The sequence below is a fragment of the Mixophyes fleayi genome, chromosome 1 (genome assembly GCF_038048845.1).
Source record: "Mixophyes fleayi isolate aMixFle1 chromosome 1, aMixFle1.hap1, whole genome shotgun sequence".
NCBI classification, from domain to species: domain Eukaryota; kingdom Metazoa; phylum Chordata; class Amphibia; order Anura; family Limnodynastidae; genus Mixophyes; species Mixophyes fleayi.
Window position 1 is genome coordinate 184,273,264 of NC_134402.1, and position 60,948 is coordinate 184,334,211.

Genomic DNA, 60,948 nt, shown 5'->3' on the forward strand with positions numbered 1-60,948 from the left:
TTGCCTCCTGCAGTTCCTGAGAAAAGAAAGTCATACCGCACCAAGTGGATTCAAAGACTCCCAGAGAGATAATAGCACATATATAGAAAGGAATATTATAACTACCAATATTCGCAATCTGACTGGGAGTGGTACACCCACACATTCAGATTCATACAGATACAAAGAAGGAGGAAAAGGAAGAATGCATCAGTGGGGCACTCTGAACCCCGTGTTAATAAAACTTATATTGAATTTTATTGGTATACATTAAAATAACATAAAGTAATGTATAATAAAAAATAGCAAAATACTAAAACTGTAATTGAAAAATGATAACCTATAATGTAAACTGTTAAAACTAGCAGATAGTATTGCTAGAGCGCGCTGTTCCGTGTATATACGGGTATATTTATTAGTCTTTGTCTATGTCATGGAGATTGTATCTTCCTCAGTGACATGGGCAATATAACATTATCACTGATAGAGAAAATACTGCTCCCAAAAATCAAATACGATACATTATATAGGGAGTGCAGGCAAGGATAACTGTATTTAACCAAATTAAGTATTTGGGATATAAAACAGTAGCGTTATCTCTTAAATCAGATTTCTTCTTAATTTACTGATAAATGTAGGCTCCAGTAGATGCATTACCCTCAGTATAGATGGGGCAATCTAATATAAACATCATTGTCTGTGAGGATAATTCACAATTAGCTAGGTAACCCCTGTGGTGTTAATATGATAGGTTAGCTTTCATATGTTAATCCTACTTTCCCTCTATAATACGAGTATTAACCACAGAGATCTTTCTTTAAATAGGAATCCAGGGATAACGCTACTGTTTTATATCCCAAATATTATATTTGGTTAATTGCACGGCATTACACTATTTATACTTTATTCTTTCATGTCTGCATGTTGGGAGTATTGGAGTAAATGGAGGCTGAGATATCCAAGGACGTCATCCTATCCTATAATCTGATGTGCTACATATTCGCAATGTCTCTGTAAGCAAATTTCCTATGGGAATTTCTATGGGTTCACTTGAGAGGAGGGCCTTCACGACTGCATGCACTTGGAAGAAGGGTCCATTCTGTGTTGAAATTCACATTTGTTTTGTGTTGGGTTTATATATCCATATAATATTACCCTATGTTGATATTTGTTTTGGAGTTCATTTATAGTGCCATATTAGGTTGACGTTTTCCTGCGTTCTATCCTTGATTGATCTCCTGGTCTTGACCTCTGCTTGTCCCTCCATTTTGGCACGGCTTCCTGTGACTCCTGACTTGGCATTGTTTGATTTTGCACCTGCTTCTCCCTGGTATCGTGGTGGACCACCTGGCTTTGATCCCTTGCTTGTTTAACTCTTCTGTGTCATTGGTGTCTGCAGTGCATTGCTCCCCAAGCAATCCAGTATCTACAGTCAGTAGCAGCTATCCAGCCATCTGGTTCCTGTGTCTGCAGCTGTTACACCTCATGTCTGATCCAGTCTCCTGGCTGTCTGCCCACCTGGACTCCCGAGTACTCCGCCCTGCAGACCACTACACTTTCCCTGACACCCGTGACTTCTCCAGTGCCTCGTGTCTCCTGAGTCCTGACATCCGTGACTCATCCAGTGAATTGGTGTCTGTTTATTATTTGGCTCATAAGTTAAATACTGGCTGTAATTTCATGTAGCACACAAATATTTGATAGCTTTATTTTTACAATGAAATTTAAAGTTAATCTAGGACATGTCCTATCTCAACTATAAATCTACTCCTTTTTATGCTTTGCTCTCCTTAATGACTCAGGCCCATAGTTGGGCCAAGCCAATTAGCAATTATATGGTAATGTTCCTTGTTTATTAATATCCTGTTGCACACTTGACTGATGACTGTCACAATTTGACTAAGAACCTATTTAGCTATTGTTTTGTCAGGGATCTGCATGCAGGACCGCCATCAGGGGGTATGGCCCATACAGCTGTAAGGGGTCTGGACAGAATAGGGGCCTAGGCAGACCTCTACGTCTGCCCAGGGTACTGGACTGACTAGGACCCTTAGTCTGACCGACTGTCCCCCTTTGCCTCCGGTGGCTCCCAGGCACTGAAAGGCTGGGAGCGCACGGCATAGTGACGTCATCACTGTGCCCCACAATCCCAGTCTATCGGTGACCGGGAGCCACCGCATCGCTTAAAGAAGCCAGGTAAGGCATTTATTATACTAGGAGGGGGGGGGGGGGTATTTACTGTGATAGGGGGGATGGAAAGTGAAAGGGGAACAATGCCAAATTTCTATTCTTTATTCATAGCTAGATTTTATGCAGAATTATTCAACTACATATTTTTTTGCCAGTTTTTTTTTTTCACAAGACTTGTAAATGTGTAAATCGACGGCTGTTTCATAGTGTGAAAAATATGCCCCAAAGTTCTGATGCTGGGAGAACAGTTTAATTCATGCAAAACACTTTCTAGACTTAAACAATAAACAATGTTAATGTAAGTGGTATTAATACTTTGGCAGTGTGCATTAAAGTAGCAAATTGTGCTTGGTGACAGGGATTTTTAGATATGCAAACATGTTAAGATAGGAGTGAGGGGGAACTTTAAAACGTTGTTTTCTTTGCCGTCCCAAATTAGAAGCACAACATCTATATAGTGTTTCCAGCAGACCAAATGCTTATCGCATGTATGGATTGGCGGACCAAATAGAGTCTTCCTTACACTTTGCCATGAAGAGGTTTGCATAACTGGTTACAAAATATGTACCCATAGTGGTCCCATTCATTTAATAATAAAAACTCCATCAAGTCAGAAGCAGTGGTGTTGGAGAATAAACTTGATGCCGTTCATTATGAGATTGATCTGTTCGTTTTGTAAAGTAGCGTTATTGCATAAAAAATAGTGTGTGCACAAACGTCAGCGTGTTTGACACAGCTGTATAATGACTTGACGTTGCACGTACATAGAATAAAATTGTCTTGACAAGTAATATTTTCTAGAATTTATAGAACTGCTGTTGTGTCTTTTAGATAGCTTCTTTGTTTGGTAACCAATTCCTGAAGAAATGAGTCGATATAGCCAGAAAGATTTGATGTGATGGAATTAATTACCAAAATAATTGGGCAGCCTGGAGGGTTATTCACGTCTTTATGTAATTTTGGGAGGTGGTAGAAAATAGGAATTCTAGAGTTTTGCATGCATAAATAGTCAAACTCTTTTTGTATTTAAAATTCCAGTGCTGAGTCCTTCTTCCAGTAGATTGTATAGTTCCTTTTGATACCTCTCAGTGGAATTATTCTTATACGTTGAAGTGTCAGTTATATATTTGAATTTATCCATTATCACAATCCCCCCACCTTTGTCAGCGGATTTGATGATGATGTCTTTATTGTGTTTTAATAGTGCTCGGCGTTCATTTGTAATACTTACCCGCTCCCGATTATGTTATCCCCAGTGGGGAAATTTAACTCCTCCTCCACCCGTATAAAGGTTGCGCTCTGACACAAGTCCTGTGTCAGAGCAACAGGTTACAACACCTGACTCCTGGCTCTCCGTGTCAGCTCCTTGGACCTCCTGTGGCCTAACTCTGCTATTGTGTACCAGACCCGGCTTGAATCTCACTATACTATTGGATCTCCCTTTTTCACGGCTGTCATCTGTTACTGTGTACCAGACCCGTCTTGAACCTCACTATTCTATTGGATCTTCCTTTGGCACTGCTGTCATTTGCCATTGTGTACCAAACCCAGCTCCTTCCTGACGTCTCGGCAACACCTCCTGCAGTTACCAATTCTATATTATCTTGCCGCTTGTATATCTGTCTCCCACGTTAGTAGGCTTAACCAGGGGCAGCGACCTGCAGTTTCTCAGCAGCTAAGCCCATCCTACCTTGCAGAAGATCTTGGTGAAGACCTGAGAGGCTGTTAGACTCCGCTCCTTGCTAAGCTGGTGCAAATACTGACTGAGGGACTCCCCTGAGCATAACGGGCCTGATTCATTAAGGAACTTAGGCAAGAAATTTCTTACTTAAGTCTCCTGGACAAAATCATGTTAAAATGCAAGGGGTGAAAATTAGTTTTCTATTTTGCACACAAGTTAAATACTGTCTGTTTTTGTCATGTAGCACACAAATATCAACTTTAATTAACTTTTAATTAATTTATAATATAATATAATATAATAAATATAATTAACTTTAATCAGTGTACAAATAAACTACAAGTATTTGTGTGCTACATGATAAAACAGCCTGTATTTAACTTATGTGCAAAGTAGAAAACTAGTTTTCACCCCTTGCATTTTAACTTGCATTTTGTCCAGGAGACTTAAGTAAGAAATCTCTTGCATATGTTCCTTAATGAATCAGGTCCAACATCATTATCAGAGATATTTCTCTGTATCTTAAGTTTCTGTGGAATTTTTCTAGGTCTTGTTCAACCAACATTTGGAATCTCTCTATTTGAGGACCTTTAACAAAACTTTGATAGGAATTACTCTGTGGGTGTAGTTTAGTGTGGATAAAATCATTCAAGTTATTTTATTTGGTTGTGCTCATTGGTTGCTTAAGTTATCAAGTATTTGTGTGCTACCTGAAAAAGCAGCCAGCAATTTCCTTATGTGCGAAATAATAAACTAATTTGCGCCCCTTGCATTGTAACATGGTTTGACCAGGAGCATACTTACTTCTTTTTGTTTGCTTTGCTCTCCTTAATGACTCAGGTAAAGGTCTACTGCACTGACTTGTAATCACAGTTCTGACAAGACCATGCAATTCCAGGGATGGGTGTGAGGCTGCACCAATCAATGGCTTCTAAACTATGACTTCCATATTTAAGTTCTTAAACTAAGCTTTAGATCAGGTCATTACATGGGACCCTTTGTGTGAACCTGGCATATGTAGACAGTGTGGAATCTTTGGCTGAAATTAATGAAATTGCCTTGATAATTTCATCAACGGTGATTTTACTCTTCTTGAGAGACTTACTGTGTGAAACAGATATCCTCAGATAGTGTGAAGCCCCTGCTTGAGGGATGGAGACTGGATTGTGGTGTATATAAAGAGCCTATGCTGCTGACTGGTGCGAGACTCCCACAGCTCCTCCACAAACAACAAGAGAGGAAGGCTCATAGTGTTGCGAGCGGCTTCTACAATGAAGGAACCGCTTGTGAGGGAACAATTAATTCAGAACTGCTTAGAGGAGAGGAAGATACTCAGAGGTAGGACAGTGCTTCTTTACAACAGAGCAGGTACTCGCCAATCTCAGTAGGACTGGGACCCACTCCAATCACTATGGTAGTTAAAACACACGTCACTTGCTCTGCTTCCTAGGCTGTAGGCCCCTGGGCAAATATTGTGGAAGGCTTCTGACCAACTTTTGATCCTGAGTCACCACTTAATTGCTCTTACCCCAATGCAACATGGTTTTGCTAAGGTGAAAATGTATTACTTTTTTATGCTTTGCTCTCCTTAATCACTCAGGCCCAGAGTGTGTACTGTACTAACATAGGGTCATGGCACCTATCCTTTACTCAAGAGTGTCAACAACAGTCCGCCTAAACACACCATGACACATCATTGTCAGCATGCCTGCAATTCACTGATTTACTGATATAAATCCAACTCATACATGGAAAGCAAAACATGTTTGCATAATCATACTGTAATACGTTTGGTGACATTATGATTTTATTATTTTTAATTTGCTTGTCTGTTTGGCTTCATTTTGTGTTAAGAACTTAAATATGGCAGTCATAGTTTAGAAGCCATCGAGTGGTGCAGCTTCACATCCACCCCTAGAATTGCATGGTCTTGTCAGAACTGGAGTCACCATTCATTGCAAGTCAGTGCATCAGACCTCTACCTCCTACAAGTTGAGGTCCCAGATAATCATGAGTGCTGGCATATTGCTGAAAGGAACAAATAATTGGGATCCCATAGACGGGGTTTAAAAAAATGTAATAAAGGTGAAAAACTTTTTAAAACATTGAGAATAAGAAAATAACATGATTTTCAAAACAAGGAACTGATGATTGCATGGGTAAAATGATAATCACCATGTACCAGATGCACAAAATTGAAAACATGCTTCTTAATTATTAATGAGAATATCCTTCTAATGCAGGATGCTTATTAAAAATGCATATGGCATTATTCTACATTCACTGCAGAGTGATCTTTTATCCTCTTATAATTTTGCATATTCATAATGATGTGTGCTCTTTATTGTTAACATCAGCATGATCACCATGAATCAACATTTTATATCCAGTACATTAAAAAGTAGTTGCAGAGAGGAGGGGTTGAGAGAGGGTTTCTTGAAAATAGGTGAAAAAATAGCATGTTTGAAGGTGAAGGAGCATACATTGATTGACAGGGAAAGGTTAGAGAGGTGAGCAAGGTGCAGGTAAGCAATGGGAAGAGTGGAAGAGCTTGGAAAGAACAGGGTTGAGAGGGCAGGAAGAGGAAGAGAGATATGAGGATCTTGATCATTATATATGTTTCTTCCATTTTTGAGCAACCCATAGTCATTTTTAACAAACTGCCAGATAAGAAACAATAATAATTGGAACTAAGTTTGAACAAGACTAGAATGACAAATGAGAGACATGCTGGCCACACACAAGCTGGTCCTGCCACTCAAGATCAGGGCAATAGGACCAGTGTCCAATTTGGCCACACGCTTCTGACATGAGAGGGTCTTGATAGTGCACCGCTAGTCCGAAGATGACTGCACAAACAGGCCTCTAATGAAGATCACTGATCATCTTTTGACTGCAGTTACTAACATGCTGATAGATGTTCAATCGATTAAGATCAGATTATTATTGTACATTAATTTTTGCCTACACATGATGCAATATCAGGCCAATTGCCTGATATTAGCTGTAACATTGTCAGGATTCACTAGGATGAGTGGGATCCTTCTGGTCTCAGCTGAGATTGGCGGTACTCCACCCAGAGGCACAGAATCTAACAAAGCGTAAGGTTTTCACCAGGGATTCCCGCAAGGGAATTTGGGCTTCTCAGCTTCCACCTTGCAGGTCGCGACCCTCTAGGGGAGTTCCTAGTGAGCAGTGATAGAGAACCGAGTACAGGGAAGAAGATAGGCACTAGGTAGCCACTGCTGAGTGGCAGCACCAGGTGATGCTCTGCGATAGTTCATGGAGAGATAGATGAGATGGTCTGCAGCAGTTGCCACTAAGGAGTGGTGCAGGTAATAGGTGATTTGCAGCAGCACACTTGGAGAGATGAGAGCGATGATCTACAGTAATTACCACTAACAAGTGGCGCAGGTAATAGCTGATAGCAGCAGCACACTTGAAGAGATGAGAGCGATGATCTGCAGTAGTTACCAATAAGGAGTGGCGCAGGTAATAGGTGATCCGCGACAGCACGCCTGAAGAGAAGAGAACAGTGATCTGCAGGATTTACCATGGATAAGTGGAGCAGGTAAGCGATGGTGTGCGGCAGCAGGATAGGAGAGCTAAGATCCAAGCAGGGGTGGATGAGCTGCTTCCAGGTCAGGAGTCTGCCGAGAAGAACCAGCACTAAGAGGCGCTGGGAGGGACCTTATAAATGAGAGACAACCAATGGGTGAGCGGGGCAGGTGAGAACAGATGAGACAATCACTTGCGCATGCGCAGAGCCGCTGCTGACCTGACAGCTAGGGGAGAAAGATGCTCAGGTTACCGGGTTGCAGCTGCCGGAGACTGGCGTGTGACAAATATTACATTGTGTGTGACCAGCATAGAGGTTTACAATTTAAGCATCAGTGGGACAGGACTAAGTTGCTTTCTCACAAGCAGTGGGTAGCATGCGGTGTGACTTAACGATCTGTTCCGTCGCTGATCTCATCGATAAAGAAAGTAGTACTACCGCTATTTAATAATACTCACCTGCTTGACAACAAAGTTTTGTTGTTTTTTCCTCTTCCACTGGCAGTGAAAGGCACAGGCTACATACACTTGACAAAGTTGACTCTTCTGCACATGGTAGGGAAATGTTGCTGTATGCGCATAGGGATGTGACTGGACTAAGAAGTGGAGAAGTATGCAGCCTGCAAATAGATGCCTCACTGGTGGGACCGGACTCTATTCAAAAAGGTAAGTAATGCTATCCTGAGATGTCATTAGGTCTGAAAGGGCAAGCAGTGAAAAGCTAAGCTAAGCATTTCACCACTTGATCAATTGAAAGCCTTCGCTGTCCCCATATCAGTCCACCTGGATGGCGCTTACCAGCACAAGATAGGTTAAGGCCAGAGAAATTTCCAATTGTTTCCAAAGTGGTTGAGCAGTGGGGGCCTTACGCTGGTAATGGAATTGGACGGAGTGCTACGATGGCTCGTTGCTGTTTAAGTTGAAGAGCTCAATTCTGCACCCCAGTAAAGAAAAAAATAACTATGAACTAGTAGTGGGCTAGAGAGTTAGGGCAAGCAACAACAAAAGCCTAACAAGGAAATATCTGAATCATTAAGGCACATAAATAGCAATTTTGTGCGGATAATCAGCACAATTACTCTGCACATGCCAAGAACCAGACAATACGCCACAGAACGCAGCCATTTGCCATTCATAGTTGAGTGCAAAGGACACTGAATACAGCCTACAATTTCATGAAGGGAACAGGGTGAGGAAGGGGCGTTCGCCTGTATTCAATGTACAGTAAGGGCATGCCAATCATGATCTCTCAGGTACCTGTTTTCCAGCCTCATCTCTTGCACCAGCTATATGTCTAGTCTAAGTGCCGATTACTAGTGATGACAGCTGTTTATGCAGCTATTACATGTGTTTGCAATCAGGAGCAGCTGTAAAAAATTATTTTATTTACAGTAGACATTCATAACATACCAATAAATATATATTATTATTATTATTATTATTATTATTATTTACAGGTGACATTAATTGAATAGTTTTTTTTATTTTTTCTGTTCACTGCCTGCAGTGTCCTGTCTAGTAGAGCAGAGCAGACCTACACCCGTATTCATCACCAAACGTATCTTCAGACCCGCTCCTTGTTGAATTCGGGTGTATGATATACATGATTTTAAAACAAACGCACATTGCGTATGCAGTATGCATGCCAGGATGACACTCAAAAGCAATTAATTAGATAATTATGTGCCCTGTGCCTTCTTCTTGCCATATAGTCATTTACAATATTATCCTTCTGCCCTGCTGCTCCGTCTGCAGGTACCTTACACACCTTACCAGTGCGGCCCTCTCCTACTACTCACACTACCACCATTATAAGCTGTACCCCAAATGTGAGCCTTTAGATAAATCTTTCTTCCTTACGGTCATGAGATACATCACTCTCCCAATGGCATGTAACACTTCAAAAAAACATTTTTGTTTCCCACAAGTGTACACACGTACAAGTTTGACATTTGGGTACACAAGTACAAATTGTTTTATTTAGATATTCTCCTTCCTTCCTCTGCAGGAACTGTTATTGGCTTTGAATGCTATAAATTAACCATAACAATATTCTAGTAGCTAATGCTTGTGTGTAGACTTTCTATTGGAACTGATACAATAAAGGGTGGAACTAAGCACATTCCAAGGCTGCTATCTGTAGTTTTATGTTCAGTGCATACAGAATGGTATTTCTTAATAAATAATTTTTTTATTATAATTTGTTATTCAAATTCATTGTTGCAGCAAAAAGAGGAGAGCCTGTGGTGAAATATATTATGCCGGCAGTATAATGGCCCCTAACCTTCACACTGCAATAAGCAATGTATACATTTAAACTTTCTCAGGATGCCACGTCCTGGAAAAGAACCCATTACCAGCACAAGGCCCCCATTGTTTGGCCACTTAGGAGGCAATACTTAAAAAATTAGCTTGAAATCTTCATTAACCATACCGGAAATGATCACCACAAACAAGATGGTGTAGCACAGAAACATAGCACCAGAAATGCAGCAAGTGATAAGCATGGCACTAACAGTGCACCAGGGAGTGAAAAGCAAGGACAGGAACAGGAGAGTGACCAGCAGGCAATCATGCCAGCAACAGTCATTGAACAATATTATGTAACAACCAACACACTGTTATGTAACAACCATGTGCAGATTGAATCCAAAGCAAGCCCCACTATGTGCACTAATGTTGATCTATAAAAAGAATGAATTGTATCAAATATAAACATTATCATTTGATGGATATATGGCACATTTGCATGTGGACATGTTTTGCTTATTCATGGGCAACACAGTGGCACAATGACCATGGAATCTCCCAGGAGTTTGTATGGCTTCCATGTTTCCCAGGACTTACTGCAGGAATTTTATATTCTTTCAAGGTAGAAAGACATGCTGGTAAGTTAAAGAACCTATCATCTTCATGACACAGGTTTTTCTTACAAAAAAACCTGTGTCATGACACAGTGAACCACCCCCTCCTTCTGCAAACTCTTCTCTCTCTCTGCCTCTCTGGTTCCGTACATGCCTGGTTCTGCACCTACCTTGCTAACCGCACCTTCTCTATCTCCACGTCTGGCTCTTCCTCCACCCCCTCCCCTCTCCCGGTTGGAGTCCCCCAGGGCTCTTACCTCGGCCCCCTACTCTTTTCGCTCTACATTTCCTCCCTCGGTGCGCTTATCTCCTCCTTTGGTCTTCAGTATCACCTTTATGCTGACGACATTCAACTCTCCATTTCTTCTTCTGATCTCTCTTCCTCCCTCCTCTCTAGTGTATCTGACTGCCTCTCTGCCATCTCCTTCTGGATGTCCTCCCGCTTTCTCAAAATTAACTTCTCTAAAACTGAATTCATTGTCTTTCCTACCCCCAGACTCCCCTCCCACCACAACCTCTCTATCGTTGTTAATAACACCACCATCTCCTCTGTCACCCAATTCCGCTGCCTGGGTGTCACCCTCGACTCCTCTCTCTCTTTTGCCCCCCATGTTCAATCCCTTGCCCAAGCCTGTCGCTTCCAACTGCGCACCATCACCCGCATCCGACCCTTCCTCTCACAAGACGCCACCAAAATCATCATCCACGCACTCATCATCTCCCGCCTCGACTACTGCAACCTTCTCCTCACTGGCCTCCCCCTCTCTCATCTCGCCCCCCTCCGCTCTGTACTCAATGCGGCTGCTAGACTCATCTTTCTCTCACGCGGCTCCTCCTCTGCCTCCCCTCTCTGCCATGCCTTACACTGGCTCCCCATCCCCTACAAAATCCTCTTCAAACTCCTTACCACCACTTACAAAGCTCTCTCCCAGTCTACTGCTCCCTATATCTCTAACCTCCTCACCATTTACACTCCTGCCCGATCCCTGCGCTCTGCTAATGACCGTCGCCTCTTCTCCACTCTTATTACCACTTCCCACCCCAGAATCCAAGACTTCTCCCGAGCTGCCCCCCTGCACTGGAATAACCTCCCTCGCTCCATCCGTCTCGCTCCCAATCTGTGCTCCTTCAAACGAGCACTTAAAACTCACCTGTTCCTCAAAGCCTATCAACCAAACACTTAACCCCTCATCTACTCTGCTCGCTATTCCCTCTCTCCCCTGGCCCCTTTTTCTCTCCCCTGGCATCACCAGCTCCCTCTCGTGCCTGATTTGTCCACCCTCCCTTAGGATGTAAGCTCGTATGAGCAGGGCCCCCCTTCCCTCGTGTCTCCATACCTGTTCTTCTGCTCTGTCCTTACTCCATATGTCTGTCCCGGAGTTACTGAAGCATTGGTACTTTGTGTTTATCGTTCTGTACTGTTTAACCCTGTATGGTCTACTGTTTGTACTTTGTACGGCGCTGCGGAAACCTTGTGGCGCCCAACAAATAAATAATAATAATAATAATAGTTTACAACAAAGTGTTTTATTTGATGACTTTAAAAAAATATGTATTTTGCAAACTACCCAATCACTCGCCAGAGGATTGTTGAAGTCGAATAATTGGATGAAGTCGTTCTAAATTAATAAATATTGCTTGTAATAGTTTTCTGTGCAATTGCGATTAGTATGCCAAGTCATACCAGGGTAAATACATAATTGTACAGGTAAATAGAGCAAATACACTTACATTCACACCTATACTTGTAAGTAGTTCACTTTTAATAAAGTTCCAACTCAAGTAATTTTATTAGTATGACTTAAAGGTTATTTATACAAAGATCAATTTGCATTAAAGGTATTTATGGATCAGGTCCTAAGAAATGTATGGTGTTTGGTCTCATATTAATCCACAGTTTAACAGCAGGAATCCGGTATCATCAGCTAATGAATCACTAGTTATAATTAGTCTAAGATTTATAATAACAAATACTTTATTAAAGGGTTAGTTCAAACCAGAATTTCGACGGTTCGGAGGCAAGACACGCAGCTGTTGGACTGAGTACCCCCCACCTTTGGAAGAGCTTCGTTTGAACCAATTTATGACCTGCATTGTATTGGACTATCTTGATCCCTGGACCAATGAAGAAAGAACTTAGTGTTATCATTGTATACACTGTAAAATCATTACTGTTTTTTTCCAACCTAGGCTGTATGAAACAAGGCCACCGAGACAGCAACACCCTCTTCCTGAAATCTGTGTTGGCGAAGAGGGTGTTGCTGTCTCAGTGGCCTTGTTTTAAATCTCTTGTGCGTTGGAACCACATTAATCGCATCTGACAAACTTTATTGGTGACGATCGGAAATAACAATATGGTCTGCCCGAAGCTAGCATGCCTAACATTTAAATAGGTGAACTGTTCTCTCCCTCACCAGTGCCCCCTCCATACCTATCAGTCTCTCAGCCAGGGGCTGGCTGGTAGACTTTAGCCCGGGGGACAAGAACACAGCACTAACCCATAAGCGCAGCCCATCCTTAAAGGGTGGTTTTTGGTACAATATATATTTATAAATATAAAAAGAGGCTATTTTAGTGTTGCTTAACCCAGTATTACTTTATTATAAATGATAAATCTTAAATAATGAAAACAAATAATGCAACAAAATACAAAGCTCACTTTATATTAGATTTTATTTTATATGTTCCTTCTTCCTACGACACTTTATTTATTTATATTTTTACACATACCTGGCTGATTATAATGGGTATAAATCATATACCATTCGATTATATAATAATGTTCTATTACAGTACTGAACATAGGGGCTGATTTATCAAAATGCAAAAAGCTCTTTTGCTTTAATAACCTGGGGGGAATATTTACTAAACTGCAGGTTTGAAAAAGTGGAGATGTTGCCTTTAGCAACCAATCAGATTCTAGCTGTCATTTGGTAGAATGTACTAAATAAAATGATAACTAGTATCTGATTGGTTGTTATAGGCGACATCTCCACTTTTTCAAACCCGTAGTTTAGTAAATATACCCACTGATGTTTTTGTCAGCAAAAGGGCTTGCTTTTTGCTTAGCACTATATACTAATAGGGTTATTATTTGTTTAAGGGTTAACCTAAAACAAATAATATGAGGGGGGTGCTACTGGGAGGAGGAGCAGAGCACTAGGTGTCAATCTGACACCCTGGCCCAGAGTTGGATTCAGGCTCTGGGGGAGTCTAGAGTACTTTAGCCAGGGCCTTATGATGTAACATGGTTATCATTTTAGACAAATACACAGGCAATACTGTGCGCACCCTCTGTTAGGTGCACGCAGCTCTGCCTTCATGGGTAGTACAGTGTGAATCAAGACATACCTCCCAACTGTCCTTCCAGTCAGATCAAATCCTGACTAATTGAGAGAGTCACCCAAATTCGGGATTGCCCCACCAGAATTAGGACAGTTGGCAGACTGTCTTGCTCTCTCCTACCTGTTCTTGTCACTTTCACCACCTGTGGCTTGTCACAAAATCTGGTGAGTATTTAGCGAGTCCCATGTAATTGCCAACAATTGATGCTCGTTCAGGGGCGTGGAGTCGAACGGTAGGTGATATTCAGAGCCGTAACTAGGGTGGTGCGGGCGGTGCAAGCAGCCGCCCACTTCCTTCCCCTCTGTGGCACATAGTAAAAAAAAATATATATAAAAAAATTAAAAAAACTCGTGGCATGCCCCGCAACCCCCCCCCCACCCCACGACTCGTGAGAAGGGAGAGGGGTTAGCGCTTGAGCGGGGGGTAGGTGGTGATCAAAGGATCACATTCTATTGCTGACTGGGAGAGAGCTAAACGTCCATCTGTGATGACATCACTGCAGTTGCAGATCCAATGTGACAGCGCAGGGGGGTGGGATGAATGGAGGACGGCTCCTCTGACTTCCTGACTGACTCATATGAAGAAGATGTGCAGTACATAGCAGGTATTTTAACACTCAGAATCACATATTCACTAGCACCATATGTACAGAATAAATGCAGATTATATACAAACCTCTAGTTCCTCTCTGAATATCCAGTGTCAGCCTAAGTAATCACTTGATAAGTGAAGAAAAAAAAAACCCAATATTGTCACTACACAAACTGTTGCAGATACAGACTTTTATGCTCTCTCTACCTGAATAAAATAATTGTTAGTCCTGTACTTCAACATATAGTTGGTGAGTAAACACATTGGGCGCACTCATAAAGGGACAGACACACAGGGGGCACTCATATAGGGGAAGACACAAAGGGCCGCACTCATATAGGGGCAGACACACAGGGCCGCACTCGTACAGGGCAGACACACAGGGCCGCACTCATACAGGGGCAGACACACAGGGCTGCACTCATACAGGGGCAGACACACAGGGCTGCACTCATACAGGGGCAGACACACAGGGCTGCACTCATACAGGGGCAGACACACAGGGCTGCACTCATACAGGGGCAGACACACAGGTATGCACTCATACAGGGGAAGACACAAAGGGCCGCACTCATATAGGGGTAGACACACAGGGCCGCACTCATACAGGGCAGACACACAGGGCCGCACTCATACATGGGCAGACACACAGGGCTACACTCATACAGGGGCAGACACACAGGGATGCACTCATACAGGGGCAGACACACAGGGCCGCACTCCTACGTAGGCAGACACACAGGGCCGCACTCATACAGGTGCAGACACACAGGGCGCACTCATACAGGGGCAGACACACTTGGCACTTTATATAGGGTCATTAGGATGCCCTCTGTATTGCAGACACAAGAATGCCCTCTGCATTGTATGGCTGACACAAGAATGCTCTCTCTATTGCATGGCGTTTGCTAGGATACTCTTTGCATTGTATGATGGTCACTAGAATTCACTTTTGTATTGTATGGCGGTCACTAGGATGCTCTTTGTATTGTATGGCAGTCACTAGGATGCTCTTTGTATTGTATGGTGGTCCCTAGGATGCTGTTTATTTTGTATGGCAGTCCCTAGGATGCTGTTTATTTTGTATGGCGGTCACTAGGAGGCTGTTTATATTGTATGTGTATCACTAATACTGGCTAAATTATCATGCAGAACAGTATAAACCTTGCAATTCAATATGTATGATGCATCCATGGGAGTATTTTAATTTAATTTGAAAAAGAAAAATGTTTTAATTGTTCATGCTTGTGTGTATAAGTAATCACAGTTTTAGTTAAAAGTATGTGGTTTTTATCTTTGAAATCTCTAACCCCCAGAAGAGGGGATTGGGAGGAATGGAGGACATTGGGAGGTTGGAACCTTTTCTTCGGGGTTAAGGCACACACCAGCATGGTTTCGACATGCTACAGTTTTGCATACAGGTATGCAGAAGCAGTGTGATTTACTTTTTTATTTAATTTATTTTGTTAGGGAAACTTTTTGATCCCTGCTGCTGGATTAGGATGCTCCACTTACATAACTAATGTGTATACACCACCCACTGGTGTGCTGACTCTGTCTACTTGTGTTTGCTTCGCCTACATGTGTAATGCTTTGCCTACTTGTGTGTTAGCTCCGTCAACTGTGATAGACGGACTCGGCTTACCATAGCGTATTGCATTTGCCTTGTATAAAAACCAATGTGACTCGAGCTAATGGAGTGCTAACTCCGCCTACAATTTGCCCCACCTACCATTTATTGGTCCCGCCTACATGAGGCCACTTTCAGAATTTTTCCAGGGCCACTTTAAGTTCCCAATCCGCCCCTGGTATTATGTGTGTGAGGGACCACTGTGTGTGTGTATTATGTGTGTGTGATAGGTCACTGTGTGTGTGTGTGTATTATGTGTATGTGAGGGGCCACTGTGTGTGTGTATTATGTGTGTGTGAGGGGCCACTGTGTGTGTGAAGGGGGCCCCAAACCAATATCTTGCCTAGGGCCCCATGAGTTGTAAATATGGCTCTGACAGATATATATATATCATGCATTTGCAAATATGTGTAGCAGAATTCTTTCAGTAAAGTGCTAGCCACACCCCCACATTAGGTTGGCCACACCCACTTGGCAAATGTCACTCCCACTTGGATGGGGGGCGCCGTTGCCCTGTCTCGCCCAGGGCACTGAAATGTCTAGTTATGGCACTGGTGGTATTCACCAGTGACCCTACGAGAGGGTATGGAACTTGCAGCACCTATTTCCGCAGGTCACAGTTCCCTGAAAGAGTGGTGGCAGAACAATAGGTAGAGCCTGATGTAGAGGGAGAACAATGGTAGAGCAGAGAATCATCGAAGGCAACAACAGGAATCTGGTCAGATCGTATTGCTGAGCAGAGGTAAGTAACGGAGCTGCTCAGAGATGATTTAGGCAAATACATTGATGGAGACATCATCCGTGAATACTAGGATGATGGTAATGCAGAAAAGTAAATAGCAGAGTGGAACTACAGCTGCAGTTCAATTAGGGATAGTAGCGATGTGGAACTTAGCTGATCCATAAAATAGTAACTCAGAGCAATAGCGGGTGAATTACTGGTACAGCGGCAGTTCATTAGAGACAGTAGCGATGTGGAACTTAGCTGATCCGTAGATGGTAACTCAGAGCAACAGCAGGTGAATTACTGGTACAGCGGCAGTTCAGTGAGAAACAGTAATGGTGTGGAACTTAGCTAATCCGTAGATGGTAACTCAGAGCAGAAGGTGTGGAGAATTCCTAATGAGGCTGGAGTTCCAATAATGTAGTAGCGGAGCAGGAGCGGAAGGCCAGAACATGGAACACCAGACACGGCTGAGGAGTACAGGTGCAGCGATAGTTCTAGTAGAGACAAGAGTGAAACAACAGCTGAACATGGAGTGGTAATGCAAATCCTAATGAGAGTAACTCGAAACAACAGGCATCGGATAGCAGGAAAAGAGGTTTAAAAAGCGCTCCAAAGTGCCAGGACCAATGGGAACAGGTAGGAGGTCATAAGCGAGAGCAGTAGATGACACATGCACAGAACAGGAGACCAGGGGGTAAATGTATGAATGTCCGATTTCTGCAAGTCGCCGGAAATCGGCAACTTTGCAGGTAAAATTTAAAGCGGCGATGGCTTGTAAAGGCAAGTTTGCCTTTACAAGCCATCGCAAGTTTGCCTTTACAAGCCATTGCCCCTTTAAATTTTACCTGCAAAGTCGCCGATTTCCGGTGATTTGCAGAAATCGGACATTCATACATTTACCCCCAGATGGTGACTGTAGAACCAAAACTGAGTTCAGGATACCGTGATCACCGCTTATGGGAGAGAGGTAACAATGCCGGTGCCCGCCCGCGGGGCCGGTGTGTGACATGGCTACTGGTGTCTTTGGATTAGTTGCTGCTTGTCTGGATCCTGGAATGTTGGGGGCCCTAATGGAAAAAAATGGGTACATGAAATTTAGAAAACTAAAACCTGCCCCGATGTTAAATAAACATAGCACCCACATTTTATAATTAGGCCTCCCTCCAGAACATTAAAATAATAGTATTCACATTTGATAAATAGATCTATTTCCCTACAACTAGCCCCAACATTAAATAAATAGCAAACACATTTAATAAATAGACCTATTTCCCTCCCTCCAAAAAGCAATAATTTAAATAGCATTTACGTTTAACAAATATAACCATTTCCCGTAACAATCCCAGGCATTAAATAATTTGCAATCACATTTAATAAATAGACCTCAATTCATAGGCCCCACTATTAAATTAAATTGCCCCACCATCACCCCACAAACAAAATAGCACCCAATAATTACCCCCCCTGCACTCCTCGATTAAATGAATAGCCTACCTCCCACATTATATTAAGACCCCCCTCCCTCACACACACACTACATTCATATACTGGCACCCTCTCACGCACACATACATACATTCATATATTGGCCCCCTCTCACGCACACATACATACATACATACATACATACATACATTCATATACTGGCCCCCTCTCACACACACACACACACTACATTCATATACTGGCCCCCTCTCACGCACATATACATACATTCATATACTGGCCCCCTCTCACGCACACATACATACATACATACATTCATATACTGGCCCCCTCTCAACACACACACTACATTCATATACTGGCCCCCTCTCACGCACACATACATACATTTATATACTGGCCCCTTCTCACACACACACACACACACATACATTCATATACTGGCCCCTTCTCACACACTTACATTCATATACTGGCCCCTTCTCTCACACACACACACATTCATATACTGGCCCTTTGTCACACACACATACATTCATATACTGGCCCCTTCTCACACACACACTACATTCATATACTGACCCCTTCTCAGACACACTACATTCATATACTGACCCCTCACACACACATACATTCATATACTGGCCCCCTAACATACACACATTAATTTAGCATACTGACACAAACACATGCTATATGAATATACTACTACCCCCGGCACTCACCTGGCTCATCGGCGCCCGCTGTGCAGTTCTCCATCTCTTCACACATGGGACGGCACCTATCATGTGGTGCGCGCCCCATGTGACACTAATAGAGGTCAAATAGTTGAAGGGAGGGAGATCCGCGCTGCGGCCAATTGGAAAAGGTGGCTGGCCCAGGGGAGGGACCGGCCCAAATTCATCTATTTCGGCCCAGCCCGTCCCTGCTCTCAGCATTCCTCATTGGTTTAGAGTGCTGGGAGTGGTGATTGATAAGTGTAGAGGTGGCACAGCACAGCTTTTTACCATTTTCTGATTGGGGGTACTAAACTCAGGGGATCTTCTGAAGTGGCAAAGCCTGGTTAGATTGCTTTTCACTAGATTGCTCCTTGTGTGTGTGCCTGTGGTTTGATAATTGGATTGTATTCTTCACTTGGACAGGGACTCCTGTGTCTGAATACAAAGCGGTCTATGTATCAAGCCTCTGGGCTTGTAAAATCATGTGGAAATGGCTGTTTCAGCTTGATTTATCTATCCTACGTATGCATCAACTGCCTAACGGAGGAGAGATCGCAGAAATCTCCTCTGTTAAGGCAATTACCGTTCAGTATCGCAGTCCCCATCATTTTCTATGGGGACAGCGATACTCATCAATTTAACAAGAATCAAAAAGATAAACTTTTTGGAGTTTTGCCCTGTTTGCTAACGTCATCTTCAGATGGCATTAATAGCAGAAATCAATGGGTTATAGGAGAAGCGAGTGTGGGGTATTGGGATCTTTGCAGATAATTCCCCTATCAGCCTGCATGCTCCTCCTCTCCTTCCTGCTTATCTACTTGCAGGCAACAGCGAGCAGGACAAGAGTATTCATTTATATATTTTTATTATTTATATTTATTCATATATTTTATATTGATTTGCAAGGAGCTGTGTCTTTCCTATAACACCCTCCAATCGGTATACCATAGCCCTTGCTAAGCAGTAGACTGCAAAAGCGCAATACAAAATTAGGCTCCGGGACAACCTAGGAAGCCGTTCATTGCTGTGTTAGGCTGCTGAAGAAAGAAATGGACTGATCGCAGATTAGGAGGGTGAGTAAATTTTGATGGATTGAGGCAGTGTCAGTTTATGTATTGGAGCGTTAGGCAGCAATACATTTTGATAATTAATGTGGCACACTGGCCACCAATGATAAATAGACCCCACAAGGGTATATGTATCATTGGTGAAAGTGGGGCTGTGGAAACTATCAATATGTATCTCTGCAGAATGCGGGGCTACATAATGATGTCCTGCCCAAATACATTAAGTGTCCACTTCTTTTTCATTTAGGGGTTTGTGCATCAATAAGATGCTGCACTTAGGAGCATTGCATCAATGCATATTTATGCACCACTAAGATGTACCATGCCGGGGCTACTCTGGGAGCCCCAACAAAGTTATTTACCGGCAGAGGATAGGAGGAAGTGCTGTGCGCATGTACCGGATTCTGTGAAGCTAGAGAGGCTTCAGCAGAATCCCATAGGAAAAAAACAGGTAATGCCATCCTGAGATGGCGTTACCTGTCTGCGCAATGCAAAGGTTATCAAAGCGTCATGCATTGCAGAACATCGCAATCCCCATAGTAATCTATGGAGACTGCTATGCTGAACGGTATGTGCCTAAACGGAGATGTCTGTGAAATCTGCTCCGATAGGCAGTTAATGCATGGCAAACATACGTAAAAGATGCGGAAACAGTCGTTTTCGCATCTTTTAAGTGTCAAAAAAGTTGATGCATAGACCCCTTACTGCACAAAACCTCCTCCTCCACGATAAAGGAGGTTGTGCAGACAGACAGTGGAAGCTGCAAAGATCACTACGATGTTACAGACAGAGGTGCGCATGTGCCGGCTAAGGTCTGTGCATGTGCATAGAATCGCACACAGTACGGTATATGGAAAGCCCGTCTGGACAGCAGTATGCGCGCGGTTGGCACAGTTCAACTCGCCGGCTCTGTCAGAACCTGGATGTCTCCATGTGGGATGATTAAGCGACAGATGATGTTTGGGAATAGTGCAGCTTCCCACAATTATTTTTATTTATGATAGTGTGTAAGTACCTGCTTCCCAGCAGAGCAGCTTGTCCTTTCTAGGAGACCTTTTTTCACCAGCTATTAAAGTAATTTAATCGTTTTCCAATAAGCATTGTCTAAGCGATTTCTTGTGTTTCCAAAGCACAAACAATTTATTTAGCAGATGCAAAAGTTTTAGCAATTCGATACATAATTATAATACAGTACAGGCGATACCAAAGATACATACATACCGCCGTGCCCGCCTGCACTAGTTGCGCTCCGCTGGTACCAGCTACAGTACTTCACTCCAGAAGACTGTGGTCAGAGATGACTGGACTAGCTGGTCCAAGGGAGCTTGTATATATACACTCAGGGCCGCCGAGAGGGGGGGGGGGGGGGAGCGGGTACATTTTACCCGGGACCGGGCTTGACAGGGGACTTGGGCCGGGCCGCGGTTCAAATTTTACATTTTAAATTTTTTAATTTTTTTTATCTTGCTTTTTTTATGTATTTTTTTTTTTTATCCGCGGCGGGCAGGGGGGTGGGGTCGGGTCGGTTCGTTGGTGGGGGGAGCTGGAAAATTAAAACAAAACAAGAAAAAAAAAAAAATACTCACGTGACCGCTGCGACGCGGCCCTCCTCTCCTCTTCTCCATTCACACTGACTGCCGGGCGTGACGTCATCAAGTCTCGCCCATCAGTTAGTGAGGAGCGCCGGACAAGACACAGCTAGAAGAAAGAAGAGAAGACAGAAGAGAAGAAGAGAAAAAGAAAGAAGCTGACAGGAGGCAAGTAAAGAAACGGAGGAAAGGGACAGTGCTATAAAGAAGGGGGACTAAAACAAAGGGGGAGAGAGGCTGAGAATAAATAAAAAAGTAGAGAGAAACAATAAATAAAAAAGGGGAGAGAAACAAATAAAAAAGGGGAGAGAAACAATAAATAAAAAAGGGGAGAGACACAATAAATAAAAAAGGAGAGAAACAATAAATAAAAAAGGGGAGAGAAGCAATAAATAAAAAAGGGGAGAGAAACAGAATAGTTAAAAAGGGGGAGAGAAACACAGAATAAATAAATAAAAAGGGAGAGAAGCACAGAGTTAAAATAAAAAGGGGAGAGAAACAGAATAAATAAAAAAGGGGAGAGAAGCACAGAGTTAAAAAAAAAGGGGAGAGGCACATTTAATAGTGGGGACTATTAATTTAAGATGGGGTGGTTTGGGGGCTATTGAATATGGGGGCGAGTTTAGGGAGAATGAGGTCTATTTATTAAATGTGACTATGAATTTATTATTGGCAGTGATGGTTGCGGGAAATAGGTATTGCTAGGCTGTTTGCAGGAAGGGAAATAGGTTTATTTATTAAATGTGAATACTATTATTTTAATGTTGGGGCTGGAGGAAGGCCTAATTATTAATCGTGGGTGCTATTGATTTAACGCTGTGTCTGGCTGTAATTTTCTAAATGTAGCCATTTTTCCCCCCAAATAGGTCCTTCAACATTCCAGGATCCAGACAAAGCCGCAACTAAAGAAACCAGCAGCTACAGGTGGTGAAAGTGAGAAGAACAGGTAGGAGAGAGCAGCAGAGTGTGTGAAATGTTGTGATTCTAGTAGGGACAATGGGAATTTTTGGTGAGTGTCGTGCCCAATGTAAGGTGCAGGCCAAGACTGGACTGTTTGTGTACACACTGCATTCTTTGTATACTACACTGTGGTGGTAGATGTCTTAAAAGTCAGGAGTGCTGGAACATATGTGACGCTCTGGTGAATTCAGGACCTAGTGATTTTGATGTGCTAGCCACGCCCCAACGGCGCATTTGCCACGCCCCAAATGTATGTGCACACACCCCAAAAAATTTGCACCGCTGTTAGGCTAGCCACACCCCAACGACGCATCGCCACGCCCCTGAATGTATGACCAAACCCCTAAATTTTTTTGCACCGCCTTAAAAAATTTGGGGCTTACTCGACTATGAGGGGGGGCCCCATGAATTTGTTGTACCCGGGCCCTGAATTCCTCTTGGCAGCCCTGTATACACTCATTGCTACAGAGAAAACAATACATATGACGTGGCTTGCTTCTATAGGTCCAGGCTTCAGGAGGGCCCAGTGTAATGCAGGTCATAGGCCAGTTCAAACAACACCTTCCAAGGGTGTGGGGTCTGCTCTCCAGATGATTCTCCCACCCAGAAACCAGTTTAAGCTAGTCTATTTGCATTATACAGTCAGTATCACTTTAAACATTTATTCCTTAACGTCGCTAACTAGAGTATGCAATGTGCGATCTCTTTGGCGAATGAACCGGACAACTTCTGATGAATAAGGGATTAAAATTATACTAAACATGACATAGATCCTGCAACCTGAACTTTAAATATCACTAAAGTGTACATATAATATATATATATACTATAAACTAAATACCATCTGCTCATAAATCACTGTGCAATGGAACCATTATAAATATGAAATATATAAATAACTAAATGTGAAAGTGCGAGTGTATGCGTGCGTATTTTACTGTGTGATCTCGCCGTGCCACGTGTTACGTGGCATACTGATCGCAATCGCACGGTAAAGCAATATTAACCAATATACTTTCGCCCATCCAATTATACGACTTAGACACAGCATTCAGGGGTCTTTCTGGCCCCCCTCCGGCACCCCTGTAAGCTTACTAACTCCATCCTGAGATGACGTTAATTTTTAAGTGTTTGCAGAGAAAAGCTTGGCTTTTCTCTCCTTGATAAAAGATCGCAGTCCCCATAAAGCTCCATGGGGACTGCGGTATATGTACTAAGGGAGGAGAAATTCCTGATTTCTCCTGCGTTAACCCTTTGATGCATTAGGAGAATACCTGCGTTAGCCAGTCTCTGGAGAAAACAACAGCTTTCTTCAGATTTTTGGCCTATTGCAGTTTGATACATAGATCCCATAGTCTTCTGTACAATGCTCTGAAATACGTTGGTGCTATATTAATACAATTATGATACTAAAAATATAGCATGTGTCCAGTCTATTATTGACAACTTTTTATGAAAACCACCAATTGATTGCTAAACTGCCTAACTTGATCTATTATAATGTGAAGCCAACCAAACAGATAAGCAATATAAAAATCTACAAATTATGAAACCATCAAACGTATGCATGCATGGTGATGCCAACATTATGTTTTATTTTGCATATATGATGTAGTTTTATGTCCATAATACAGAATAGTGTTGGATATTTCATGATATATTTGTATTGGGACTATTTGGTCTATTTCTAGAGTATGACTAACCTATTTGTGCTTACATCATAAAATGTCATATGCAAAACGATTTTACCTGGTATATAACATCTGAAGACAGAAAGATAAGAATAATATCATGCAAATAATAAAAACCGTTTCCCTTTTTCCGTTTCCTGTCATTAAGAGATAATCTTTTTGGAAAAGAAAGCCTATGCAAAGAATGTCCTGTATAAAGTTGCACTGGATTAATCTGATGATGTTTTCTTTACACGAGGGGATTTGATACATGACTCCCGCTGTGTGAACCTGTAGGTCAGAATAAAGCTCGTGTCTTTCTCCAGTGTCTCTGGTGTCTTTGTTTCAGCTTCTGTGAATGACACACCGTTTACGTGTGACAGCAGGAAGCTACTGCAGAGCCTTCTCCTCCATTCACAAAAGTCTCCACCTCCCTCCCCACAGAGAGCGCCTCACGCTCTTATGAATGGGAACGTTCGAACAGCCATAGGTGCTGGGCTTCTCTCATTGTGACGTCACACTCACACACGGCTATCTGCTCTGTGCCTTCATTCAGTAAAACAAGTCAAAGCTGGCACTGAAAAATTATGAGGAGGGGCAGAAAGGAAATTAATTCAATATACACCCGACCAAACAAAGAGGCCGCGCTGTAGACAAAGAATACGGACACAATAGTGTATTTTTCCCAATAGCACATCATCAGAGACAGCATTATCTACCTGTACATAATAAATATACCTATTGCGATCTATGCATCTGTAAATCTATGTCTATAGAAAGATACATATTTATTTATTTATCTAAAATAATTAGAGTTACAGAACGCAAACAAACGCATGCACTGTACAAAAGGCAGCTCTCTCGCCACAGTCTCTGTAATAAGGTATAGCAGCTAATACACAGAGATGGTGGGGTGTTGTGTGAAAAGCCAGGATGAGCAAAGGTTGACCTCCCTACGCTCTCCCCTCCCCCTCTCCATTCTGTCTCTCTTTCCCTCTCTCCCTCCTAAAAGCACGCAGCAGCAACAAAGCAAGAGAGAGCCGTCACAACTGAAGGGAGGAGAGAGAGGCAACGTGCACCAGATCCGTCTCACTCATCCGTTTCGGGTGCAGACAGCACGTCAGTGAGCGCTTGATACACCCGTATAGAGTGCAGGGTTGCAAGCTGTCTCCTGTTACTACTAGTGCTGTCGCGCCATACGCTAATCTTTGTGTTGGCTGCTTGCACAGTATTATGCTGATCATGGATGAGCTGAGGGAGATGGATTGCAGCGTATTAAAGAGGTTGCTAAAGAGAGAAGGGATGCACAACAGAACCAGCAATGGCAACAATCATAAGCACCATTCCAGCCCTAAAAGTAGTAACCCCAGCAGTGTTGGTGTCGGGGGCACCTGCCTGCTCCTGGACTGTAGACCGTTCTTGGCACACAGTGCAGGCTTCATCCTGGGCTCGGTCAATGTGCGCTGCAACACCATTGTGAGACGCAGAGCCAAGGGCTCGGTGAGCCTGGAGCAGATCCTGCCGGCGGGGAGTAAGGACGAGTTGGAGGTGCTGAGCCGGCTGCGCTCGGGACTATACTCTGCGATCATTGTGTATGATGAGAGGAGCCCCAGAGCCGAGTCCTTACGGGAAGACAGTACCGTGTCCCTGGTGGTGCAGGCTCTGCGTAAGGACACCGACAGCACTGACATTTGTTTGCTAAAAGGTATTTCAATGCAGGTGTATGACTGACTACATGCCATGTGGATGTTTATTAAACGTCATAGCAGTGTAAGGCTAGGACACCGTTATTAAGAAACATGCTATTTTATTTTCAATGGAACTGCTTTCATTGATAAAGTGGAAGCTTCTTTGTCCTAAAATTGCTTATGCATTGCCTACGATATTACCTCTTTGCATTCCTTTGTAAGAATTAAAACAAGAACAATATATTTACAGACTCGTAATATACATGTTATGTACAGAAAGAGTATAATTTACCACGATATTCGCAATCGCTGTTTTAGATGTGTTTTAGCTACATTTACTCGTCTCATGGGTTCCAAAATCGTCACAATGTGGCACAGGCAATTTATATATAAAGTTAGCAAACGTTTGACAGGCCCTTATGATGCTATTGGTCCAATAGGCAGCGATTTTCATGACAGAATATTTTCTTCTTGATAGATATTACCTGTTTAGCAGGGTATATATGATAAATTGATTATAATTTACATGGGAGTTATGAGGGATATCTTTGACACAATTTATATAATCTGTGTTTTGCTGTTGTGTACTAGGCCATAAGTGCATGGAATCATCAACATTTCATCATCCACATTTATTTATATAGCGCCAGCAAATTCCATAGCGCTTTACAATTGGGGACAAATACAGTAATAAACAACAATGGGTAAGAGGGCTTAAATCCATTGTTAAAATATATTCACTATTTACAAGTGAAATTTAAATCTACTGTTATTTTAGGAGTTTTTGGATTCATTGCCCTTTTCTTGCTTGAATGTCACAAGAGGTCAGTGCCCCAATATTTTAAATTATTATTTTTAAAGCATCATACTTGTTCCCAGAGCTGTAGAATTGGGGAGATTCCAGATTATGGCATACTTATATAAACTGCCTCACCCATACTGCTTTATTAGTAAGAACTGAAAGGACTTTTGGTTATACACCTACTCGAATGTGTTTGTTATGACACAACGTCCTCTAAAGCATATGGTTAGAGTAAAGGGATGTAAGTACATTTACCAATATCACCCCTTATACTGCTGTTGGTTACAGTCATACTATTAGCCATTGTTCTAAATGTGTATTCTAAAATAACCTATAATTTGGTCATTTCTTTGTATGATGATACTAATTAAGTAAAAACTGAAAATCCAATCTTGTACTTTGGATTATTTACTGTTTTTTTTTGTTTTGTTTCTTTTTAATAATTGTTCTGGTTTTAAACTGGTGTCATGGTGCAGGACAATTTCACCATCCATATTGTGCACAGATAGGTTAAAAAAAAAAAAAAAAAAGCGAACAAGTGATATATTAGTAATATATATATATATATATTTATTTTAACCATTGCCAAAATGAGCAAGCTTTCATTGTAGTTTTTGTTTGTAAAGAAATCCTAATGCTGTTGAGGTTGAGCACTATGGGATTTTCTTAATGAAATGGATTTGACACTTTAACTTTTTAAAATATTTAATGTAATACATTACCTCTAATTTTCTGGAGTGGACATATATTATCTCTCGGTTTAATATTTTTGTGTATACATTGTACATCCAACATGGTGGAATGTATAGTTACAAGATAGTAAAATAAGACCCCATTTTTTATCACCATTTGTTTAAAATTAACAATGAAAGGTACCGTTTCCCTAACTGTTTAAAATGGCGTTATTCGAATATTGAGGTAGGGGGCATATTTTTCTCTCCGTATGTAATATGTACTGTGCAAATTGGAATTCTTTCTGTGGATGACTGGTCTGAAGTAATTGGTATTTTGGTTGTAAGGGGAAACTGGCCATATTTTAAACTTGGAAAATTGTCATGTTTGTTACTTGTCAGATAGAGTGTAGTAAAGTGCAGTAATGACAGCAAGACACCTGTTTTTATTTTTTAAATGTTTCGATCTTCATTACAGGCAAAGCATTGACCCTGCTGACCCACACTGAGAAAATGTCTTATATTGTTGCCTTGTTTTCTGCTTAGCAGAGGACTATATAGTGCTGTAATCAGCAGCGATTACTAATAAATGGCTGTATTCGGTGTTGTAAACTATGATTTCTTGTCAGATATCTGGTTCCATTATTGTAGTTCAGATCATTGTTACATCAGAGAGATCTAAAAAATCATTGTAGTTCAGCATCATAATATGTGGCATAGTATTAATCTTCAGAAGATATCCATGTATAAGCTCAACATCACAAGTGGCTCTTGACAGCTTTATAAACAAACATATTTATATTCGGTAACAATGCACATGTTACATATATGCAACAAAGAAGAAACAGCGTTTATTGCTGTCTTTAATCAGTCATTTCATTCATGATTTCATGACAATAACTAGTCATTCCCATTCATGATTTTGTTCCATGTACAGAAACCATTGAGCACATAACTGACCTACACACACACACAGACATTTTTTAGGTGTTGAATATGTAGCATACATTTTTGTGATTTCTCAATCTTTTGTTGTCTATGAATAAGCATTAACAGTACTTGACTCCCCTCCCCAAATCCCCCCACTCCACCATCAGCCTGCTATTATTCAATGAAAAGACACTAGAATTGTTGCCTTTTACATTCAGGGAAACCCTTGTGATCAACCAGTCTCTTATTATTGCAACATACAATTGTACATTATTAAGACGTTGAATTTTTATTTAAGTAGCAGATTTGTAAGAAGAATTTATTTGGTTGTCTCGTTTTTTGAGTTAAAATTTTCTTATGGTTGACCGAATACAATGCAGCAAGTAATGAGGAGTGTATTTTTATAAAGCAAAATCCCATAATGCCTTCACATTATGCTGTACACCTCCATCTTTACTTAGAAAATCCATGCATTGTTAAACATAATAATAATAATGATGCTTTTTATATAGAATTGCTACTAGTAGCATTATAAACCTTTAGGACTTCTTTTATATTTATGGGGCCTATTTAACAAACCCCTCATCCCCTGACGTTTTCGGGGGACCACCACAATTTTAAGTATCCCCTCTATTTATAACTAAAGGATCGCAGCAGATATCCGAGATCTGCTGCTTTCTTACTGCTTTCAAATGCTAAATCACTCCCCACAGGAACTTGTGCTCGATGACTAACGCCATCTGAAGATAGCGTTAGCCATTGAAGCCTATGAGTAGAGCAGTGCGGTTGGGGGATTTTCGGATCCCTCATCACATCTTGCCCGCTCTCCCCTCCGGTTACTATCTCAAAGGTGGCGACTTTTCATTAGTGACCATAGAGGAGATAGGTATTGGCCAGGACAGCCACTTATCATGACTGTTCATTGACTTATCATTGCGATAAGGAATGAAAATGAGCGTGTCAAAAATGCCCTAGTTAATAAATATGCTGCTATAACTCATCAAGTAGTGGATCTGTTTAGTAAGCACAGTGGCTTAGTAGTTAGCACTTCTGTCTCACAGCACTGGGGTCATGAGTTCAATTCCCGACCATGGCCTTATCTGTGTGGAGTTTGTATGTTCTCCCTGTGTTTGCGTGGGTTTCCTCCGGGTGCTCCGGTTTCCTCCCACACTCCAAAAACATACTGGTAGGTTAATTGGCCGCTATCAAAATTGACCCTATTCTCTCCCTCTCCCCCCTCTGTGTGTGTGTGTGTGTGTGTGTGTATGTTAGGGAATTTAGACTGTAAGCTCTAATGGGGCAGGGACTAATGTGAATGAGTTCTCTGTACAGCGCTTCGGAATTGGTGGTGCTATATAAATAAATGATGATGATGTAAGCAAGGCTATGGTATGTGTAGAAATATATGATTCTACTCGGCACCATAAGTGCCCCTCCTAGGGGACCTTCCACCCCCCTTACTTTATGATGGCTCCAAAACTCTGAATGTGTCCTTGTCACTACTCCTTGTCACTACTACTACTGGCATGCTTATTGTTCTGGGCTGTGTGTAAACTGCTTGCACTCTGTCTGGGTCAGTGAGGAGTCCACAGGAATGTCAGAGCCTTGGTGCTGATGCTCAAAAGCGGGTTAACTAGTGATTCGTGCATGAGCTACTACTGTAAAAGAAGCAGACTAGCCCTGCCCAAAGTGCAGGTAGAAGGGCAGAGGTGGGTGAGTGTGAGTAGAATTATGGAGTGTTGGAAACATTCAGTATAAGACATGGTATGTTGTAAAGTTTGTGTAAATAAAATACCCTTCCTTGTAAATCATTACAAATATTGGTGGCCTCATGATTTTTTTATGGTGGTGGAATTACTCAGTGACTTCTAATATCCTTAATTTTTACAGCAAGGCGTACATTATCACATTTATGCTTATACATTTTTTATGAGAGAACATCAGAGTACTAAGCAATTATTTTTGACTTTCTTTAACAGACTGTTACAGTGATAAGGAATCATGGGGTTTGTAGCAGTGAAGTTGTTTACTTTTGTGAGAATTGAACAACTTCCTTTACAGTCTTGTCTTTCTCTCCACATTCCATTCATTCTTTTAAATTATCTAGGTATTCAACGCAGTAATGTAAAGTTATGCGACATCTATTAAGTCAGGCAGAGGTCAGGGTCGGAGGAACTGTTCCAGACGAAAATGCACTACAGAAGTTGTTGGGTTTAACTGAACCAACTGATTTAAACAATATTTCCACTTTCAAACAAGCTGCTTTCATTAAATATATTGGGACCATCTTTTCCCATACATCATGGCTTTAGATTGGAACAGCAGTGGGTAACAGGGGATCCACCAAGCCTTTACTTGCAGCCCCACAGCTGACAGCTCCAGATCTCATTCTCTGCTTAATAAGCAGAGACTGAGGTACAACGGGCAGACCTCCTCCGCACAATACAGGGAGTGCACTGTGCTCTACCTCTTTGCGGTCCATTTGAAAGCTGGAGGCCGCACATGTGACCCTCCAGCTATTTCAAGTTGACCAAAATGTGCATATATATATATATATATATATATATATATATATATATATATATATATATATATATATATATATATATATATATATATATTCACACACATACTTGGGTTGCTCTCTGTAACTAACTTTCTATGCAGTCCTTGTACTGTCCATTTTGTGTTGTCCTCCTGCAGCTGTTAATATATAAACAAAACCCAAGCAACCAGACACCTTGGTGATTACGTCATAGGGGAGAGACAGATACTGTACTGTGTTATGGCTGAAGGCAGTTCTGGTTTGTTATCATTGTACCCAGTGCTGTGATTTTACTGTATCCCCCACTCTGGACTGCATTTTCAGAAGATGCCAAGCAACCAAACAGTTACTTAGAAAATTAGAAGTTCCTACAACAGATATTTGTGGGATCTTAATGAAAAATAAACAGGCACATTTCTTCATATTCACTTTACTACCTATTTTATTTAAATGTGGAAGGTGTTTTCTGTTTTCTTCTTTGAGTCCTCACACAGGGCTGGCCCTTAAAGTTACCAGTGAAGCAACTTTATTCATATTTGAAAACACTGCATTTTGATTATAAAATGTTTGTGCTGCATATGCTCTATTCTCTTTGACTTTACAGAACACTTTTACAGGGTTGTTCTTCCTAATCCATATCTTTTTATTTTTTCACAGTTTTAATATCGAAGTAGATTTATTTCTCTTAAGCGGACATAATGTCCTGGTTGTTGTTGTATTTTGCGTTTCTTGTTTGGTCATTTGACCAGTCAGCTGTTGTTGGTATGAGAATATGTTTGGCAGTTGTTCAAACACTGTTTGCTAACCTTTTGGAACTAGTAGTTGCAAATGTTCTGTGTTAAATGACTCTGGTGTATGTTGAATTGTTTTGCAGTATAGTATATTGCAAACCTTGACTAACAATTAACTCTTTAAATGATATGCATACAGTGGAGTTTTCCTTTTTAGATATGACACTGTCTGATTTTCTTTTCTCAATAAATCTCATAGTATGATTCTTTCCCATTTAGGGGGATAGTTACTAAACTGCGGGTTTGAAAAAGTGGAGATGTTGCCTATAGCAATCAATCAGATTCCAGCTGTCATTTTGTAGAATGTACTAAATAAATGGTAACTAGAATCTGGTTGCTATAGGTAATATCTCCATTTTTCAAACCCGCAGTTTAGTAAATACACCCCTTAGTCTCAAATTTGTGTAATGACTTTATACAGAGTTGGTAATGTAATATAATAATATAATGTATATTTATGAAATTGACATAAAAAAAGTATGGAACATGTTGATAAATCCATTATGACTCATAAACAGAACCATTTTTATAGGAGTGCCACCTTCCTGGGGTTACCACGGGAAGCTTGTTTCAATTTAAGGTATATTGGGATTGCTCCGATATAGGCTGTCTTGTTTGTTGTGACATCCCACACCCAATGAGGAGTTTTTAGGCTTTCATTTCTTAAAATCAAATTGAAGAGAGTTTCTTTCTTTGACAACACTACAAAGTTCTGTTAGATTATGATAGAATAATTATTAGACCTCAGCGATATGAATCTTTATTCCTCCAGCATATGTGAAGTGACAGAATTCCTTTTGTGCACTTGCCAGCACCCAGAACGGATGTACCAAGTAGCTGCAGATTCTAGGAGGATGTGGTTGACAAAACTGAAATCTTAAGCAAAGATGTCTACAGCTTCTGTGGTGTCTTGTAGGAAAACCCACATTTATGAAACTAAAAACCTTTTTAAACATTTCTCAACAATAACACTGCTACATTACGCCTTCAAAAGGGGAGACACATCATATTAAAATATAAATCCATTTAGTCTGAAATCAAACAAGTGAATGTTTCATTACTATTTGTTTTTTTTACCCAAACAACCACTACTACATACAAAACAATAAAATCCCCAGAGAATGAAATCTAGTAGTATTTTAATATCTGAAAGGCCACTTGGACTGTATTGCCATTTCAAATACATGTAGATTTATGGTTATGGAACATTTAGTCAAAATAATTTCCGCTTCTAGTATGTGTGTGTGTTTATTTTTCAAAATTATGCTTACTGTGTAGTATAGCTGCAAGACATATGTAACAGACCGTTCCTTCATTGTAATATTTCATGTCCTTGATTAGCACCAGAGTTGCCATATTAGCCATTTTAAAAATAGAGACAAAATTCATCCAACACTTGGCACCATTATGGTTGGTTCAGATGCCTGCTTCTATTGTATCAACTGTATGCAGCCAGGATGCATTTTAGCTGATTGCAAAGCACCAATGTGACAATACATTTATTTTCCCCTGAGGTGCATAATTTTATTGAACACAAGGTTCAACTATTCATTTACACGCTAAACTGATAAAATTATATATTGAGGTACATAAGTACGGGATTGGCTGACCACTTGAGACATAACATTTTCTTTTCCAAACATACATCTTCACATATTTCTGTTCGTGTGTGTGTGTGTGTGTCTGTTAACTCCTACATCCGTTGCCTGTTGCCAAAGAAACCGATTTATGGAACGTTATATTCATTGATATTAGTGGAAAAGCCATGCATGAAAATATGAATCATTTCAGTGATGGAGATAAGATAGTCAGCAAGGCTTCTTGCTGCAGGCTCACTGATGATAATTAATGAACGTGGGAAGTCTATCCGTTTGCAACCTGGGTCCATTCAGAAAATTCTGTGCCACCCATGGGAAATTAAAGAAGGGCAGCTGCTTTGCTTCCTTCCTGAGCTTGTGTTTCCAGTTGTAGATGAGGTGTTAATCTTGCCTCCCACTCAGATTTTCCTTATGGTTCATTCACAAATGTGCACACCGCTCTCCCTGGCTAGTTTATTTGCAGCTCGAGCTAAGCATCTTGGATGTACCGAACGTAGGCAGAATGGTTATATAAAGGATATTTTTTAGCAACAATTAACAATGTTTTCATGCTGCATAATTCCACAATCTTTCATGTATAGCTGATGTATGACTTTTATAGGGAATAGACTTTCTTTTTCTGAATAATTTGTAGAAAAGTGCTGTAACTAAATAGAAATTTGGAATGCCAGTAACATATATTTATTATATTCTCATGGTTCTCTTAAGTATAATATCTGTATTTTACAGTTTTGTAATGTGTTTGTCAGGGAATGTTCCTTATATTTAATTCTTAGGAATAGAAAAGTGTTTTCCAAGTTTTGCTTTAGTGCAGAAATTGGAATTATTGAATGCAAAGCGCTCTCTTCAAGCATGAGTCTGTTTAAGAGCTTTAAATGGTGTTTATCGAGTTGTAGCAACAACATTACCACTTTCTACTCCTACGCTCTTAGTGGCCTTCAGCAATACATATTTTGACTTCTCAAAAAGGGGAACTATGATTTCTGCCTGAAACCCAGCCCTTTTAAACCTTTGTATCTCTATGTTGTCCATATGCATATTACAATGTTCTGTTTGAATGCAGTTTTAGTATGTCACATTTCTGGAGCCTTATAAATAACTAATAATATCATGTTGTAAATGTTTGGAATGCCGATTACCACAGGGTGTAGGGAAGGTACTCTATGAAAGCAGCATTTTTGTTCCCTGGAGTTACACTGTCTCCTATCTTAAGACAAAGTGCAGCTAATAGTAATTAAGATATTATTCTCAAAAAGTAAATTTACAAACATGTCTTCTACCGTACACTTTTTTTTTCCGCTTATGGTAATCTCTCTTACATTAATTACTGTTGCCCTCCTTTTACACCTCTAGAAAGAGTCCTATATAAGCATACCATGAATACCTGGATATATAAATAATTACTCCCAGGACACTTGCAGGCCTGTTTAAAAAAAAATATAGATCTACCATGAATGTTCAAAATGTTAATGTATATCCATTGTGATATAGAGGTGATGCTGTACCTTAATATGTTTTTAGTGGTTCATCAACTTGACTAACATATCTAGGTTGAAGAGTGAGTAGTTTCCCTGTTTAATTGTCAACCTATAACCCAGGGTTTCCCAAACCCAGTCCTCAGGGCTCCCCAACAGTGCAGGTTTTCCGGATCACATGTGACATAATTAGGACCACCTGTGGATCTGTTACAATGTGTCAGTCAGTAATGAATACACCTGTGCTCCAGCAAGGAGATATGGAAAACCTGCACTGTTAGGGAGCCCTGAGGACTGGCTTTGGGAAACCCTGCAATAACCACAAGGTGTGTGCCTATTATATGGTGTTTTGCAATCCCTGGTGTATGAAAATGATGAATGAAATATGTTAGGAGTTCATATTTTGTGTATTTTGGTTTTGCAAAATGGCAGCCAGTTCACAGAACAAAGGAGATGTGCCCTGAAAGTTATTGACATCACAATTATATGTGTTTGTCTGAAAAGTGTGAAGATTTTAGAAGGATAAAGAAATGGGAAATAGTATGTTAGTGAATACTAGTAAAGTTCTTAGTAATAGTTATTTTGTCCAGTACTTCCTTTGATGCTATTTTTCAGAAACCATTCTGCATAATTTTCTGAATTGCCTTCAGTCAGTGGAATAAAAGGCATCTTCTGTTATGTGTGTTATCCTGAGAAAAAACAGAACTTGCTCTAGTTCGAAGGCCCCACATAACTTTCATTTCCATATATCCTGTGTCTTGGTGACCCCAGAAGATTGGCAGTTACTTGGCCTGTGTGCCAATAAAATATACAATTCCTTAGAAATTCCAGACGTAAGAAATAGTGTTGCCAAAAGGTGTCAGTTTATGTGCTAAGGGAGTTATGAACTGCAGGGAAGGACTGGGATACAGCTGCTAATCTCAACACTAAAAGTGGCTGAATATTTCCAGATATGTTATTTCAATTTGTCTGCTGTTGGCATGTTTTGCCCAAATATGTACAGTATGTATCTTTGTATAGACTAAGGGAAGGGTTTGTCTTATTTATGCAATTTATTTGTAAACATAGGTTACACATTCCACAGTGGAACTGTTCTCTTTGTGTGATTTTGTTAAGGAAGGGTCATGTGCCGTCACAATATATGGTAAGGCCAGGTTATAGTTATGTCATTTACAGTTTGCCATCTTAATACATATAAGTTTAAAATACTTAAGGGAATTATGGCACATTTTAGACTAGCAATTATTTAATATGATATTCTAATGTTACAGATGTGTAAAATTGTTAAAAATACATAAGCCTTTTACATTTTAATTTGTATGTGAGTCATTAATCTTTCTTTTTTACCATTCTTATTGTATTTCTGTAGGAGGCTATGAAAGATTTCACTCCGAGTACCCAGAATTCTGTGCAAAAACAAAATCCATAAACAGTATTTCTCTGCCTGCTAGCACAGAGCCTGCTGAGTTGGGCTGCAGCTCATGTACAACACCATTGCACGATCAGGTAATAAGACACGTAGTAGTTTACTTCTAAACCAGCCGTCTACAAAATGTGTGTTCGCCAACCTTGCCGAAATTGTACAGCATTTGTAACAGAACAGATGATTACTCTATGTTCTTGTAATTGTGCTTGTTCATTCTCTCATCTATATAAAATAGCTTGTTAAATGCCAGTAATAGTGGGCATTTAGCACACTCTATATATATATGTGTCAGAAGAAATAAACAGGAGTATGTTGGGAATCCCTTTTTTTTTTTTTCCTTTTAGAGAAAACATATAGAGTAATCTGTTTAGTTTAAGTGACCTATATTGCTAGAATGTTTCATTTTAATAAAAAACAATTGTTTTGTGTTTCCTCTTTGGAACAGGGTGGTCCCGTGGAGATCCTTCCCTTCCTTTACCTTGGCAGTGCTTATCATGCTGCCCGAAGAGACATGTTGGACACCTTGGGTATCACAGCATTACTGAACGTATCTTCCGACTGCCCAAACCATTTTGAAGGCCATTTTCAGTATAAATGTATACCAGTGGAAGACAACCATAAAGCTGATATCAGCTCCTGGTTCATTGAAGCAATAGAATATATTGGTAAGTGTTATCACATTATACGTACCACTGTTTTGACATATAATCTGTCACTTATTAAAACAGTAACTAGCTGTATAAGCCATAGTGGATTCTTCACATAAGGATCAGTGTAGTTTGATCTGTATTAAGAATCCAATGGCTTAATCCAACTTTCTTAACCTACTACAATTCTGGTAAATCAGACTTTTGTCCATTTTTATTTAGATAAATACATGTAGTTTATGATGTATTTTTAAGATGGGAGTTTACCAGTGTTTCCTCAGCAATGGTGAAATAGCACTAATTTCAAGAAAACTGAAAAGGTCAAATTTATTTTTCTTTTTAGAAAATTAAACCACACATTGTAGTTTTGACCCTTGCAGGACTGCACCTATCCTTATGTTATATCCATAAAATCTTTCGTAAAAGCTTCTACACACATTATTTTCCCCCAACTAAGAACCCAGTGCAGAAAAAGCACATGACTTGACTGCCTTCTTCCAAACCTGCATGGGAATGATGTCGCGGGTCTGTCTGACTGCTCTTGCCATACTGTCCTTGATAGATGCTGTACAATGAATTGCTTGAACATTAAAATATTAGTAGTTTTTATGCAGTATAAATATACACAATGCAAGAAAATGTGTGTGTGTGTGTGTGTATATATATATATATATATATATATATATATATTATAAAAAATAGTGAAAAAGACAACGGCGCTCAGTGTAAATTAAAACAACACGTGAACAAACGTGCTCATAGATACATAAAATCACATACAGTAGGCTGCTTCACTTTTGTACATCAGATTGCAGATGTAAACCTATAGAAAAAAATAGAAAAAGGAAGCGCCAAACATAGTGTATTATCACCAATTGGTTAAATGTGGAAATAATTATTCCAAATTAGCCCCATACCAGATAGCAGATGATAAATTGCACATCTTTGTGATTTTTCCACTGGGATTCAAAACTGGAAAACCTGTTTAGGATCTTGGAGACAGAGACCTGTAGACTGCGGGATTATCCTGTAGAAGCGACGGACCGTGTACAGAGGACGCAGATACCAATTGTGACTTGATAATGGCCTTTACCTCATTTGCTGGTGAACAGGAGCAGTCACTGTCGTAGGACTCTAAGCTGGGATAATGCTGGAGACAGGCAGTGATGTGTCCTATATATATATGTATTTTGAGAGAAAAGGTGGTGCCGATGATGACAGTGATTATATAGAGGCACCAAAGAGGTTTGAGAGCAAAGGGTGCCATATTTGGTTAGAGGTATTTGTAGAAACCCTGTTTAGAGTAACAAACTCCATGGTGCATAGTCTATTAATACACTTAATAATTAGTAGCTAGGACAATCAGGAGATCTTGACTTGGAGGCTATGTGAACCTAGTGTCCCTGATACGCTGTAATGGGTTATACATTATAATGTAACCTATATGCATGCAGCATATTACTGTATAATGTGAAGGGTGTGGGGACAAGGTTCCGTTTCCATGCAGGATTTGAAGTAGGCAGCTGAGAAGAGTTCAGTATTTGTACAATACTTGAAAGCTGGCTAGGCAAGTATAATAAAAAGAACAAAACAATTGCCAGTCATGGAAATGGAAATCATAAACGGGTGCGAGTGAAGGGGGTTTGTGTATCAATGTCACAAAGTAACTTCTTTTAACTTTTCCTCTTTTTTTTTTTTTTTTTTAAAGATTCGGTCAAGGATAATCATGGAAGAGTACTTGTACATTGCCAAGCTGGTATATCTCGTTCGGCTACCATCTGTTTGGCCTATTTGATGATGAAGAAAAGGGTGAAATTGGAAGAGGCCTTTGAATTTGTTAAGCAACGTAGAAGCATAATCTCTCCCAACTTTAGCTTTATGGGACAGCTGTTGCAGTTTGAATCTCAGGTCTTGACCACTACCTGTGCTACAGAGGCTGCTAGCCCTTCTGCCACACTTTTAGAGCGCAGTAAGAATTCCTCTTCACCCACAACTCCTTTCGTATTCAGCTTCCCTGTATCAGTAGCAGCACCGAGCAGCCTTCCTTATCTTCACAGTCCCATCACAACCTCGCCCAGTTGCTAAATGTGAACAGACTATAACAAACTAACTGACTGACGTTAACTGGCTTTGGCCACTTTTGGTCCAAAAGACCTTTTATAAAGAGCTGAACTCTCATTGAGGAAATGTACATCCTGAAATAATTGAGTGAGGGGGGAACCCCACAAGCAATAATAATTTAGCAGTTTTCCATCTCCAAAGCCATTTGAGCTTTAGTATTTTATTTGAATGTTTTATTTTGATTTCCCTTTTATGTATATTTTTTTATAAATATTTATATATTAACATTGATATTTTATGTTCGAATTGTATTTATTTTACTTTCATTACAAAGTGGCTTCAGGGCAGAGTTTTGTTTTAAAACAAATAAAGTTTGGGAAATTTTTAATTTTCCCAAAGTGCCTATTTTTTTATTTATGCTTTCTTTCTTTTCTTTTTCTTTTTTTTTTTCTTTTCCAGTTTGAGTCTGGAATTTAAATTATTTTGTATTTGCTTGAAAGTTCTGTCCTCCAAAGTATCAAAATGCAATAAGAGAAAATGCAACATTTCTGGAACAACAAAATTTCTCTATAATCTAATCAAGAGCACAACAATGGAGAGTTACATTGAACTTTGGCATTAACCATCATTGCTGGAGTCTAGTCAGGAGCAATCTGCTGTGGCATAGAAGTTCTTTATGTACCACTATACTATTTCATACCTATGATGCAAAATGGATGGTTAATGTTCTCAATGTCTTTACTTTGAGCTAGCCAGTTAACTGGCATTTGCTAGGTTTAAATATACCAATGGATATGTTGTTCTCATTAAATAAGCTTGCAGTATATTGATTTTAAAAATGTATTTAATCTTTAAGCCAGCTGTAAAACAGATTGCTAGATATGACTCCTTCTATTCTACAATTGTATGACTCTGTAAGTCAGAGTGCATCATTTTAATTAAACATGCTTAATTAAGGTATTGTAGACCTTATCAGCAAACTCAGTATTTGGAAGACCATAGTGTTTTGTTTTTTCCTGGAAAAAAAACAAAGAAGATGGTCTTGTAATTCAGCATTTAGACATGTCAGATTTTCTGATCTGTAACTATCTGTTCCATTCCTCTGGTATTTTGAGTTTTTCAAAGTCAACTGCCCTTATTTGAGTAGGCCCATGGATCTTATCATTTTTTCATACTGTGGCATTTTAATGCCTTGATATAGTCTGTCTTCAAATGCTGTATTTTTATTCCAATGAATGAAAGTTTATTGTTGTAAAAACTTGATGGTGATTTTGATTCATCATTTATAACCAATACATTTGATTGCTTGCTAGCATTTCTTGAAGGACTCTGAAGTGTGAGCTGAATCTTGACTTTGTTCTCTCTACACCTGGGCCTTAAATGTTCTTTAGAAGGCTCTTTTTATTATTATTTATTTATTTTCGTTAAGTTGTAACATGGTCTGTGGTGTAAGATCTTGAAAGCAGCTGTAAGCACATTGTGATGGTCCTACAGATGTAGCATGTATTACTGCACAACTTAATGCAAGGCGGAAGCTGCAGCGACTGTGATATGAATTTCCATAAAGTGCATCAGGATTTCTCTGGAAAGCACAATTGTTGTAACCTAGTGCTTTTCAATCTTGACCTCACAATTTATTTGTTGTTTATGAATTTTTAAAAAAATGTTTTAGAATTTAGAAGATAGTGGGGTTTTTTTTTTGTTTTTTTAAACATACAATGAAATATTTATGAATTTTCCGAATTCATTGCATTGCCTGGAACATATTTAGCCGTTAAATATGTTGATTGCTTACATAACATTGACAACCTAAAGTCAATCTTGTACACATTCATTTTTGATGATTATTATTTCACTCCCTAAACCAGTTGTCCAGTTTGTACTTTTTGCCTTATTTTTATATCTTTGTGTGTGAAGTAGCAAGGAGTGAATTATTGCATGGAGGTTCAGATCTACCAGAAACCTATCCTACTAGTGTCTCCATTTTTATTTAGGTGGGAAAATGGAGTTAAAATGGATGTCTTGGTTTCTGTGGCTTTCCTATATATAAAAAAAAACAATGGAATACACTCAGAAATAAACGAATAGCTGCTGTGGAATTAAGCAATTGCGTTGAATCTGTTTGAGTTTAGCAACTATACACTTTTTTTTTAATTTCATTTATTTTTTTTGTTTTGGCATCCTGGTCCATATAATGAAATGGAACAAGCTCCTCCTTGCTGGAGACCACTGGTGCATGCTTATATTGTACTGACTGTAACCCCCCCTCCCCCCCCAGAGGTGAGCTGATGAAAATATTTGGTTCACTTTTGTTTTCCATTTGAGCCAACTATTTACTTCGAAAGTTTTTTTTAATGTGGTTGATTGTTACATAGGTAGAACGATTTTGGTAGTTTAAAGTTGGCCCATATGTTGCTCTTGAGTAACATATCTCTCTGACATTACTAAACTCTGTCTTCACTTTTCTCTCAATTTTATTTTCATTTTGATTAGTTGTTTTTTTTCAGTAAGCTGTAAATTCCAACTAAAGATTTTAGCTGGGCAACTCCAGATGAATCTTATAATTTGATACAATGAGCCAATACCTAATCAGTCTCTTGTAGTTTTCTGCACTTATTTCCCCTGCACATGCACATTCTCTCATTGGTAGATGAAGCTCCTGCCTTACTCCATGTCTTGCTATGTGACGGTAATATAATATTTAGTGGGTACAGCTCCCTTTCACCTTCTGTATTCAGACGACTGCACATACTACATTACATTTTAGTTGCTTACTTGTAGGCTACATAACCAGAAAGCATTGTAATGTAATTTCGGATATATCAATTTGTGGACAAACCACTCGCAGATATGGTTGTTTGGCAGTTGACTCACACATCCAGATTACAATCAGTGTGGACAGCCTAGGACCCTTGTTTGCTCATTTTCTTATCAAAGCACAACACGTTGTTTTCCTGTTCATAGCATAGATGGAAATCTGCATTAACCTGATAGTCTGGTTTATTCTGGTAACAAGTGCTAGTAAATTTGCCCATGTTATTTAGGTTTGTAGATAGTAATATTAATACTTTTATTTTTGAGACCTAAACATGGCTAATTAGGGAGCTCTTTATTTCTGTGTGTGCTCACGCGTGTGTCCATTTTCAATGGCACATACCAGCATTTGGTAATATATATTTTTCCAACTGAAAATGATTTGCATTGTTTCTGTGTATTATATGTATCTTTTTAAGAATTATCCTTAATATATTACCACCATATTGCACAACTCTTTAAAGAGCATGTTTAATAATTCAGATTGAGAAAATTTATATTGTAAATTCCACTGGGCATCTTTCAAAGGGAATTCTACTTACAGTATGTTTTGGGTTGTGGACAGAAACTGTAGCACCAGGAAGAACAACTACAACTATTTATTAAGCAAACTGTCTCTTGTCAACTTCTTTAAAGTTTTCAGTAATATATAATAAACCACTCATTTAGGTTATACCACACACTGTGCTGGCACTAGTTTACTTAATTTTAGGAAATTCTGGCCCTTTACATTTTTCCAATCCTGTTGAGTATTGTGAAACATACTTTAAAAAACAAAAAAAACCTGTTTTATACATCAGTTTTTTTATTCTCCACTTCTGTCAAAGATAAAATTACACCATTTTATATACTTTTTGTGTTTTTTCTGTTTTTTGGCACTGCTGAAAACCTAAGAAAGCTCCCATAGGTCCAAATATATGGAACATATCTCTGGGAATCTATAACTTGTTAATTTTACTATGATTCAGATTAATACATGATAAAAAAAATAAAAAAAATCTGAAATTATGAATTCTAATTTCTATGATTACTATAAATATTTCACTGTTTTTTGGCATTGCAATCCAAAGAGAAACCTTGTGGTAGTATCTATGGACTGAGAAATCATAAAATTCTCCATAAGCATCTTAGAAGTTTTAGTTTAGTTGTACTTGACCTGCTAAAATATCCAAACATACATGCTTTTCCTTTCTTAATTTTATATTCCACTGCAAATTGAAGTAATTAAAGAGAGATGTATGCACGCTATCATGTTGAATATGTTTGCTGGCGCTTCACTGAAGTTTAATAACGATGCGTATGGGAGGGCTAGTCTTTACTACTGGAAGTGCAATCTTATAAAATCATTGCAATAGTGTATTTCTATATTTCAATGTAAATATGCTGTCATTTTAAGTGGTTTCTTTATTCTGTATCAGGGCAGCTGTATGTTGTATATATGTTTTTCTGATATTTAAAATGTTTTTAATTTATTGCCTGAAAGATTGTTTTGAAGAAAAATAAAACTGATAAAATATTTGTGAATCCAGTGACTCTCTAAATATGTCATGTGAAAATGACACCAAGATATAATGGTAGTTGGTGAAACACTAAGTTGCTTATACATGATGTGAATTGAAACAAAATACATGTAAAATTTCGGCAATAACAATTTGCACTTTTACTGAATTTAGTTTAATACTACTTGTATTGGAGCTCTGAGTTGTTGGGGTTTTTTTTACATTTTAAGTTCTTGCAAATAGCTGACATATTTTTCTGCATAGCTTAATTACATTTTCCTCAGCAGAATCATAACACCCTAAAAATAGACACACTTTTTTCCCCCCTCTCTGTTGTCAGCATTTATATATTTAACATTTTTGACACAATGTTTTGATTGGCTGGTTTCTTCTATACTCAGTATTAACACATTCATATACAGAACACTGATTAAACAAATACTGTCAATTGTTATCCTTTCAGTCAAGGACTCATTTTATGCCAATTTACATTAGTACAAACCATGTAACAAAATGTGTTAAAACAGTGGTTGATAATGATACCTTCTAGTATGAAGTATAACAGTAACAAGCCTCTTTGAAGGGGATTTCTAAAAGCACCGAATGGTGTTGGTCTCCTTGGGGAGTTATATATTCTGATATGAACTACATTCTCAAAATGACAGTTATATCTATTTTTAACATTTCATTTGGGTATTTCTGGTGCTAAGTACTGGGAAAGCATCCATTTATACCAGCAAAGTTTCAGAAGTCTTTCACTACTCAACCCCCCCCCCCCCCCTTTCTTTTACTTTTAGTTTACAGAATGTGGCCAAGGGGCCACATGTGGCCAGGTCTGGCTTTCAATTTGTAGCTTGCTTTACTCCACAAATTAGTGGCTTTTTACCGTGTTGATTGGCAAAATATAGGTTGAGATACTGTTTGGGCCATGTGGTTACTATATACTGGGGTGCTCCAATTTCCTAATTGGACCTAATGCTTCTCAAAAACAAAACAAAAATGTTATACTTTACTCACCCCACCCCCCACTAGTATCAAACAAAATCCACCCATCCAATCCTTCCTGGCAATAAGTCCTCCCTCCTGCTATTCTAACAGTACAGGACAGCATCCACTAAATTCTGCAATATGGCAGTATAGACTATACAGCCAAACATGGGGGTGGGACGTTTGTGGAAAAACTTTCTCCAGCAGGTCTTCTGAGTTTAGATCTGCACTTCTAAAGGAATAGGTACAGGGGGACTGCCCAGGTGGGGTGTCAGGGTCAATAAAAAATTTTTTTTTATTTATTAAGGTTCAACACGTTTTAACAGGAGGCAAATCTGTAGAAAAAAGAAAAAAAAATTATGAAAAAAATGAACCCTTCATATCCAAACAGAGCCAACTTGTTCTAATATAGAAATATAGCACCTCATCATCATCATTTATATAGCACCAACATATTCCGTAGCGCTTTACAATTGGGGACAATTGCAGTAAACTAATAAACAAACTGGTTAAAACAGACAAAGAGGTGAGAAGGCCCTGCTCGCAAGCTATCTATACACAACCATGCTCCTTCTTAAAATAAGAACTATAAAGCAAACAGATTTGAATAAGGGGGTTATTTCAAAGCATTCACAAATATTTTGATTGTGTATTCAAATTAAAGATAATTATAAGAAGAATTGTCATTTATTGTCAATTCATAGTGGTAAGTGGAAAAAAAAACTATGGCATGGAGCCACTTGGAATATTAATGGTTGAATACCTAAATATCAGGAGTGTTGCATACTGTTCGTTCTTACACTTTTTCAAGGTATTGTAATGGTAAGTGAATTTGTGAAATGGATTATGCACCAATATATTATGCAGTGTTTTTCAATCGGAGAATGCTTATTAATTCACTTCATTCCCTATAAGTTTGTTTCTGGACCATGGGAGCATCTGGAGGAAACGTAAGCGATCAAGGGGAGAATGTTACAAGAGGCCGTGGTATATTGGTTGAACTAGTATTTTAACTTTTATTGGCTTTTTTTAAATTTTTGGAGATTTACAATGTTGTCTTAAACTATTACATCATAAAAACTGCAAATGTAATAGTTGCATCCATATTACTGTCTTCTGAAAAGATCCATCCTGTATTATCTGAATATACATTGATCCATTTATTGAATTGATGTAGACAATTGTAGCAGTGAGGGGTTTTTTTTTCCTGTGTAAGCCAGGATGATCTGTCCAGCCCCCCTCCCATTTGACTCACAACATGCACATACTGCTTAGCCAGAGCCGGCAGATGTGAAATTATGTAACACAAATAAGTAAGAATCAGGGCTATTTCATAACTCTGATCATGTTGATGACAAATGCCCTGCTTTAGAATTACAAACAAGCTTTTATATCCCGTCTTGTGGTTGGTAAGTGTAAAATGTTTACAACATTTTGCATGTCCACAAGTGCTTATGTTTTCTTTCTATAAAATATACTTTTCTGCAAGATATGCTCAGATTTGGCTGGCAATCATACAAATTGTGGGGTTTGAAGTCAGTAGAATGTGTTGGCAACATTTTCTTTCTGCAAGCTTAGAGATGTTGTATACCATTGTTACAATGATTATAAAGTACCGTATATACTCGAGTATAAGTCGACCCGAATATAAGCCGAGGCACCTAATTTTACCACATAAAACTGGGAAAACTTTTTGACTCGAGTATAAGCCTAGGGTGGAAAAGAGCGCAAATTTAAAAGCCTCCATGGAACAGCAAAACATAGTAGGGTGAGAAATCTAACAATATGAAACCATAACATTAAAAGTAACAATATAAAAGTTATTAGCTTTACACCCTTTAGGACAGCTGTTCCGTTACTACCAGTGAGGCTGTAGAGATACTTAAACAGATATAAAAAAAGTATTTTACTCGTTGTGTGTAGCATAGCTATCATAGCTGTCTCTGTAGGACCCTCCTGAGCGATCACTATAACCTCCTTGACTCCTGCCACTTCCATAATAATCCCTTGAGCCACCACTGCCACCATATCCTCCACTCCTGCTCTCAAACCTGCTGCTTCCATAGCCCCTGTCACCGCCACCACGTCCTCTGCCACCACGGAAGAATCCTCTTCCTCCAGATGAGCCCCCTCTGTAACCTCCTCTCCTGTCACCGGAGGACTTGCCAGCCTGATCCACACGAATCTGACGTCCATCCACAGACATTCCATTCATTGCCTGCAAGGCATCTTTGGCATCCTCTGGGTTCTCATACGTAACAAAGCCAAATCCCCTGGATCTCTTAGTTTCCCGATCCTTTACCACAACCACCTCTGTGATCAGACCATATTTGCAGAACACCTCTTCCAGATTCCCCTCGTTGGTCTCAAAGCTCAGACCGCCGATAAAAAGTTTGGATTGTCTGGACAGAACAAACGAAAGGCGAGGACGCAGAGAGAGAGAGATTTTTTTTACTTACCCCGCATGCGTTTCAACAACAGGAAGTTCGGCATTTGGAACGCAAGTATGCGTTCCAAATGCCGAACTTCCTGTTGTTGGAACGCATATGCAGAAGTTAACAGCCGAGGGACCGGACACCAGGTAGGTTCACCCGTGTATAAGCCGAGTGGCCTTTTTCAGCATACAAAAATGTGCTGAAAAACTCGGCTTATACACGAGTATATACGGTATTTGTCCATCTTGACACAACAGCACTATGGGCTAGATTTACTGAGCTGTGGGTTTGATAATGTGGGGATGTTACCTATAGCAACCAATCAGAATCTAGTTGTCATTTTGTAGAAAGTACTAAATAAATGATAGCTAAAATCTGATTGGTTGCTATAGGCAACATCCCAACTTTTTCAAACCTGCAGCTTAGAAAATCTAGCCCTATGTCAGTACTTGACAAGGTCTGTTTACATTTTACTCTTATTTTTTATTTTTTTTTATGATTTAGGAATACTTTAATATTATACTACACTAATACAAATATAGAGTGCAAAATTGAGACGGGGCCTTAGATAGCATGATACCACAGCTGTTTATGCTAATACCAAGCAACAGAAACCATTTGAAATCGCTATAACTTCTTTGGTAGCAATAGCTGTCAGCACAACTTTGTAAACATGGGAAACTCGTGTTTTGACTCTGGGGTCAGCAGGGAATATGTGGAAAAAAAAAATACTAGACAACCAGCTACTCTGAGCTGTCCTCCAACCATAAGCGTGCAGCACAAAAGCTAAAGACTTCTTCAGAATGAGCAGAGGAAGGAGGTTCAGCTAAATGAAATTGTGAAGTACAGTCATGGTTGCCAGCAGCTGACTGTCTGCAGATTTCTACGATGACTGATCCACCTACCTCTGAATCCTATTCCATACCACTAGTAGCTGCACAGAAATGCCAGTCACCAGTTATTGCTTTAATCATATTTTTCAACTGTCCCGATTTTAGGGCGCTATCCTGATGTCCCACCTGGAGACATGTTTGTCCTGTGGTTGGGAACGTTGGGAGGTATCTCTGCTGCTCTGCATACCAGAGCAGTGGTAAACAGGTTTTACAGTGCTTGGAGGGGAATCGGGGTTTCTAATGGGCAGCCTTGTGCTTTACAGTGCTCTGGGGGAATGATCACACCCCCTGTCCCCACGCTTTTAATATTGGTGGCTTATGCCTGCCAGTAGCCACACATGCCTTCCCATAGTCGTGTAGTACATTTATTCAGCACATGTAGTACTTGGGAGGCTGAGGCAGCTTCCTATATTGCCGGCAGAGTCCTCGACGTACGCAGCTTCTACGCTGCTTCCCTGGATATAAAAGTCCCCAATGAAGAATAGATGCTGGCAGATATAATGAATGAGATTTGGGAACAGAAAGTGTCTGCGTGTGCACAGAGGGTACAGGACCCGATGATGTCCCACTTCCAGCCACTGGGATGGATCAGAGATAGCGAGTAGCGATGATCTCCAACATAATTCACCACACGTCTTGCATTGTAAGCTCATTTGGACAGAGCAATCTTTACCTTCTGTTTCATGTCATGGTATGTTATTTATTTTATCATGATCTCCTCAATGTACAGCACTGCATAATATATTGAATCTTTATAAATAAAAGATAATAATGCATCTCTTTAGACATTAATATGTTTTTCATTTGCAGTTAAAGTTCTTTATTCTAAAGCAGTGTTTCCCAACCCTAGTCCTCAAGTACCCCTAACAGCGCAGGTTTTTCAGGTCATTGGTGAAATAATTATACCACCTGTGGATCTTTCAAAATGTGTCAGTCAGTAATGAGTACACCTGTGGTCCAGCAAAGAGATATGGAAAACATGTACTGCTAGGGGTACATGAGGACTAAGGTGCGGAAACACTGTTCTAAAGCAATGCCAACCTGACCTATGTTACCTGGAATATATTTGTTATTAAACACATATTAGATACAGTTCTAGGTATCCTTACTGACTTCCACTTTTGAATTAAAGCAGGCTACATTCATTAATGCAAAAGGCTTGTATAGCATGTCCAAGAAACAACTCTAGGCCATAGCCTATAAAAAAAGCAGTATGTATACAGTTCCCATGCTCCCAATTTTATGTCTTCTATGACCATTATATATTACCTATAACTACACAAGTTGTAGACCAATATAGGTAAAGTCTTCCTCATTTCCCTCCTCATCTCTTCCATTTCCCTCTTAAACACTTACCTTTTGACAGGCATTCCACTGTGTCAGCAATGACCACATGTGCTCTCTGGGTGTATAACTGCACCCTGCAACACTATGTGCTTAACTTTGATGGGGGATGGTATGTAAAAAATAATATATTCATAATGGAATATTAAAATAGTGTAGAATCCAAACTGTGAGGTTTGACTTTAGATGACCCCAAGTCCAATGTGTAAATGCAAAAAACAATTTACTTATTGAGCATGCGCAATACAAAGGTTTGCTTCTCAGTCTCAAACAGACTGAGAAGTATCTCCCTTTAGTTCGCCTCTATGCTTACAGAGGCAGACCTGGGGAGAGAAGGGCGGGCAGGAATAAGCATTGTATAGTAAGGATGTGTTCATACTCATTACGTACTATGTTGAAGTAACCACAGATATGCCTCTAGGTGGTGTAGCTGTTGAGGCTTCTTTTTCCCCTGGTGCAAGACCTTGCATGTTGTTTTAAAAAAAATGTAAATAAATAAATGTTAAAAGAACCCATTTCCCCCCAAAAAAGCATAGACAGCCCTAATGCCTATGCCGGTACTAGGGGACAAAAAGTATGGGTTCCCCATGACATTGCCAATACCAGCACTAAGCTATGCAGCATGGGGTCCCCCTGCTATAGTGACAGCCAGTCGTTGGCCAGTCAGCACGGAGGTGGATTCCCTTGGGGTTTTGGGCCCACAACGTAAAATGTGCCCCACTCCCAGAATTAACCAGTCCCCTGCTGAATAGCATTAAGGCTATTCCCACATCCCTGGAGTGGTGGGTGTTAATATAGTAAAAAATAGAAAAGTAACAATAGTAAACATTTTGTCCATGGTGCACTACAGATCCCAGCATGCCCAGGTTGCCATTGAGTGGTTGGGTATGCACTTGTATTACTACAAGCACGAACATACCCATGGCTACCAGGACATGCTGGCACTATTCTAGAACACTACTCTGTTGGAAACAAACACTCAGGGCTCCGGAGTTCATTAGGATGGTACCACATGTGCACTCATCCATTTATCGAGAAAATAGTAGAGAATGAATCTTCTGACCACGTCACCTTCCTCCATAGTACACCATTGCCTGTGCTCTCTGCACCATTGCACTTACAAATATGCATTGCAATCCGACTACAATATTCTGCTCTGTTCTTGTTGGATCATTTTTGATGAAACTGGTGATTTTGCAGTTGCTTTATCTGCAGTTGCTTGCCCATCAATAAATGCATGCATACAATGATCATGGAATATGCACTTCTGCCCACTGTTGGTGCAATTTGTATACTTGGAGTTCCATGCTGGCATCATTATTATCATTTATATAGCATTACCAATTACACAGTGCTGTATAGAGAATAAATGTCATTACCCTGTCCCATTGGAGCTTACAGTCTAAATTTCCTAACACACTAGGGTTCATTTTTGTCAGCAGCCAATTAACATACCAGTATGTTTTTGGAGTGTGGGAAACAGCAGGAGAACATACAATCTCCACAAAAAAATAAGGTCCTTATTGGGAATCAAACTCCAGTGCTGTAAGGTAGAAATACTAACCAATGGCATAATGGTTTATCATCATCATCATTTATTTATATAGCGCCAACGAATTCCGTAGTGCTATACAATTGGGAACAAACAGCAATAGAACAATACTGGATAATGCAGACATAGAGGTAAGAGGGCCCTGCTCGCAAGCTTACAATCTATGGCTTATTTCATTTTTAATATGTTTCATCATCACAAATGAAAATTAAACAAATTAAAAAAACAAAACACTGGTGTGTATCAGGGCCCATTTTCATACTTTCAGTTAATAAAAGCAAACATATCAGCAACATTTATTTATGACAACATATTCCATAGTGTTTCACAATTGGGAACAAACACAGTAATAACACAATACTGGATCATACAGACAGACAGAGAGGTAAGAAGACCCTGCTCACAAGTATGAAACTATACATATAAATAATTAAAAAAAAACATACCACTCTCCTTATATATTGCCTGCTTAACCAGTTAACAACAGCAGAGCCTACAGTCATATTGCTTAGAATCTTCCGTTCAGGTCAGAAAAGTGAAGTTTATTATTAGAAATAGTAGCTGGTACTTTAGTATCTTGCTGGCAGAGTCGTTCATTCAGAAAGTGATTTCTCCACTCAAGCAAATCCAGATATTTAAACCTGTTTCTACTGTGTTGAGTGATAGTGACACCCAGAGGCCATTTTGGTCCACTAGTTTTTTTTGTATTTAGGTAAGAGCTTTCTGCATTTGTTACAACTACAATATTAGCACATTAAGATATTATAATATTGAAATCCGTCAGTGTTTATGTTCATAGCTACTTTCATATAATTTTTTCCTAGGGTGACAGAGAGCATATACTTAATTTATAAATTTCTCACATCCTTGGTAGTGACTTTCTGCAAATTTTCGCTAGTGTTGCATATTAAGCACCAGCTAGAAAGGTCACATACCCATATCTGAATAGCTAATGGAAAGTTATTCCAAAATCTTGTTTTAGTCACAATGCATTAAAATATACAATGTAATACAGATTGCTAAGGAGTGGTGTCCATACCTCATTTAATATTCCATGGTCAATAAATTATAATGCCAGGCAGTGGATATGCCTGGGTCCCTACTAACAGTCCCTTGCCACAATCCTCTTTAAGGGGTATATTTAACAAAGTATGATGGTGCACTAACGTGCACTTAACATACAATTCATGCCCCGATGTGTCCCCCACATATTTATTAAAGATGCATCGCAGCAGATATCGTGAAAATCTGCTGCTTTGCATTCTGCTTTGTTTTGGGGAGCAGTCACCATTCAATAGTATGGTGACTGCTCCCTTTTGCAATCTAACAAGTTCCGAAAAATAGTTTTTTTCGGGAACCTGTCTTGATAATGTACGCCAGCTGGAGCTGGCGTACATTATCATAAATGAGAAATCTCAGTGCTGTCAGCTCTGCTCCGAAGAGCAGAGCTGAACAGCACATATGTGGAGGGATCATGTGATCGCTCAATGTCAATCACAGCTCTCTCTCTGCAATGATAGTTGCAGAGACAGAGAGGGGATCTTTGTGCGCATGTCCAGTTCTTGGAACTGGACATGCGCAATTGAAGAATGAAGAGAAGACCCGGAGACAGCGCTTCCGAAGAGGGGGGTAAGTATGATTTTTTACATCACAGAAACAGCAGTTTTTCGGAACTGCTGTTTCTGTGCAGGGTTGTACATAAGTGTGAGAAATAGTTCAATCCTTATCATTGCGATAAGGATTGAAAACTATTTTTCACTTTATGTTAATATTGATAAATGTGCCCCTAAGTTTTTATTGGAGGCCAAGTGTACTTTCCAGTTATGGTAAGCTTAGAGAAGTGTACACCGTGAAACAATCAGGGACCTCTCTCTTACAAATTGCACTTCCGAGGTAATCATATTGAAATTACCTCCTTCAACAAAAGTTTTAGTTTTCGGTACCGTTATCGCATAATGTGCAAAATACCTTTACAAAACACAAGTGGTATTATTCTTTATGTAAAAACAAATCTAAAATACATCTGTATATTCAGCAATAATGTAATCAGTTATATTAAGTGCTTTGTGATGGCACTTGGGTCACACATTTGCTTATTGTTAGAAATAAGTCATCCACTCGCTACATACATTGTAAAAATTGCCCTGTATAAAAACATATTCTATAGTTATGAAAGCCAAGGCACTTCTGCATATACATTTTTGCCAGATACAAGCATGAGTAAGGAGGAGACAAGGCAATGGGTGGCCGAGAATAGAGTGCACAAGATCCAGAGGTACACCTCTGTGTATAACTATGTCATCAGGCATAGTAAGACTTCACTGGGATAATTTAAATGCATAGTATGGCTCCCTTGTAGCTCTAAAGACATATCCCCTAAAACAAGCTTCACTTGTAAAACAAACGTTATGGCTCCATATCGCCTATTCCTTTCTTCCAGCAGTGTGTTTATTACCACAGAATTTTTAAGAGTCTTTTCCTAGATTTCTGACTCCTGGTATCTCTAGGTTGACAGGTTAAGAGATAACATATGTCTAATGTATATCTGTTTTATAGTCTTTATCATCTAGCATAAACAACTGGTCAAATGATAACATCACATTTTACCCCCAGTGACATGGTTTTCTTTTGTAATGTAACAAGGTTATGTGCATAATATAATTACTGCTCTCACCATATTTATAATATTTGTCTCATAAATAATAAGGTCCCGGTTCTCTCATTCCCCGCTTTCCTACCCCCCTTCCCTATCCTACTATACAGCATGTATTATACTGTTTACGATTTGCTCACCTGCCTTCCGCTAAGGTTTTTCTATTTGCTGATAAATCAACTTTGTGTTTTAGCCTCTGCGAAATCCAAGTGTGGAGATGTGAGTGTGGGCGTGTGGGATGGGGCTCGGCGAATCCCATCATTCCCCCCCATCCACCCTAAAAGGAACACCACAATTTTAGCCTATTGCAATAGGGGTCGGGCCACACTGAGCGTGAATCGCTCTGTCTGTCTGTTTATTTCTGATTGGATTTGATGTAGTTATTATATATATTTGTTTATATATTTTTCCTTCTTTTTTTTAGGGATGGGGTGTAAAATTTTCCATCTCATTGTTATTAAGCAGGATTATATGTTAAATGTCTCCTAGAAACCTTATGCTTTTATATTTATATTATTGTTGTCAATAATTTACTGTGTTTATATTTGAATGACTTTTTCTAATTGTTTTATACCAAAACAGAGTAATTTTTGAATATGTTTGTATTTTAATTCATTTGTAAGATATTTATGAACTAGTTATGCGCTGACTACTGCTCTTTTAATTGAGTAATTAGTGTAGGCTATTTATAAACCACGGTTACACATGCTGTTCAATCTGCTGCATGGAGTTGACACTTCGGGGTCTATTTATTAAAGTTTTTCCCCCTTTACCGTTAAAATCCTTATGTATTAATCTAGCATATCGGAGATATCTGCTGCTTTGCACCCATTAGCGTTTTTCTGAGCACTCCCCATAATAATGTATGGGGAGTGCTCAGTAACGCTATGTATTAAAGACTGGCAGGTGAAGTATTTCTCTTTTTTTACTTGTTAATGTACGCCATCTGAAGCTGGCGTACATTAACATAAGTGAAACATTACACTGAAAACAATGCTGCTCTGACGAGCAGAGCTGCACAGCGCATGTGTGGAGGGATCACATGATCCCTCTATCACATGCTTCAGGTTCCTGCAGACACGGATCTCTGTGCGCATGCCCGAGTTTACCGGTCGGCGCATGCGCACAGGGATTGAAAGAGGGACGATCGGCACCTCAGAGGGAGGAAAAGAGAAGAATCCAGGGTTAGGTAAGTGTAAGACTTCACAGGAGCAGCCGTTTTTCGGAACGGCTGTTCCTGTGTTGATTTTTAATACATATGAGAAACTTTTCAATCCGCATCTATGCGATGAGGATTGAAAAGTTTCTACAGAAAAAAACGAAGGGTCATAAATAGACCCCTTCGAGAGGTCTATCTCTCTGATCAAATCGCTGAGTGGTGAAACGCATCAGACCTGTTCATATCAATTCATTTTATCTTTATTGAGATTTCTGGTTGTCATTTTATTTGATCCGCACCATTTATCGATTAACGGGCTGACTAAGGTATTCTAAAACTTATTGTAACACTGACCCCGAATCCCCACCGATCACCAAGTGCACCTGCTGCTGAGTGCCCCAAGATCTAGGCATAATCACAACTAAACATATGACAGAAAAAAATCGGACTGCTTTGTGGTTGCCATTTGACTACCAGTCTAGGTAGTAGAAGGATTAAATTCCTTGTCAGAGTCCCATGCGGTTAGTGCATGCTTTGAGATCATATATATCAGACTTTGGGATTGATAAGCAGTCCTTTTGTGATCAACTAGACAAAGTTAAGATTCTGATCTGGACTGTAATATCAAGCAGATTATGGGTTGCAGAACAAAAGCTTACTGAGTTCATTACAGTTTTTCAAATTTAGTTATATTACATCTTATAGGAGGATATTTGTGTATTGATCTAATTCATGGTAGAGATTCAGTGATATACAGCAAATAATATTTCTGGGATTTAATATCATTTTATGGTGTTTAATTTTTAAGGATAATTATTAAATTTATTTTATTGTATCTATCTGCGTTGGTGACTGCTCTCAGCGCTGTACCATTTCTCTTTGTGTTTGTTTTGCTTTGTTACAATTAATTGATCTTTTGTTTTGTCAAATTTTTTATCTTTATTTGTGGGTGAAGAAATGTATGTTGGTGCAGATTTGCTGATGGCCTTGTATGTTAATAGGAATAGTATAAAATGAATCCAGTAAAATACAGCCAGAGCGACGCACCAGTGGAAGAAAATTTTGTAAGGAAAATCAATTTAGCGACTGCATGCAAAATAGATAGGGGTGAGAGTCTGGTTCGGGAAAGACCAGTACTGAGCATATTGCAATAGTCAATACTGGAGATAATGTGCACAAATTGTTTTAGTAGTATCTCGTGTGAGATATGTGTGTACCAAAAGAAGTGATATAGATAGAGAAGAGCAGAGGGCCAGCTGATAAAAGAAGCTGAATGGAGGTAGATCCAGAGAAATGAAAACTGAAAGAAGGATTGTAGTGTTTGCATGAGAATAGAATGGTCAACCACGTCATATGCAGCAGAGAGACCTGAAGAATTACAATTGAGTAATGACAAATAGATTAAGCAGTGATCAAATCATTGATAACCTTAGTAATCGCAGTCTTTGTGGAGTGTTGGTAATGAAAGCTTGAATGAAGAGGGTCCAATAAGTTGTGTGAGGTAAGAAAGTGTGTGCAGCAAGTTTAGGCAATTCTCTGGAGAAGCTCGTGGGGCATCAGAGCTAATAGATGGAATTGCAATTTGAGAGAGTACGGGTCAGAAATGTTTTTTTCAGAATAGAACTAAACAATGCATGCTTGAGTAATGATGGAAAGATACCAGTAGAGATAGATATTACAGGTTTTAGTTAGGGTTGGGATGAGCACAGGAGACGGGGATTTACTGATTTGTGAGGGTATAGTATTAAGAAGACAGGTAATAAAGTAGGAAGATAAGAAGACGGTAGATACTTAATCTTCATTTGTGGGATCAAATGAAGAGAAGGTGCCAGAGGATGCAGGGAAGACATTGAGCAGGTTGTTTGTTGAGAAAGCAGATACCATTTCATGATGGGTCTATCAATATTGTCCTTAATAGGAAGCAAGATCTTGGGCACTGATAGTAGTTAGAGGGTTAGGAGTGAGAGTGTTGAGAAGAGATTTAAATATATTAATAAGGCATTTGGGGTCAGAAAACTGAGCAGAGCTGAAAAATTCGAAGTGTGTATATGTGGCAGTGTCCACAGTATTTCAATAGCAGTGGTAGATGGTAGTATATGTAAGGAAATCATTAGAATTATGAAATACACACATATGATGTTCTACATTGCAAGAAAGTTTTTGAAGATGTTCTGTTAAGTGTGCCATCATTGACAATGAAGTTAACACGGAGTGTGCAGACTAACTGGAGCCACTTGATCAAGAATATGTATTTTAATTTTGAGGGCAATACCAGATAATCAACAGAGCTGCTTATAGGATTTGTTGAAGATGTGAAACTGCCATACTAGAAGAGAAGAATGTAGAAATTGGGGAAAGAAGGTGTTGGAATGTGTTGTAGGGAGGTGGAAAGCTGTTTTAATAATAAAATTAATAAAGTTAACATTTCTGCAGATATGAGGAGGTTTGGTAGAGTTTGACAGCAGAGAGTCTAATGTAATGCAGGAAAGTTTGTAGGTGGTAAGGTAATGATCTGAGAGGGGGAAAGGAGTGTTAAGGAAATCAGAAACTGAGCGCAGTCTACAGAAAATGAGGAGATCAAGGCCATGGCCATCCCGATGACTAAAGGATTCAGTCCACTGGCAGAGGTCACGGTAGAAAGTTAGAGAAATGTATTTGGAGTATGTGGGGAAAAACATGGATTTGGTGATAAATCACCAGCTAACAGAAACAGAATGAGAGATAATAAAGATGATTGTAAGATCTATGACCTATTATTTTCTGGTATCAGAGTGAGGATGTTACAGTTAATGGGGAGTATTCAATTGTTCGGCTTGACGGCCGAAAAACTTGCGCTCTAAAACTATTACCGTTAATACGGTAATTACTCGCTGAATTTCAGCTCGCAGCTCCCTGAGCAATTTTACCATATTAACGGTAATAGTTTTAGAGCACAAGTTTTTGGACCGTCAAGCCGAACAATTGAATACCCCCAATGAATGAATTTTGCAGGGAGGGTGAAGAATGTTAGAGCTCTAAACATAATGCCATGAAAGGATAGTGGGAAAAGCAATTTGGTAAACATTATGATTTAAAAATAAAGGGAAACAAACAAAGGGAGGCAAATAAACTTAAGAAATGCAGCGAGACAAAAGAAAAGAAAAAATACCTAGTTACAATGTCCAGTGAAGTGCTAGGATGTAGTAGATGAAGATTATTTCTGGATAACTTCAGATGTTATTCAATGTTTGTTCAACTGTGTTGTTTAACTGTATTTTCCTAAACTTTCTGAGAAAAACACTTAGGGCCTGATTCATGTTCGTGCGTATGTCTGTTTGTATAGCGTATCTTGTGCGATTCCGCACTGCGCAGGCCAAGAAATGGACATTATGCCAATGAGTGCAATTGCATTTAATTCATGTCTGTATGCAAAGAACACTTATTACTGCAAATAAACAAAGAACAGTACAGCGCTGAGAGTGGTCTAAGCCGTATTATTAATTAGGATACCAACACAGATGATCAAAATGTAAAACATAATCAAATATTACAAAATAAAATCATGCACATATATAAACTATAAATGCTGTGCTAAATAAACAAATATATTCTTGTATATGAATGAATGAGACCCTGCTAGCAAGTGTGGGAAATGTATCATAAATGATACAGAAAAATCTCAGGCTTATTGTGCCCATTGCTGATTGCCCTAAGGTGCTGTCCTTGCTCACCTGCTTCATCACAGGGATGGACACCTCCCACCACCGTTGGTCAGGCGCAACCATTGCCTGACAATATGGAACATGATCTGCGGCTTCCTCTTTGCTGATCTGTGCATGAGCGCTGGGACGTGCTTTTCACCTCTCCTGTTGGCAGACAATGTCACTGACTCAGGACTGTAACCAAGGCTTTGCGATAGAGGTGACTGCCCAGGGCGTAACGCTGAAGGGGGAGGCGCAGTTTATGAATGTTAGGGTCATTTGGTTAAATCTGAGGGCTAGGGGAGGCATTTTTCTTTTTCGCCCCAGGCGTTAAAATTTTAAGTTATGGCTCTGTACTGACTGCCAAATCTAATTGTATTACCTATATATCATCATCATAATCATCATTTATTTATATAGCGCCACTAATTCCGCAGCGCTGTACAGAGAACTCATTCACATCATTCCCTGCCCCATTGGAGCTTACAGTCTAAATTCCCTAATATAGACACACACTCACACACACACAGACAGAGAGGGAGACAGACAGAGAGGGAACCAGACAGGTCAATTTTTTTTTTTAATAGCAGCCAATTAACCTATCAGTATGTTTTTGGAGTGTGGGAGGAAACCGGAGCACCCGGAGGAAACCCACGCAAACACAGGGAGAATATACAAACTCCACACCGATGGTCGGGAATCGAACTCATGACCCCAGTACTGCTGCCAGATTCACACACCCACTGGTTGGCAGAGTATTGGGTCACTTGTGTTCCAGCTCCAGCATTCTCAAGTTCCCGCTATTTACTATTGTTTACCCAGCTTTGACCTCTGCTGCTCCAGACTACCTCTTTTGGCATCGGTTTTGGCTCCATAGATTCCCCGACTTAGACCTCTGCTTCTTCTGACCACACCTTTGGCATCTGATCTAACTCTGTTGATTATCTGGTATTGCCCTCAAAATTAAAATACATATTCTGAAAATGATTAATAAATCCAAGGATCCTTGGCAAAATGAAAAACCCTGATACACGGCACAAGACTAGCTCCTAAGAGCTCCACCGGAAAATGAGCTCTTAGCGGCAGTAGACATATTTATAACATGGGGATTGAACCATAAGACAATAACATTATTTTTTTATGAAGTTTGTTATCAGAGTATACACTGTGAAGTAAAAACATATCAAACACATGCCATATTCCTGTACTTATATTTGTCAACCTATTTGTAATGATTTTTACACATTTATCATGTCTTCTAGTTTTAAAAAATGAGAAAAAATACCCCCACTATACATGTATGGGTAAAATCATAGCTCTACTCAGGAGTCTGTAGCTGTGCTGGAGGCCTATCACTGTCATGCACATCAATGTATTCCAACAGTTCCACTGGCAGGATGCACCTATGCTCTTCCTCATAGGAGAGGTATTCCACAAGTAGGGGAGGGCCACCTCTGGTAGCTTCCCGATTCTTTCAAATGTCTTTTTATATCTGAATATCTCTTCTTGTCGTGTGCTACAGGTTGCTTTAATGGGCCTACTGCATTGACAGCATGGCAAACCCCATTCCAGAACTGGCATTTGCAGCTCAGTGGTCTGTTTTCTGCCCAACTCCCCAAAATCTGACCATAAAGGCTTACTATGCTAGTAATGAGAACACAGTTAACCCCATGAGAGGACCAAACATTGGTGCCAGACTCTGCTTTGGGCACCTCATCACTCTGTCTCCTCTTCCACCTCCTCTCCTGCTTCCCATTCTTCTTCCTCTACACTCTAACTGACAGCACCTCCTTTCCTTCCTCTCTCCATGGCCTCCAACACAGAACACAGACCAACACCCCCCCTATCAAACTACATTACCAGTCGCACAGATAACACAGAGAGGGCTTAAAGTAAAAAAAATAAAAAATAAAATAAAAAAAAAATACAGCAAAAAGTAAGTCAAATAAACAGAGTGACAACAAAAAAAATACAAGACAACTCTCAGAAATTGCTAATTAACCAAAACTTACTAACATTTATGCAACTCTCCTCTCCTACACAGTCGCTCCTCTGGGCCTTTATCAAATATAATGAGGAAATGAGAAGCTTTTTACATATGATCAGAGGTGTCAATCCTGCGAGTTTTTTAGAGCCAATTAAAATCCACACAGTATAAAGTCATGTTTTAAACACAGGTGAGTTCAGGGTTGATAACTGTCGACTTGCTGTTTTTTCTTGTAATCCGCAGGAGGTTTGGGACTTTGCAAACCACCACACATTGGATGCGGCTTGGGATTCAGCCGACAAACCACAGGATAGCAAATCTGGCACTTTAAACTGCATCTGATGTGTCGTGGTTTGAAAACTGCATACAAAACCGCTGCCTAATTTACAACTACTTACCACTGAGCCATGGTCCACACTTACACATTTCCGACACTTTATAAACCACAAAATACTTTTGTCAACTTGCTACAGCTGTATCCAGAATCAGTTGTGAACCACATACGACTCTATATGCTCCACTCTAAAAAAGCGATCTTAAGCTGGGAACACACTCCAGAAATTTCAACCAACTTTTTATGCCGAGCGATTTTACATGCGATCGATGTTCCAATCACTCGGTCCATGGACTGCATACACACTAGCCTTGTTTAGGACGATAAAGGGAAGAGCGGACGTCCCTTTAGCGACTTTTTACAGCCATGTTGTCGTGAGCAATGATTTTAATTTCGTACACACTGCAGCGACATTTGCGGGAAATGTAACGAGATACCAAAGACATTAGCATAAAGGGGCAGAGCTTTCGCTATAATTAACTCCCAAAACAGCATAAAAGCAGAAGGCTACACTGTCTCTTCATTCATTCCTATTTGTAAACCTACAATGGCTACAGTAGTACAAGAACATGCAACTGCACTTTTCCTGCTTGGCAAGAAGACTGCTGGTACGGAATCAAAGAGAAAGGAGGAGAAAGAGTAGATCTTGTTGGAGCAAAGATTGGTTCAAGAGGAGAGACACGTTCTCTCATATGCCCCTGCTACAGGAGATATGGGAGAACAACCCAGATGACTTTAAGAATTTTCTTCGTAGGAATGATTCAACTTTTCAAGAACTGCTCCAACTAGTAACCCCTCTCATCCAGAGGGAGAACACCCAATTAAGGAGACCCATACCGCCAGAGCAAAGACTGGTGGCAACACTACGATTATTGGCAACAGGGAGAACACTTTCAGATCTTAAATACAGCACGGCTATTTCACCTCAGGCTCTTGGCATGATAATACCCGACACCTGTTA

The 60,948-nt window shown here is 39.7% G+C and overlaps 2 protein-coding genes across 2 annotated transcripts; one reads left to right on the forward strand and one right to left on the reverse strand.

The window, feature by feature from the left end:
* The first annotated feature begins 24,996 nt into the window (after positions 1-24,996).
* On the forward strand, positions 24,997-41,946 carry DUSP4 (dual specificity phosphatase 4). Its single transcript, XM_075204607.1, has 4 exons — positions 24,997-25,721; positions 35,886-36,022; positions 36,388-36,607; positions 38,298-41,946. Exons 1-4 carry the CDS (start codon positions 25,250-25,252, stop codon positions 38,672-38,674), a joined length of 1,206 nt encoding a protein of 401 aa, XP_075060708.1. The 5' UTR covers positions 24,997-25,249; the 3' UTR covers positions 38,675-41,946.
* Positions 41,947-45,849: 3,903 nt separating this feature from the next.
* Positions 45,850-49,545, reverse strand: LOC142141520 (cold-inducible RNA-binding protein B-like). The gene is made up of 2 exons (XM_075200120.1): positions 49,542-49,545; positions 45,850-46,404 (listed from the first exon to the last, which is right to left on the reverse strand). The coding sequence occupies exons 1-2, from the start codon at positions 49,543-49,545 to the stop codon at positions 45,857-45,859; spliced, it is 552 nt and encodes a 183-aa protein (XP_075056221.1). The 3' UTR covers positions 45,850-45,856.
* Between the last annotated feature and the right edge of the window lie 11,403 nt (positions 49,546-60,948).

Excerpts from the sequence above, each read along its gene's own strand:
- DUSP4 (XM_075204607.1), top strand. The coding sequence starts at position 25,250 with ATGCTGATCATGGATGAGCTGAGGGAGATGGATTGCAGCGTATTAAAG. Across the intron at positions 25,722-35,885 it reads TGACATTTGTTTGCTAAAAG|GAGGCTATGAAAGATTTCAC; the intron begins GTATTTCAATGC and ends GTATTTCTGTAG. Across the intron at positions 36,023-36,387 it reads CAACACCATTGCACGATCAG|GGTGGTCCCGTGGAGATCCT; the intron begins GTAATAAGACAC and ends TCTTTGGAACAG.